This window comes from Anomalospiza imberbis, chromosome Z (genome assembly GCF_031753505.1).
Source record: "Anomalospiza imberbis isolate Cuckoo-Finch-1a 21T00152 chromosome Z, ASM3175350v1, whole genome shotgun sequence".
Classification (NCBI taxonomy): domain Eukaryota; kingdom Metazoa; phylum Chordata; class Aves; order Passeriformes; family Viduidae; genus Anomalospiza; species Anomalospiza imberbis.
Window position 1 is genome coordinate 39,725,870 of NC_089721.1, and position 72,089 is coordinate 39,797,958.

Sequence of the window (72,089 nt, forward strand, 5' to 3'; positions counted from 1 at the left end):
AGGTTAAGGAACTGCAATTTATTTCAGAATTTTTTATCAAGTCTTTTTTTTTTCAGTACCTCTGGTAATTTCTTCCACTTTTCATTAAATGTTTTACATTTGGATCCATTTTTCTTGAAGTGTAGTTGCCCAAATCTGGATACAACAGTATAAACAAGCTTCACCTGAGCATTGAGTAAAGGACAAGAATAATTTCATTCCTTTCACAGCAGAAGTCAAGACAGAAAGAGTCCTCATACCTTATTTTACAAGTGAGGAGCAGAGGCCCACAGAGATCAGTGATATAGCATCTCCTCTACACTCTCCCTTCAGATATATGCACTTATTGATGAAGTCTCCTGTGAGCCTTCTCTTCTCCAGACTGAACAATCCCAGCTGTCTCAGCCTGCTCTCAAGGAAGCTCCAAAGCATTAATCATTTCTGGGGACCTTTATTGGGCTCTTTGGTATGTAGTTGTCTCACTTGTACAGGGAAGCCAGGAGTTGGACACAGAGCTCATGTGACCTCTCCAATGAGAGAATTTCAAATATCATTATGTGTTAGAGAAGATTTGATTTGGCAAAATACATGAAGTGAGGCAACATTCAAAATTTCAATATCACCAACATTCTCAGTTAAACAGGTTTTTCTGGCATGTGGGGCTGTTGTGGCTTACCCCTAGCCCAGCACCCAGCAGCTGCTCTCTCACTCCTGCACCAGCAGGACCAGGGAGAGAATGAGGATATTAAAAACCACAAAACTTGGGTTTTGATACAGACAGTTTAGTGGGGAAAGCAAAAGCCATGCACACAAGAAAAGCAAAACAAGAAATCAGTTCACTGTTCCCCATTGTTGGGCAGCTCTTCAGCCATTTCCAGCAGAGTGGGGTCCCATTGCATTAATAGTGAGTTGGGAGGACAAACACCATCAGTCCAAGCATCCCACCCTTCCTTCCTCCTTCTTTCTCCTCTCTGTACACTGAGCCTAACGTCACAAGGTCTGGAATATCCCTTTGGTCAGTTTGGGGTCACCTGTCCTGTCTGTGTCTTTTTGCAGCTTCCCAGGCACCCCCAGCCCTTTCCCCAGTGAGGTGGTGTGAAAAGCAGGAAAGTCCTTGGATCTCTGCAGTCCTTGCTCAGCAATGACAAAAACATCTCTGAATTATCAACTCTGTGTTCAGCACAAATATGAAACACAGCCCCATGCCTGCCTCTGGGAAGAAAATTTACTCTACCCCAGCTGAAACCAGCACAGGGGCACAAAGAGTATTAAGTTACTGTTTATCTACATGAATTAATGGTTTTGATTGAATTAGGTGAGCAAATTTGGAGTATAGGAGACAAAACCTTCCATAAATGCCTCTATGAGAGCACTGCATTTAACTTAATGGAGATGTATTTGCATAACTACCACAGCATGATAGTAGTTTGTTGAAGACAAAAACATATATAGTGATAACTGAAGGCTATGGACAGCTAGCTTTCTGTCTCTTTTCACAAAATAAAAATAAACAAACCCCAAAGCACAAAACAAACAAACAAAAAACAAAACCAAAACCAACCAACCAACCAACCAAAAACCAGCAAAAAGCCAAAACAAAATAAAACAAACAAATAATGAAGGAGAAAAGTATTGCTAGAACTTAAATACTTAAATTTCATTTTCTACTAATGTGCTCAAAATAGCATGGATCTTTTGAACAAAATTAATTGGGATATAATTAAGCAAAATAAACTTGTTGAAAACAATAACGATAGAGAAGAAAGATTTTATCTTAGATGAAGTGTCAATTCCTATTATCTAGAAAATTAGGTAAGCATGTCTGGCCCATTTAAACAAGATTGAAAAAGGACACAGTGATTCAGCTTTCAATTCATTGATAGCCTAGAAGAAAAAAGAAGAAATTTGACTTTTGTTTACCAAATGTTCTTAAGAACTTGCCCTTGTTCAAAAAAGCTACAAGATACAATTTACATGCCCTTCAAAAAGAAGCATCTATAATGACAGAGAGAACTGCAAACAAAAAGCAAATCCTTCCCAGCTGCTCAGACAATCCAGCTTATTTTCTGACAACCTGTAACCTGTAAGAGGAGACTGAGAAACTTACAAAAGACCAAGAGAAGCAAAGAATAGTCGTTCTTCTCATATATCCTTCTCCCTTGTGGCAGTCATTGGCTTAAGGACCTTCGAGTAGGCAACCAGATGATGGTGTTTAGAGGAGCTTTCCTCTATAAATTTTTCTAATCTATTCCTGAACCCATTTACTCTACTGACCTCTGCAACACTCTACAGAACTATGTTCCATAATTTATGCATTAAGTGACAAAGTATTTCCACTGAGTGTTTTAAACTTCATGATTGATTGGGTGACCCTCAGCTCTTGTATTATAAGAATAGTGAATGACCACTTCTTAGTCACCTTCTTAGAAATATTCAAGATTTTATAGACCCCTCTTGTATATATTGTTGCCTCCTATGCATGTTGAAGTCTCGTAGGCCAGCATGTCCTCTCATACAAATTCTGTTTTGTGCTGTCTTTTGGCCTTTATCTTTTAATTTTATACTTTGCAGTTCTATCATAACTTTCTGACTACAAAATGAGGGCCACCAGAGTGGCACTAAATATTCAGCGTGTAGGTACATTGTATATTTATTGTAGTGCAGGGTTGTAGAATCATAGAATGGCTTGGGTTGGAAGCAACCTTAAAGACCATGCAGTTCCAACACCCCTGTTGTGGGACATCTTCCATCAGACCAAATTACTCAGAGATTAATTCATCATGACCTTGAACACTTCCAGGGATGAGGCAGTCATAATTTCTCTGGCTATCCTGTTCCAGTTTTTCACCAGTATCAAAGTAAAGAATTTTTCTAATATCTGAACTAAACCTAATTTCAGTTTGAAGCCATGCCCCCTTGTTCTGTCACTACATGGCCTTGTAAAAAGTCCCTCTCTGTCTTTCTTGTGAGCTCCCTTCAGGAACTGGAAGGCCACAATTAGGTCACCCTAAGAACCTTTTCTTCTCCAGGTTGAAAAATCCCAATTCTCTCAGCCTTTCCTCCTCTGAGAAGTAATCTCTCCCTCTGATCACCTTGGTGCCTCCTCTGGACTCTCTCCAACAGCTCCATGTCCTTCCTGTGCTGGGACCCCCGAGCTGGAGGCAGCCCTGCAGGTGGGGTCTCACCAGAGTGGAGCAGAGGGGCAGAATCCCCTCTCTTCCCTGCTTCCCACAGGGCTCTGGATGCAGCCAGGAGACACTTGGCTCTCGGGACTGGGAGTGCCCATGGCTGGCTCATGTCCAGCTCTCACCCACAGCACCCCCAAGTCCTTCTGGGCAGGGCTGCTCTCAATCTGTTCATCCCCAGCCTGGGTTTGCACCAGGGATTGCCCCGACCCAGGTGCAGCACCAGCACTTGGCCTTGTTAAACCTCAGGAGATTCCCATGGGCCTTTCCTTCATCCTGTCCATAGAGATGCTTTTCACTTTCTTCTCTGGTCCTTTCTTGATAATCCCTACTTTGATTCTTGGCTGCTGCTTGGCAATGAGCAGAACATTTCAAGAGAATTGTCCCCAGAGACAGAAAATTCCTTTCCAGAATGGCAAAAGATTTTTTTCCTTTCCAGAATGGCAAAAGATTTTCCAGAATGGCAAAAGATTTAGGAGGAGCAAGAACAGGCTACAGATACTGAGCCTAGGGATATGTTGCATCCCAGGTTTGGGTTCACATTATGGGTTTTTTCTTTGTTAGTTTTCCAGTTCTCTGTACCCTCGTGCATCCCCCGAGTTTTTCCCTACTCCTGTGGTTTCCGTGCCCGTCTCCCCGTTCTCGCGGTCCCACTCACCCCAATGTCTCGTGTCCGCCCCTGCCGTGTTCCCATTGGTCGCTGTAGTACACGTCATCACCGCGATGTCTGTACCCATTGGGCAGGAGGGCTCCCCGTCCGCCCTGTCCCTTCCCTATATCACCCCACTCCTCGGCATGCTCGAGGCCATTTGTGTCCGTGCGAAGCTGGGATCGGCTGCAGCTTTTCCATCGCAGCTCTCGCAGCCAATAAAGCATCCAGCCGCCACGCGGATGGATTTGGACGAATTCCCTGCCTCTTTGTTTCTTCCCTCGCACCGACGGCAAAGTGCAGCCAACAGCCCACCCCGGAGCGCGACAGCAAAAGCGCCCGGAAACTGCAGCGAGCCCCAGCCCCAACGAAAAGCTGAGACGCCCAAGCCGGGCATTCGGGAGCTGATCGGGGCAGACAAAAGTCAAGAGAAGCCGCGGGGATATTCTAACACTGGTAAGTGATAATCTTTCCTGACAACAAGCAGCCCAGAATGACAAGGAGTCTACTGGCTGGGTTTCAAGCATCTTCAAGAACTATTTCACATGCATTTCAGCACCCGACAGATTGTAGTTGAGGATGCAGATTATCACCAAAGGCTGTAAGGAGCACTGTGCAGCCTCTGCACCACTCTCTGCAGACACTCTCTCAAACACCTGCAGACAACACCAGAGCCCCTCTCCTGTCCTCTGAATTGAGGTTTATGCTCACATAGCTGGGAGGAGGAACAAAAGCTGAAGGTGTCTTCTTACTCTTCCTGCAGCTTCTTAGGCTATAAACCAGTCACTGGTTTCAGTTATATGTTAGGTCAAAGCTACAGACATGACTTCACCTTCTTCCCAAAGATGAATAACAAATGTTCTTATGTATTTAATTCTTGGAACAAGAAGTTTCTTCACCAAAATGTGTCTGCATACAGTAGATTGAACTTGTTCCCAGCGGAAAACCAGAAATCCAAGAAGAGGGCAAAGATGAAAAAAATAGTGAATCAATGTGTAGTATAGAAAAACATTTCTCTAAATATACAAGAGCAATTTCTTACTCTGTTCCTAGAGGTGTCCAACATTTTTTGTCTTTCTAAATTTTTTTTTTCTACAACTCATATATTCTCAAAATATCATATCAACAGTTTTTATGTAAAATCTAGATAATATGCAGGAATGTTTTGAACCTGCAGAAACTGTTTTTTTTAAATAGAAAATGAAAGCAAAAAATGATTATGCTTTATTCAAGTATAATTAGAATGAGTCTTTAGGGGAAAAAAGTGGTATTTTCTAGTTCAACAAAACAATACACAATATTGCCCATGTCATATTTCCTCACGGAAGATGTAGTTCAGACTATCTTTCATTTATTTTTGTTTTTGTAAATAATGACTTTATCATCTATCACACAGGAAGGGCTATATCTAATTGCCTTGATTTGTGGCATTATTTAGTGAAATGGGAGACAGGGACCAGCCAGGGAGATTAGCCTGTAGGACAAGATGGGAATATCAGGCTCCCAAAATTACATGCTGCCTTTGGCTAGATTTCTATACTATGACATGGGAGTGATTTACAATCCCAGCTCTACTTGCTTGCAGTAAGGCATCTTGTGAAAGGAATGTTATTCTGCTATGCCTAAAAGACAATGCAAATAAAACAGTAATTTTTAAGAATCAAGTCAGAGATGCCACTGGCAGCTACTTTTTAAATTCTTACTCCTAATGTATTATAAAATATTGGTATATTACTATTAGCATTATTTAAATAAGGCTGGACAAGTAGACAGACCATCTTGGGCTGTCACTTACCATGAAAAAGAGAAATAAACTCTGTCCAGGAAGGAGAGATTGCCCAGCCTGTCTACAGAGTTTTACAGGGCAGCAGTGAGTATTGCACTTGCTGCCCTCCACATGCATTAGTGCAAATTAGTGCCTAGGTTTTGTCATTTGTTAGGTGTATGTATAAAAGGACCATTTTCTCTCCATATTTTATCCTGTTTTTCTACACATCCTTGAATATTAGAAATCCCATTCTCATTAAAATGCAGGTAGATTCTCACACACAGAAAGTCACTGACAGAAATAAAAAAGGACAAAGCTTGCACATTGTGTAGCCAATATAGGAAAATAATTTGGAATTCAGAGAAGCCCTGTATTCAGAACAAAAACACCAGACTTTCCTGAACACTTTGTTTCAGTTCTGATAGAAACAATATAGGTGGTTCCCTCCCTGTATGATACACATCAAGTGTAAAAAAGTGTGCTATTTTTCTTTGTTTGAGAATATAAGAATGTATCTCAGAATAGGTGAGTTTTCAATACCTGGCTGGTAACATTTGTGCAATGTTTTCAGATACACTGGGAGGATCTGGGCTTGTTTATCATTACCTATCCTTTCTTTTGGACCTGCAGAAAGTTGTCTGTATGGGAAAGAAGTGTTGCAAGTACATCAGCTGGAGGCAGGAGGAATCTTACACTGTCCTAAAAAAACACATGGGAGATGTCTCACCTGCACATCCTGCATGATTAATTTGCTCTGTATATTGTAATGCAGAAGGCTTTTGACATTCTGGAGTGTTGTATTAAGACACAGATTCCTGTAATATTTGCCAGCTACCCAACCTCAGCAGAAATTTGAATACAGTCAGGATATAAGAATCTGATCCCAGAGTACAAAGGATGAGAACATTGGCATTTTTTTTCTGGTCTGATTCATAGTCCACTCAGTACAAAACTTCTTGATATATTACATAGTTTTGATACTTCTTCCCCTGGAATATTTTCTGTTCCCCTACTAGTTCTGAACTCATTAGTGGTGTTAAAAAGATTAGCTGAATTCAGCTCATAGGCAGTTAACGGAAGATATGGTAAGGATCCCAGTGCTTTCTGAAGGATTGAGAAACTGTGGTGGTTTTTTTTTTTTTTGTTTTGGTTTTTTTTTTTTTTTTTTTTGTGAGATTAGCACTTCTCATGGTTTATAAAAGTAATTTTCAAATTTCAGCATGACAGCCTTTTTCATATTCTGAAATTTACAAGTCTTAAAAACATTTAGGCAGATAAATGGAATCAATGCATTCAGTTCATTAAGAGATCTTGACTGAAGCTACTCCCAAGGATGATAAAATGCATTGGAGTCATGTTGGGTTTTGTGTGACTGGCTCCCAAGGCTATCTTTGAAGGATACTGAGGCTGCTGTGGAGAGCCAATGGACCCATAAATGTACCACCCCTTTGATGGCCTATGGATTTCGGACAACCCAAACAGCTCCCCTTTAGGCTACTGTGCACACCTCTTCCTATGATGAGAAAAATGCTCACAAGTGTAATTTCTTTCTCCATAGGCTAATATAAGGACTCCTCTGTTTGGCACTAATGAAATTCCAAGTAATATTTTATGTCAACACTGAAGAATATTTGTGTTACCTTCATATATAACATTTGATAACTTTTTGTTGTTGTTGTTATAGTTTTTTGGGTTTTTTTTAGATTTTTTTCCTCATCCTGGAAATACTTTCTTTGCTGAAGTGGTCAAAGCACTGAGGTTGGCTAGAGAGGCAAAGCAATTTAGTGAGTTCATGGAAGGTGAAAAAGCTCAAATTACAAGTGTTTGACTTAGTGCACTGTCTGCATTCCCTGAAGTGCCCAAACCTGCACTCAGCATGGGGGTTTGTGATATTTTAATGTCTACTTTCCTCTCAGCATGTGGAAATGTGCTTGTCCATCATGTAGCTCAGAAAAGGGGATTCTGCTTTTCAGTAGTCAGCAAAATTAATCCTTGACTAAAATACAAGTTTCTAGAACTGGAAATGTGGAGGCACTGCAAAGGAGTTAAACGAATTAGTCAAATGAAGTAATTGTAAAGTTCTGCTAACAAAGAATTCTTTCTTCTGGTTAATGTAAATAGAGAAATCTCCCCTTTTATCTTGTCTGTTTCCCTCTTCAGCCTACCTGGTAGTTGTGGGGTTTTATTACATAGTGTTGGTGATTGGAGACAGGGACGACACAAACCCTCAGGGATCCATGTGAAAACAGTGTGTTTTATTGTTCAGAGCCTTCCTATACTGGGGGTTCAAAACTCCCTGGAGTAGAGAACTGATTGGAGAAGGTTTACCACTGCCCAAACACTGCATTAATCAGCTCTTTGACCAGTGATGTCTCTGCATTCTGGATTGAACATGATTTGCTGAGGTCCCTGCTTGGGTTTGAATCCAACCTATCCCTGTTTTACTTCTAGGCTGATTGAGTTTGGAGGTCTGATATGACCAAATTTATTTGGTAGCTACAGGCTAGCTACAATGGTGATAGGGTTTTATTTTGATTTTTTGGTTTTTTGGGGGGCATTTTTTGGGTGGTTTTTGTTTTTTTTGTTTTGTAAGTAAACTGTTGACAGAAATAACACTGTAGTGACACTAGGTTCCTCCCCCACTCCCCCCTCCCACTTTCCATGGTAAGGCAATGAGAAACATGAGAGAAATCTATAAAGGACAGGAAAACAAAGATCATGTCCTTCTCCCTATTGTCTTTAAAAAATTATTTCTCGCTAGTAAGACTGTGCAAATCTTACTGCATTGGCAAGTTCCTGTTCATCTATAGGTTCTCAAAATAGTAGCTTGAGGAAGAATGACACACCAAATTACATATGCCTTCTGTGGGCTTAAAGCAATGTTTGCTTCTATCACACTATTCAAAGCACTTAATCACATTGCTCAACACAGAAGCTGTGGCATCATCAACATTCCATCAGCACTTTAGAGGAGCTTTCATAGTCAGTAACATCATTGGAAGCAACTTTTGTCCTTGAACTACTGATGTCTCTGTATGAAACATGCAACTTTTCCTTGCAGAAAGCATTGCTGAGGTGTAAGAAATATGTTGTTTGCAAGACGAGTCTTGGAGGGATAGACCACAGAGATCTCAAGCAGCAGAAATGTCCTTATATCTATTACCACCTAGTGATTACATTTTTCTGAGCATCACACTTGCTTTTTGTGGCAGATGCAAAGTGTAAACATATGAGCAGCATTCACTAACCTGGTAAACCTTTTATTGACAAAAGATATCTGGTAGAAAGTTCCAAACTACAATGGTAGCAAGCATTTTGATTGTTCAGCTGCAGCACCCAGATGCAATTTGTATGCTGAAGTACTGGGGTTGATTTAACATTTTACTGCTTATGTTTTTCATCACCTTTTTTTCTGAGGGGGAAATGGAGATAGCAGTGCAAGTGGAGTCCCAGAAGGCATGCACAATGCGTTGTTTGCAGGCATGGGAGATGCAGAGGGACAACTGCAACTAATATTCATCCTTGGGGAATTAAATGAAATCATCAATGTTGTTATGGCAGTCTCTTCTCCCTTTCATTTCTAAAGTAACAACCATCTACAGATATAGAGCATGACTTTTATACATTCTAATCACAAAATTTCAGTATTTCAAGAAATAGCTAGAGAGTTCTGTGCCTTGTAATGTTGCTCTTGTAACAATGCACATCTTGCTGGCCCATGGGGGTTTGCTCTGACACTGTTACAAGGTCCATAGACCATATGGTCTGTGGATAGATTTCAATCTTCTGCACATTTGACTGGGACTGCAGGAATTACATGACTTCAGTTGTCCCTTCTATTCCTGTGCTCATAAGAGGCTGGTTCTACAAACCCTCACGTGCAGTTTCTTTTGCACTGTATACAAGCAACCTCTAGTCTTTGGAAATACATTAATTGCCTTTGATCTGGGTTATGCCTTTCCAAAGACATGTGCCTTCCTCCAGGTGCAAATCTCAGGTGAGCATAATTTACATTCCTGGGAGTGGTTGATATACAAGTAGAAACTACTTGAAAGTTTGACCTGTGCCAAAGTTCATTGAGCTATAAGCTGGGCCTGGCAGCTGCTGCATGCTTATACTGCCTCCCTCAAACTCTGAGGTCATGCCAAAATAACTGCTATAGACAGAGGGTTTAGCAAAAAGCTGCAAAGCATTTGGATTGCTATGAAATATTAAAAAAAGAGAGAGAGAGAAAGAGTGAGACAGATAAGCAGTAAGTATTCCAATTTAAAAGTAAAAGGAAAAGAGCAGTACTCTAAGTGCCGTGAGTTTCATCTGGTGTAGCTCTCATCCAGACTAAATTGTGGGCCTAATGTATGAGAGAAAAATAGAAAATTGCCACATGCGCACAGTAACATAATAAGCAAATGTTAATTGATGTGCTTTGTTTGTGATAGCTCCTGCGAGATTTGCAATGAGCAAGATTTTTCTGTATGGGCAATTCCACAGCATATGTTAGCACATCCAGGAAGAGTCATCATGTCTAAGTACTTTCTACCATCTGCTAGGAAAATGGAAATATTGAAAGATTTCTCTCAATTTACCCCAGTGCTTTTATGTATGTAGCTCTGATTTCAGCCCTCTCTCTTTTGACCCATGAAACTAAATGCTGTGTTCTTAATGCTTTTGTGGAGCTCTGTACTGTGAGCCTCTTACAGAGAAAAATATGTAAATGGATGCATTGATATCCAGTAATACATATCCATACACAGATACATAAAAAAATGCGCTTTATAGATTCCTGTGGTTAAAGGATGAAAGGATTTCTGATTGAGTCAACTTAGCAATTCTTTGGTTTTTGTGCTCACATTCACACTTGTGTGGCTCAAGGACAGTAATTTTTTTTTTTTACTGACATGGATTGGAATTGTCAATCAGCTCAGTTTTTTTAGCCTGCCTATCTCCCCCACTCAAGCTCTGGAAGCAGACACTCCCCACCTCTGCCTGTCCAGTTGCTTTTGTGGTCTAAAATGGATTCTTGAATCCAAGATTTGATTCAAGGACCCCACAGCTGGTCCTTGCTACCTCTGTTTACAATGGCTCATCCATTAAGTCAAGATGATGGAAATTAATTCTATTCTGTGCAATTCCCAAGATTTCTAACAGAATATAGGATGAAAGTTGGTGGATAAGCAAAATTTCATACTGTCCTAATGTAAGAATTTCAAAGTTCAATCTGAGGTAATAATAAAAAAAAACACAAAAAAAAAAAAAAAACAGAGTAGGGCTGCTGCCAGATTTCCTTCTAACCTAATTTACTTCTCCTTTAACCATCATATTATGCTGAATTAATATGATTTGAGGAGATCTGTCTAGGGTTCCCACCTCAAAAAGAGAGTGTCATAGAAATTTTCACAAAGAAACAGAATCTCAGGCAAGGAGAAGCTCAGAATGTTAACCCCAAACCAACTACAAGGGAATTTGCTGGCATGGAGAACATTTCAAGAGGAACCATTTTGTCTATAGAAATCATCTTTGTGGAAATGCAGTACCTATTCTCAAAGAGGCCAACATGACATTTAGCTCTTATGTTTAGTTTCAGCATGGGATTTATATGGTGCGGTGCCGAAGCCTTAAGCTCCTATTTTCAGACATCCAACCCCAATATCAAAATCTAAAATTCACAGTTGAGCTTCCAGAACCCAATAGAGTGGATAAAGAGCACATCCACAGAGTTTAAAAAAAAAAAAATCTGTATACTGCAGAGGAGGCTTTCATTATTTTATTTGTTTGAGTTAAAAGTGAATTATATGTGTGCAAACCTACTTCTCTCTACATTTTTGAAATCTGATCCAGGGCTGCACGTCTCTGATTTGGAGTTTCTCAATGGGTACAAGCTGATGCCTCTTTATGTGGCTGCCATGGAAGCTGGAGGTGCCACCCACCTTTGATTTCATGACTTCATGCCTGCAGCAGTCAGCTGGAATAAGAGAGCAACAAGTTCTTCACCCTTTTCAACCAGAAGGCAGCAAATCCCACATCTTCTATCAGTAATCATGACATTGTTAATTTCTGCATTAGGTGTGTAAGTGCTTTCATAAATCTATCTCATGTTCTCTGCAAGTGTGACAGCAAAACAACCAAAAAGTAAAGAAAAGGGAGAGCAGCTATGTAATAACACATTTCCCAGTAACTGCAGAGAGTCAGCTCCTGTGTACTTGATTTGTGTCTGGAGTTATCTTGTGAAATCTAAGAAGAAAGTTATTTTCTACCAAAATCAGAGAAGTAATAATTTAACTATATTTTTCACCTCTACTGCCCAAGGAAAGTGGTTCACACACACATTCTCACACACACACACATACAAACATACTCACTCATTCACTCACTCACACTCACTCTCTCCCTCTCTCTTTTTGTCTTTTCTTTCTCTTCTTTATTTCTCTTTCTCTTTCTCTTTCTCTTTCTCTTTCTCTTTCTCTTTCTCTTTCTCTTTTTCTTTTTCTCTTTCTCTTGTTTCTCTTTCTCTTTCTCTTTCTCTTTCTCTTTCTCTTCTTTCTCTTTCTCTTTCTCCTTTTGATGAGAAAAAATAGATGCAAACTAAAATGAAATTCTCAACACAGAAGTAATTATCTACAGCTGAAAAAATACTGGAAAATTTCCAGCAGGGTCTATGGCAGAAGTCCTGATGCTGCTGTAATGATACAATGATGCTAGGGGAAAGCTTTTCTGAAAGAAAAACTGAAATAAAGAAAAAAAGTTTTTCTGAAAGAAAAACTGAAAGAAACGAAAATGTTGAGAACCTGAAGAAAATTGTAGGAATAGGTTGTACACTCATTAACTTAATTGAGTTAATGTACATGCAAAACAATATTAATAAATACATCATAAAAATAAACAGGTCTGAATGTTGTTAAGAATGATTGACATGCAAACACACAGCAGAATGCTTTCTTCCATCTGCTTATCATTTCAAGGATTGATAGGTAAATAAAATTAATTCTGGCTGACTGGTAAAGGGCTGCATAAAGATTTATAATATTCAGTAAATAGTTTGTCATTGCTATTTGAAACTAAAATTGACAGGATATGACATCCTATTTACTTCCAAAAAGAGCAATTATGTTGTGTACAGAAAAAGTGACTGATTATAACATTACATGACATTTTGAAGCTAACAGCTTCAACTGCTATATCCAAATTATGGCCAAGAAAAATATGCCTTGTAGGCATCTCACTTGATGTTTTAACTTACAGGAGAAATGTAATTAAAAAATAGGCAAGGACATCCTCACCAAGTTGAGATGAACAAGAAGGGAAACATGATGCTAGAGGGCTCACATTTTTGTTATGAAAAAGTACACTTAAATAAATGGGAAGAGAAAAGATCCTTCTTCTCTGTCTTCCTCTCCCTCTTGAGAGGGAGTTTGTAATTTACCTTTTTTAAGAAGCCACCATACTCCCAAAATTAGGAGAAATTTCAGTCCTTTGGAAATAGGTCATATGTGTTATGAACTTTTACATCTCATTTACATATATAAATTCAGCACTACCAGTTATGTTTGTGATCAGCTAATGGGCCAATCATATACTCAAAAGGTCTGTTTTATCCACTTGTGCACAAAACCTCCTGTTTTTGTAGTCCCATGTCTGGAGAAGCCCAACTGCCTACACTCACCATTACCAACCAGTGTGCGATCCTTAAAGTCCTCAAATACCCATATTAAACACTAAGCAATTAGAGCAACTTACCAGGACCTTTTAAGATTAAAGAAAGTTAACATTTAGTATCTCGGCTTAAAAGAAGTGCTCTAATTATGAGACAGCATCGAAAAGGACAGCAATGTGAATTATTACCAAATGGTCATGAGGTAAAGTTCATATGAGGTGTTACTGATTTAACCATATTGATAGATACACATGCATTGACATGAAAGCAAGATATGAAGAGCAGAATTAAATCCTACATGATTTATTTATAACACTTTGTAGATGGATTGTGGCCCAGAATTCTTTTGCCATGATCTCATTTCAGGCAGCTTATTATATGTCTGACTTCAGGGTTGTGGCTTTTTTCCTTTTTGTTCACCAGGTACAGTTCAAATTTAAAACTTCATCAGCTCCTGAGGCCCACCCCTATTACATGGGCTGAAGATTCGCCAGTGTGTCCTACAGCTTGTTTGCCACTCACTGCTGCCAGCACGCCTATACAGGCACACCACAGGATGTAGCAGAGTGGAGAGGCAAAAGCTGCGCAATTCTCTCTGAAAAGGGGCTGTTCCTACCCTTCCATACTCTGTGCTCCCCTTGTGTACTCCAAGACACAGAGATCATCTCATGGTGATGGCGCTTACATTGACTGATGCTACAGAGCAGCTTGATCCTGTGAATTCAATGCCTGAAAAGGTTCAGCAAAATATGTTCAGAGTAAAATTAATCTGTCTGTGTTGTATCTAATATTTCTGATGAAACACTCACATGCTTTGCATTTAGACAGCCTTGTCTCTGTGTTTTCTCAGTCCAGTGCATTATCTGGTTAAGAGTAAGCTTTTAAATAAGGAAATATCTCGCTTGAGACTGAAGTGCATTTGGACTATAATTTGAATCAGGTGCTCTACGAGTTTTGTTCCTAAGAGGGTAGCCAGCAATTAAAATGAAATGAGATCATGCAGTGCTGTACAATGTGTTTAAATAAAGATTATACAAGCCGAGCATGTAGTCCTTGCACACACAAAGGTAACTTCAAGAATTTCAGCAATAACAGCAAACAGACATTTTATCCCAGGAGGAATAGCAATAATATTGACATTTCAGTCACATAACAAAAAATTCTTTACCCAAAATATTAGTCATATTATTTTTCCAGGGTAAATACAAATGAATTATAATTAGATATGTGTGACTGAAATCCCTGGTGTTACTTTGTTTTGCACAAACCTTTTAGAACTGACCATAAAAATGTCAGAAAAACCTTTTGCATTCAAAAAACTTCCTCCTTCAAAAAACTCAATCACATTTCCAGAGATGATATGTGTACATTCTATTTGTTGCCTAAGTATATAATTAATTATTGATCCTCTGTAAATAACACCATGATTAAACAAGCTTTTAATCATCATATATTATATATATATAAAATGTACCAAGGTTGAAAATAGAGTCAATATACATGTTTAGTTTGTAAAGGAAAGAAGATTGTACACAAAAGTCATGATGATCTTAGTGACAATTCAATTTTCAGTCATGAGGATTAGTTACTTTGTATGTTTTACTCACTTTCCTGTGCTGCAATAATTCTATTGTATTCTGCAGTGTTCAAGGTACACTGAGAAATTCACATTTCTCATCTCTTGAATGTGAAAGGCACTGAGAAATTAACATTATAATTAAGAAATCATTTCCATTTTGTAGATATTCTCTTACTTTGATCTCAAACACTGGCCAAGAGGTGTGTCCACTGCTACTTCTGCATATCATATTCTAATGGTCAATATCAAATAAGACTTCTTGACCTGAAATAATAGCTATACAAGTGATTTCTCATGAAACTAGCATAGTAAAGGTTATACAAGACTCTGAGCAGAGAATTTTTATTTCCTTAGTACTCCTTCAGTGCAACTAATCCTAAAATAAGAGCTCTTTGCAAGGGTGGTAAAATACTGTAAAGAGGTAGCAACCTATAAATATATTAAAGCTTTTGGCAATAGATAAGACTGCTTCTTTCTTTCATGTGCATCAAGCCCACAAATTATAATATTGGGTATGAGGCATGACTGGAGTCCTCTGCATAAATAAAGGAGAATGAAAACCCAGAAACTCTCTCCATACTCTCTGGAAAATGGTATTGAGCTGCCTTGAGATCCAAAAATTAATGTCTTCTTGCCACAGGAATAACCTGTGTTCTGGAAGGAGTATGCAGGTTCAGCAACTTGCTAACCTGGCAAGCAAGTGCTTTCATGAAGACAAATTCTCAGACCCTTACAGATGATATTTGCATTATTCAGTAATCAGAAGTGTATTAGATATGAATTTCAAGTTCACAAACACTCTGTACACAGTCTAATCATGGGTAATTGAAATTAGGACTGCGTGCTATAGCGATTATTTCTCTCCCATTTCTCAATAATTTAATTTGACTGGAACTACCAGTCATCACAGCTGAACTCCAGCCTTATTTTGTCTGAATCTGACAGTCACAGCCCTCTGGAAGAGTTTCTAGCATTGAAGGATCATTTTAGCACATCCAGAAGCGAAAGTACCTCACTTTCTCCTGACATATTCTGACAGCAGCTGGAGCTGGAACTGGAATACTTGGGCAGACACATGGATATACCATACATGTGATAAACCATTTCACATTGCCAGCATTGTCAGAGCAGTGTAGGGAATTTGGAAGAGGTGAGGAAGGGGACACCAGCCAAAGAAGTTGTGATATTTTTAAGTCATTTGCACAAAATCCACCACAAATCTGTAGACAATGAAGTGTTGCTTCATCCAAATATAGGATGAGAGGAGAGGAGAGGAGAGGAGAGGAGAGGAGAGGAGAGGAGAGGAGAGGAGAGGAGAGGAGAATAAATAGAGAATAAATAGAGAATAAATAGAGAATAAATAGAGAATAAATAGAGAATAAATAATAGAGAAAAGCCCCTTTTGGTCTCATGCCTTGTGAAGGCTGACGTAGAACAGAGGCTAGACGGAGTTAAAGAATAAAGTAGGTATTTATTAAAAGGCCTCAGTGGATCCACCTTGGGCAGCACAAGAGGCCAGCCAGGGCTACACCCAAGATGAACCCAAAAGGGTCACAAAATGGGTGACTGGTCATGAGGTCTCTCACTTTTATAAGTTCTGGTCCATTTGCAAATTGGAGCCAATTGTCCAATTACAGCTTTAGCCTATGAAGTCCCATCCTTCTTGTTTTCTTTCTTCAGTCCACTGTTGTTTATGCTCTTGGGCCTGAAATTTGTGTGGTTGACCTTGGTCCCCAACTAGAGAAGAAATTGTTTTGTCTCCCTACTCTGTGAAGAGAGCTTACTATCCCCTAATAGGAAGCTCAGAGCTACACATTAAAGCAGCACAGAATCTGAAAAAAATAAAAGCTAAAACCTGAGGCATCAGGTCAAATATTAAATGCTACCTGCATTTAAAAAAAACCAAATAAATGAAATCCTGGAGCCAGATGGGTAGTGTACACACATGTACACTCCCACACATGTAGCTGTTTCTGCAATGCCTGAAGTGCATGATTGTCTGGTAGAGGTACTGCTGACACTGTAAAATGAAGGGATTTGTCAACTTTTTTCCCCTCAAACACGTGACAAAACTAAGTGGGTAATAAGACAAAAAAACAAATAAACAAACAAACAAGAGGAAAAGATAGTTCATTTTTAATAATTTCTCATACTCACCAAACACAAATCTGCTTGGCCAGTTCTCTTCTGTAGTATATTGTTTTGTTCTTTAAGATATTCTGCAAAAATGAGAACAAGAAAACCAAACCAAAGTAAGAAACCCCACAGACCTTCTGCTTGATAAATCCTGATGTCACAAAGTAAAAATTGCCACCAGTTCCTTTTCAGCCATGAGCTACGTACCTGCAGAGCACAGATAAACCTCAGATAGGGCAAATTGCCCTATAGTGTCTCCAACACAGAGAGAAATAAGTGGTGGTTTCTTTCCAGACTTTGAACATCTCACTGACCAGCAGTAGAATGCACCCAAGCCTGCATCCAGGTCAGAAAAATTCTAGAAATATAGACTAGAAGCTAATTTCTGCAATTAATTTTGGGTCTGAAAAATTTACCAAGCAAGAGGAAAGGATGAAGTACTGGGATCCATTTCTTTAGATGATGTGTCTTCCTACATGATTGTGGGAATCCTTAAAATCAGAGGGTTTTAGGAAAGCTGCAAAAGGCAGGCCTCAGAGATAGCAGAAATGTGATTAGAGCTAAGCAGCAGCCATAAAATTTGTCAGCAGAAAAATTATACAAGAAGTAGAAAGTAAGGACAAATAGAACAATGGTCAGTGTATTAACACTTGTCTAGAATAACTCCCTAAGTTACAGAAAAGTATATCTAGTGAGATACTAGAAAGTTCTAAGCTTAATAATGGAGTTCTGTGCATTTTATCTGAAGGGTTACAAGCAGGTATTGTATTCAAAATAAGCAAGAATTGTTTTAACAAAAGGTACATGTGGTTATAGTGTTTGGATGGAACGGAACTACTGTCAATATGTCAATGCTTTTGCTTTGTGTGATTGGTCAAAAAACTTTTAAAGTAAGTTGTAACATTAAGTTCTTTGTCTGCTGCGTGGAGTGTGACCTGCTGGCATCTTCCCTTTGTCACAAACAAGTAATGAGACTGATGCTGGAAAATAAACAGCTTGAGACATGTTCCTCAGCAGTCCTGTCCTGTTTGTGATTTGTACATAGTCCCCTGGCTGGCAATACATGATATGTCTTTGGTGAACTTACCTCAATTTCCTGACAACCAAGTGACTAATAGGTAATTTGTTTAATTGGATGACTGTGCTCAGAATATTTTTCGTTGACAGAGATAGTATGCACATCATTCTGCCCAGCAGATACTACAACAGAGTCATTGACCTTGCTGTTTTTTAAATCCTTAGTAAAATATCTGTTGATTTCTGGGTAGAGGACCTGTACATAGCACAGTAGATCTTACATGAAGTTCCTCTCATTCTCTCTTACTTCAACAGCCTTTCCTCCTCACTTTTTGCCAAATTGCTTTTTTTTCCTCCACCCCCATTTAGCTAATCTGTGTAAAGCAATGTAATATCTGCCTCTATCTCACTGAGATAGATATGAAGACCTTCCTCAGTGAAATTGTGCTTTAATTTGCAATCCCCCTCCATTACATCACTCAGAAATTGTACTTTTTTGCTACTTCAATATTCTTTCCCTGTGCTTCTTCTAGCTTACCTCTCCCTCACCTACAATTCCTCCTTAAAAACATACAACTGCTTCAAGTGGAAACTATATATCTTTAATTAACTGCTGTATTCATTTATCTTCTGAGTAGCTTCTTCATTCCTCTCCAGCTGCACTACTGCAATTTAAAGATTAGTAACTGTAAAACATCCATCACATGCAAAGAGAACTGTCCCTAACTGTTAACAAGAACACAGTGGTCACAGCCAGTCATTTTTTTCTGAGTTAAGAACCAAAGCCATTATGCCAAGGTTGGGAGACAGGTTTCTCTCCCTTATGGTTTCAGTGGTCTAGGTAGCAATATGCTGTTTAGAGTCTGATTTTCACACTGGGATGGACAGGACAGGTCCTCTCCTACTACCTGGACAGAACCTGCCCTACTGCCTCCTGTCCTGCCAGCCCTGAGGAGGTCCCACTTTTCCTGGAACATCTGGATCACACTGTGCCCTGACAATATCTGGGTAGACATTTTTGCTTGCGTTTTCTTCAGTTTCAAGTGTAACAGTCTAAAATCTTTCATCCAGTTAAATAAATTGTCCATTGGGCATTTTTACAACAAGGATACAAAAACAGAGTCAGCAAAGACATGTCACAGGGCAAAGTATTTCACAGGAAGAATCAAATTGTTTCCCAGCCTCTCATCCTCCCTTTTGTCTCTCTTCTGTCTTTTCTTTGGCTCTTGCAATTCAAAATCATCTTTGTTCTAGATAAATCATAGTGGAAATTACTAGAGAAGCAACATTAATGTTGCATGTGCTGAAAGAAAACAGTAATACCATTTCCATTTCTTCATATGCCAGTCAATCCTTTTCAGATCTATAATGACACTTCAGTGAATAGCAGTTGTGCACACTGTACCCGCCTGAACCCACCATCCTGACTGTCTGCTGATCAGCTGTTGGGTAACTGAGACACTTTACTGAATGACTCAGCCAGCTAAAGCTGGAGTCTGATCAGACAAAAGAGCAGAAAGCACCATTTCAAGATCCAGGTTGAGTGTGTCATTACAGTAACATATAATGAAGACAGAACCTTTCTGTGAAACCATTTCATTGTTTAATTCATTACATGTGATTTCTTATATTTAACCATTATCCAGAACATGTCCATGGAAGTTTTACAATATTGCAGGTCATGCCACAGCTAGGCACTAGGCACAACTCAGGATAGTGCAAACTCAATGCTGTCACTCAGGTAGGGAAGTTTCTCATTCATCTTTCTGATTCCAAGCATGCAGGTGCAAGCTTACCTTGGCACACATCCTTCCAATCATAAGATGCCACTGAGCTCCCTGGCTGTGCAAATGAAACAGAGCCACAAAGGCATCTTTGCTGCTTCCTAATTATTTTAATTTATTTATCAAGAGACTAGATTATGGTGTTCTTCATGAATCTCTCTGTACAGACACAGCCAGTATTTGTTAGCTCTCATCAACTACTCACCTTAAGCAGGTTGCAAGGCCTGGACCTTTACATGTTTGCCAGGCACCAAAGGCACATTTGTTCTGCAATATTGTTGAAGTGAGTCAGGGGGAAGCCTTGCTAGAGCAGAGCTAGGCAAGAAAGTGTTTAAGTACTGCCATTGCTACTTTTACTTCGGACTCTAAAAGGTTATGCTTCCCTTTGGTCTGGCATTATAATGAATTATCCTAATCAGCATACTATTCATTTTACTTAAAGCAGTAATATTTTAACAGAGGCAGTTATTTTAATTAGTGAGGGAGAGTTATCTTAAAGCACATAATGTAAAAAGAAATGGCATTATACGTGTAAAAAGCAGTCAGTAAAGAGCAACAAAATATGAGATATAGATGAAAAAAAAAAAAAACCCAACCCATCCACAGAAAGAACAAATTACGCAAACTGAGCCAAGGAAGGTTCAAACTTTGTCCTAATTTTTATACCTATAATGGGGTAGCTCACTGTGTGGAAGGAGCCTTTTATGGTTCCTGCTCTAGGTCTTACAAAATTAGATCACATTTTTCTGCTAGTGTTTTTTATAGTTGCAGTACAGAATAAAGTATCACAATAAATGTTCAGATTAAGCCTCCTGTATTGGTTTGAAGAATGCATATATATAATTATTACATAGTTGGTTTTACCACAGTTAAGACAATAATAGCTTAGTAACAGACATTTCCTTTTGCTTCCAGCCAGGTACACATCTGTGGCATTCTTTAATGTTTGCTCTTCTGCTTACTTACTTTGCTCTTGTGTGGCAAAAAGATACTACAGAGCACAAAGCCAAAAAAAAGCTTTTTCTTCTCAGGAGAACAGTTGAACATTCAGAGGATAAACAAAAGCATTGCCAAAGACATATTTTGGTGTGGCACAGGGTTGTGTTTTCTGTTAAGGCAACTTTGGGACTTCAGTCAATGAGAATAAAGTGACAAAAGATACCTAGCACTGCTGAGTCAGGAAGGATTACTCTTCTTAAAGAGCTATCACTGAATCACAGCAGTTCCAGGAGACAATACACCATTTTTATACGTAGCATGTTTCCACAGCTTCTGTCTCACTGGAGTCATTAAGCTCCTGTAGCACATTTCACAGGAGACTGGTCAACATCCCCACTGTCTTGATATAAATCCCTAAGGCAGCCAGGGATTCCAGGGCAGGGTGACAATTGTGGGTGCTTGCTCCATGCTGCCTGATCAGGAGGAGGAAGAGGGACCTTCTACATGAAGGTCCTCATAGTCATAGTTACAGCTTGAAGCATCCTCACAGTCACAGGCATTGGTTCTTGTGGGGGAATTTGACTGCCATGATCTTTGCTGGAGAAGCAGCACAATTAAACACAAACAGTCTAGTTGTTTACTGGAAAGCACTGATGACAACTTCCTGGCACAGGCACCAGAGGATCCCGCAAGGAATGGTTAGCTGTTTGACCTAATTCTAACACAAAGGTAAGGCCTTGGAAATGTGGAAGTTGGGAGTAGCCTTGGCTGCAGTGACCATGAACTTGTGGAGCTCAGTATCAAGCAAGGAGGAAATGACAGCAAGTAAGATTTCATGAATTTCAGGAGAGCTAAATGGGAATCTTCTTGGAAGAATCCTGACGGAACATGTCCTACATGGGAGAAGGGTCCAAGAAAGCTGGGTGATATGCAAGCATCAGTTCCTTCAGGGTAAGAACGATGCACCTTGATGAACAAAAAGTCAGGGAAAGGGGACAAGAGTCCTGCTTAGATTATCAAGAAAATCCTGTCATTACTCAAGCATAAGCAGGAAATGCAACCGAGATTGAAGTTATGGGACAAGTAACACAATTTATGACACCAAGCATTAAGGAGTTCCAGTGATAAATCATAAGATTCCAGATTGCTTCAAGCTCTGGAACATCTTGAACTTCTCTAAAACAACCTCAAAAAGAACCCAAACAAACAACACTAGAATCTTCCCCCCTACCCCTCAAAAAAAGCTCAAAACCCAAATCACAAAACCACCACCAAATCAAACATCCAATAACAAAACACAAAAACAAACAAACACCTCAAAAACCAAACCCAGAATCTCTGGGAACTCTCAGTCCCATAGTCCTATCCATCTGATTCACCTCCAGGCTTCAGAACTGTCTCAAATCCCTTTGTCCAGTTACAAACTCTCAGACTTATTACATCTATTTCCCTTTTGAGGAAAAGGCTAAAGCCATTGTTGGCTACCACATGGATTTCTTGTTCATAAACCTGACAGTGCTTGGGGGATAGCAGGCTGTACACAACAGCTGCTACCTGACTTTCCCCATCTGTCTTAATGATTCCCTACCCTCGACCTGTCAGGACCCAACTGCATAGCATCTGTTCTGGACTCCCAAAAAGGATCAAGCTGAACCTTCTTCCAAGTAGCCTTTATTCTTAAAGGACATCACCAGGCGTTCCTGCTATTTCTCCCCTTTCCTTAAAGGCACCTGTAGTTTCGTATTTAATATGAAACAAAGCTGGTTTTTTATCACACGAGGCTATCATACAGTGATGGGCTGAGACACACATACAATTCCTAGATGATCTCAGCCCCTGCTGGAGGCCCACCCCTGCCTCCCACCTACTCTGTGATTATGCTGTTCCCTGTGAACTCTCCTCCCAGATGGAAAACCACAATTCTCTACCTGGGAAAACCACAGGCCTCCTCCCCTCTAGGCTCGTAAAACTCACTCTCAAGTTGCTCATTTTCATAAAGGCCTGACGTTGTTGCTGCAGTGGGTTGTTTCTCAAGGACCATGAAGGTCAAAGCTAGGCTCTTTCTCTAGGCAGCTTTTCCCTCCACATAGCACAGACCTAACACACAGAACACAATAATATAGTTACTTATCTTTGCTTTCTTCTGAGCATCTTTGCTTTTTTCTGAGCTTTTTTTTTTTGCTTTTTTTGTGAGCAAACCCTCTAATAAAATCAGCAGCAGTTGTGAAGTCCCAGGTGAACAATCACACATATCTCTCTTAATAAAATAATTCTACACAAAAAAGTGATTTGTTGATTTTTAAGATTATATGATTTACACACATGAAGTCTAGCCCTCTTGTCTCTTCATCACACTATTTTACAGGAAAAAAATCAATATTGTACAACACTTCCAAGATTTTATAAGTTTGTTGGGGAAGCAGTGTCTGCAGCCTCCTTGGTTACTGTGAAACAGTATTTTCACTTTACAGAGTAAATCTTGCTATTCTTGCATCTTTTATCATTTATATATTCATATATAAACAAAATTGGCTGAGTGTGAACAAATCTGTGAGACTGGCTTGTGCCACTTTCAAAAGTGGCTGCTGTTAAGGCAGTTGCAAATAAAATTTTTCTGTGGTACTAAATTAACTTATAGGAAAACATAAATCTATTGGCAGATGCAAGAGACCATATGGGTCTAAGAATAGACTTCATTTCTACTGTCCAGAATATGTAGGACATAATTTTTGAAATTTTAAGCCTCCATAAATATACACCAAAAGGAAACAACAAGTATGCCAAATTTGAACATGAAATTCCATCTGGTTTTTAATATTTATGCTAGACATTATGAAAAACTAGAAAACAGTAATGACAGAAATAATGTTTAATTTATTGCAGATAAACAGTAAAAGTAATTTAATCTAGAAAACTCGTTACAATATAGGGTATTAATGTTATTTTTATTATTAATATAATTTTGAATATTCATATAGGAATTATTTCCTTTTGGCTGAAGTATGTCTATCTTGAGATAATTTCACACCCTTTCAACCTTACCTGAATGAACATGAAGACCATTTTCTTCTTTCCTTCCAGCAGCCGAATTTGCACCACTAGATGGCTACCTAAAGCAATCCTCTATAAAAATGATGTGCTTAGCGTCTGCTTGGAAATGCCTTCAAAATACTTCTGTTAAATCCATGCTGTGAATCTGAACCCATCATGGTTTTTTAAACAATCACGTCAACACCTGGAAACTATTACATATTTTTTGACTTAGAGAAAGAGGTCAAAACTAATACTGTTTCTAAAGTCCTCAACACATCAGTTGAATTTTTTCAAAAGGCAAATACTCTCAGCGCTGTCTAAATGCAAATAAATGATTTAAGAAAGGAAAACTAAAAAAATGCTAGTATGGAAAAACATATATTTTTTTAAAGCTACAATAAAATCTGCAATTGAAATATCCAGGGAGATATGTCACAAAATGAATGTAACTTGAATTCTCCTGTGAACATTTGCAATTTCCTAGCAATTAACTTAGTATTTATTGTTTTATGTGATTCAGAACTAATGCAAATCTCCTAATAATGCAAAAAATCTGGCAGTTTGCCAGTGTGCAGTTTTTCACCAATTTAGACTTACTGTAATTTCCATAAAAGATTATAAATAATTATATCCACTGGAAACTCTAATATAAGATTCATTTCAATAGTGAAATGGACCTAAGGTGTCATACACTGTTTCAGTATTTACATTTGTCTTTATCTCAATAGGAGATTTTGATTACTATGTGATTATTGTGGTTCAAATGAGTGGTTCATGGAGGGAAGCAGGCAGTTGTATGTCTAATAGGAAATGAATTCAGATTGTTCTCAAAATTGTACACCTGAGAGCAGCTTCAGGTGTTTTTGCTTCAGACTTACAAATATAACTATAACTGAAGCACTGAAGCACCAAGAACAATTCTTAGAACTGGACATTCAGTAATTAGGAGAGGGTGAATGCACTCATAATATTAACTGAAGAGTTGCTACATTTATTATGCCTATGACTGTATACTTTGTGACCACTGAAGCATATATTTCCAAATAATCAGACCACAAAATTATACAGAGAAATTATCAACTGTATGCCAACCTTGGGAAATAGAACATAAGTGACCAATATGGATCCTGCAATGGCTATGAATATTTTCAGTATGATTTTAGACAGTAGGAGCTGTACTCAGTAATGGAAGAAAATCAGAATCTTGCCATCCTAACAGGGAGTTTTATGCAGTAAGAACTAAACCACAGAATTTAAAACTAGGAAAGGCTCACAAAAAACATGCTACTGTACAGCATGCACAGAAAAAGCATAATGACAAATTAAGCAAAATCGTTTGGAACAACCCCCCCCATATATATTGACATCTCATTCTCCTGAATAGTGAGAGTTGGGAACAGAATAGAAAAGAAAGCCCTTGTTTATTCAAACTAGTTATTCCTTTCAAGAAATTTACTTAGCAAAATAAGTATGTTTTATAATAGTTCTTAGTAAATATTTTGTAAATGAGAAAGTGTATAAAGTCAAGCTGATAACAGATCAGAGAGCAGAACTCAGAAATCTCCAGGTCTCTCTCTACAGCAGTATATATTTTATCTATCTGAGTGCTAGTCTAATTTTCATCCAATATGCATTTATCATGAACCATTATATATTTTCACAAGATAAAAAATTACATCAGGTATATTTTAGAGTCAAATTTCCAGTGAAAAGTGTACATATATTTTAGCTTACTTTAAATAGATGGATAGGTTTTAAAGAACTTTAAAACTCATTTGCCTTGTTACATTTCTGCAGTATTCCTTGAGGCATATTAGACCTCAGAGGAAAGACAGTCACCAGGGCTTCTCCAGTATTTTCCCACCAGACTGATTCAGAACTTAACAAGTAATCAGCTACTCCCCTTTCTGCCTATCTTATTCAAAGCAACTTGAGTTTTTGAAATATTAGCAATGAGTACATGAGAATATAGAAGGAACATATTTTTGGGAGTTAAACAAACAGCCAACCCCCCAAAAGCCAGCAAAATAATGCAAATGCAAGACTCCCAGCACTTTGGAGTGAAATGTGAGACAGCAAAGCTGCATTAGCTGAGAAAAAGATGGAAAATAGCATATTCTGCTACACAGTATGCAACAAGATCTTGTCTGACTGCTCTTGCAGAGTGGAATTCCTGCTGGTGCAGTTGATAGGCATAGGGCCTGGAGACACAGGCCAAGGGCTGTGTCAGGAAGACAGGCATGATTTGAGCTAAATTACAACTGTAAGGCCTGCTTGGGTCAGGCTCTCTGCCTTTGTGTGAGTTTCAGGACTAAAGTACAAATGGAATAGGAAAAACAGGACAGATGAAGCTCTTCCTGTCACACCCTGAAGAGGCAAGTGAGGAAAAGGAATGACCAAATCTCTCCCCTTTCTACACACCTGCGAGTACAAGTGTGATGCTCATTAATATACCAGGCATAAAATTTGATAACAAACAACCCCACCCTGAACATTTGGCACTGGGCAGAGTGCCTCTACCTGTTCTGCCAAAAGTCTTTCCCCTGGTAAAGCAGATTAGAGCTTTAGAAGAAAGCAAACCCATGAATACAGAATTTTCAAGCCAGTTTTACACATTTAGGTGGAGGTGACTGTGAGATCTAGGAGCTGAGTTCTGCCTGTAGTGTCTGATGTACAGAATGAAAACAACTGCTTCATGAAATAATGAGGCATTAGTAATTGCAGGGTAACAGATTTCAAGAGTGCATTAAAGAGCTATCTAAAAAGAAACCGTATGAGAGTAGTCAAATATAAAATATGTTAGAATTGACAAAGATTGGGCATTTGTGGAGAAAGAGAATTGGTAAAATAAATTTTGCCATTTTTATAGGCAACCATAAAAAGAACTGCATATACCTTTTTTTCTTATCTTTTCCTTCCTTTGCTACAAACCCATCCGAAGGACTCTGAAGTTACAGAGTCTGTCACTGTAGGTATGTATCTCTCTCTCTCCCCCTCTCTCCTTATGTGTGTGTGTGTGTGTGCAGTCACAAGTATCAAACTAAATACTTAACTCTGCAATGATGGAATATGTGCAGTTACTTACATAAGCACCAGTGCCCACATATTTAAAAATAAAATTTACTTGGTACATGTTTGGGAAGTTAAACCATCCAGAAAGCAGAATGATTGTCAACCTGGAGTAGTTACAGTGAAATTCCCTGTTTACTGGTGAGTGTACAGATCCTTTCAGTTCATTGTAAGCACTACCTGGCCAATTTGCCATAGTATGAGTACTTTAGCAAAATTTTTTCCAAGAAATTTCAGTGGTAATTCAAAGAAGAGAATATTGTTCATGACAAAAATGGAAATACAGGCTTATACAGCATAGACTCCAAGATCTCTACTCTTACTTATTTGGTTTAGGAGGTTTCATGTCTTCATTAATAAATTTTTGAAGTCCAGTTTTACTGAGGAGGTAAAACCTTCCCTCCTTATCCAAAAACCTTAATACCTAAGCCTCCCACCAACTCTAGTGTTGAAATTGCATCACCACAGAGGTGTGTTGAACTAACATACTGTAAGTTGCTATTTTTCCCCCACACTGAATATGGTGCATGACCTCTTACATCATCACTTCAAAATGGGAAGATACGTAAATTTTTGGCTGCTCTTGAACAAATGCATTCTTACTATGATGAAAACGGAATGCAAGATTTAACATTTTCTTTTGTTACCAAGACTTTTAAAAATATGCCAGCAAGGGAATTTTCCTTGAAGAGTGAAAGAAGGAATCTTACATTCATACAGATTTTTCTAAAATACAGATTGTGAATTCCACTTGGCAAATTTAAAATAATCTGCATGACTGCATGAACTTGTGTGTGACAGTCAGATAGAAGAGGATAATTGTGGTGCTGACTGATTACTCATACTATTAAATTGTGTGTCTGTCCTCTGTAAGATAATATTTTAAAATAAATAAGTGCAAAGTAAACTTATCTTCGTCCTTCAGAATGTGCTTTAAAATCTTCCTTTGTTGCAGTGCCTACAAGAAGCTTGACAACAGTTGTTAGGATGCTGATGATCTGAGACTACCAACTGTCAGGCTGACTGGTGTTGTCAGAGTGTTCCTCATTCCATCAGTCTATCTTTTTCCATCCATTGCATCTCACTTCCTGTAGCACTCCTAAGAGTAGGGACAGATTCTATATTTTCAGACACACAGCGCTGAGGACGATTCTAGCTACTAAAGAAAAACTAAGGAAAAACTAAGGATTATTACTAAGGAACAGAAAGGAAAAAAAGATACTGCCAGCTAAAATCCAAGAAATCTCTGTGGAATAAAAAAATAATTGTGCAACAAGTCAACAGAGAGACAGGGACATTTTCATTCTTTGAATAGCAGAGAAAAATAACCACCTGGCTGAAATTTTTGTGAAACATTTTGTTCACTTACATAAAGAGAAACCTCTTTTTGGAGCATCAATTTGAGAGCATTTGAGGCCAGCATGACCCTTGGTAATATCTTCATTCTCCATCAACAGAGAAGGATGACCAAGCCCCCAACTGGGACAGGTGACCTGCTAGGAAGAAAGCATAGACAAACAGAGTGCTGTACTGTAACTGTCTTGTTTGCAATCTCTAGTACAGGAGTGGGAGGCTGAAGCTGACATTCCAGTGCAGAAACATTGCTTGTCTATGCACTGCAGAAACTCATTTCATGTGTTGTATCCATCCTATGGATTCATCTTATTAGGTCTTCTCACTGATGAGAAATGGATAAGTAATATGTGACTGAAATAATATTGCTTCTGCAAATAGCTTTGCAACTGTCTTCTGTGAAAATATTTTGCCTCCTCTGATTCAAATTCACACTGCAAGCAGCTCAGTTCAGATGCTGGCACTGTAGAGGCCAGACTGTCAGTCTGGCACAAGGGCCAGAGGCATAAGGGCATCACGTGCAGAAACATGAAATTTTTCCTGCTGACCTTTCTGCAGAGCAAAAAGCATCACAGCACTACACCTTGACTTTCAAATAGGTTGTAACCCGAGCAGTTACATATTAGATCCAACATATAAAGCTGGAAATGAGGAACACATTTGCATAGCATGTGATACTCCATTAATGTGAACATTATTTAGAAAGGAAGTCCATGACAATTTACTAAAGCTATTGTTAAGAGTTAAATCCTACTTTCAAAGGTTTGATTTTCAAATTCTACTTACCTGAAACCATTTATCCATGGGCATATGATATTGACTCTTTTAGTTTACTTCAGTGCTGTTAGCACTGTAAGGAACCTTTTTGTGTTAGTGTTCCTTTAGATATCAATTCAATTTTTTTTCCTCAAAGAATAGGGCTCCTTTTTATTGCTAGACATAAGAGGATGATTTGTTTGCTGCTAGACAAATGATGTAAAATAATAACTTTTTGATTGGCTAACTGGATTTTTTGTCGTTGAATCATTATGGCAGAAGTAGAGGAATTTTTTAGCAGCAAAACAACATGTATATGTTTGTGCTGTCATTTAGATGTGAGAAATGAGGAATATAAGGTGCCTTGTAGGCATTTGAGATGGTGGTAATGAGGCCAATGTTTGAGGCAGTGTAAATTACTAAATACTAGTGTCTGTCTTGAAAAATTGTGATCTTATATTAATTCAAGTCATAAGACAAGCAAAGAGGGTAGAAGGCCAGATTGGCTGAACAGGGATCTCCTTGTGGACTCTGAAGAAAAAGAAATTGTATGAGGTCAGAAAATGAGGTCAGGCTTTATGGGAAGATGATGTTGGTCATATAGGCATTTTCAACTTGAATAAAATGATGGCATTCACCAAAACTGTGAAGCCAGCAGAAGTAATTTCTGAAATTAATAAGTAACAGCTCAAATTATTCATAGTTTAAAATTAAAAGTTTTAATGGGTGGGATCCAGCTATAATAACTCAGTGATGAGAAAACTGAGGAAGCAATATTTATAAGGGAATCTGGAAAAAAACAGGAAACATCCAAAATAATAATTCATAAACAATGAAAACACTGATTCACAGAGAGTAAACACAATTCTTTTATAGACATAACATTGGAAGAAAAACAAAACAAGTGCTTTAAGAAAAATTACTAAAGTGTAAGGAAAAAAATGAAACAGCCAGCTGGAAATTCAAGAGCTGTATTATATATACCCCAGTACAAAATTTCTTCTCAATTAGTTGATTGAAAATTATGAGGTAGCTACCAAGACCCTAATTATATGTGAACAGAGTATTTTAGCTCCCAAAGACTCAAAAACCAGGCCAGATTGTCTCTTGCAATACACCTTATTTACAGCATCCAAGTGGCTGAAAGTGGTCATGAAATCAAGTTCTGGAAGTACCCTGAAATAAAAGCAATGTCTGCAATGGTATTGAGGCATTCTAAGGGGTTCTTGTCACCTCAGTTCATGGGCTGTAAGTTGTGAAGGAAGGAATGTGTGATATCTTGGTGCAAGAGACAGCCTTGGACCATCAGCTCCAAAAATTGCCTTCTCTTCCTGCTGCAGGTGACTGAACATATTTTTCTAGTTTCCCAAGAACACAAAAGTCTTTACCACACCCTTTTAGATTAAAAATATATATGTATTTCAGGTAAATGCATTTGGCTGGAGTTACAAATAGAAATCAGAGAAAAAAAAAGAAGGAAAAATAACTTAGTAGCAATATTCTATTATAGGAACCAAATAAATTAAATACATGTCTATATGAGGAAAGAGCACACAATAATTCATAAAGAGACATTACAAAGTAATGCTATAACACTTTGATTTCCCTAGAGCTAAAAGAAGGGCAATGTGGCAATACTTTCCTCCTGGACAAAGCATGATGTTAGATTGAAATCTTTTTGCACACTAAGTCCCACTCTGAAAATCTTTCTTCTTCAGCCAGTTGGGTGTGTTTGAGGGCTGCTGAATAGTTTGGAATGAGAAAAAGTTTACAGGGCCACCAACACAGGTGGAAGACAATATTCAGATGGAAGAGATCTATACTTACACAATACTATTCAGCATGCCTTCATGATTTTGCTCTGCCCACTTAAAGAATGGTAGTGAAGCTCTGTTTTCAAACTGCTACAAACCTTTAGCATGGAGGTGTTTAGAAGAATTCCCCCACTTATAATACAAGAGTCTGATTAAGAAGCAACAGATTAATTATCACAATTCATTAGCTGAGTTGGAAACCTAAAAAATCAGAAGAGTATCACAAAGGTTTATAAGCAAAATTAACAAGACAGGCTGGCAACACTTGCTTTTTATAGAAGTTTTACAGATTTTATTATTTCAAATATAATGACCATATAGAATGCATTAATAATACCAGGACATTTAGGATGCTTCAATTTACCTGTACTTGAATATTAAATATATTTCGTACTCACTATGATGGGAACAGCTTGATTTTTGGTAATAAATCTACATTATTTCAGTGAAGCAATTTAAGCTCATTCTCTGAGTGAACACTAAATTCCCTCAGATTCTTGCTTTGGCTTCCTGTGTGAAGTTAGAGTGGTTTGACACTAGAGAACCAAACCATTAAACCACACAACCTACTGCTTGCAGAAATAGTCCATACCATGGACTCCTGTTGGGCAGCTGAGGGATTCACTATGCCTGTTGACTCAAAATACTGCAGTTGGAATATTGCACTCAGGTCCCTTTTGAGGCAGTAATTTCACTTCCCCTATTCAAAGTATAACCACAAAGTAGAGCAAAAGTCTAATTTCAGTATTCCTCAGCTACCTCTGAGGTTGCTGCAGCTTCTCAGTGTTAGCGAGCTGGTGACTATCAGAAGGTGGTAAACTGGTGGAACTATTGTTTTCATGAGAGACATCCTTTGGTGTGTAAGACAGAACTGTTTTTCCCTTGTAACATTTGGCACCCCCAAGAAAATGTTTCAAAATTATTGAATTCAGGTTATGTTATCCATCCCATGGAAATAGGAAAGAATAGATAAATCAACATCTACTTTCATTTTAGTTTTTTCTAAGCCATAATTTATAGTACCCTTTTTAATTATGGTCACTATAACCTGAATTGACCTAGTGAGACCATGTCCATCTTGTGCTAATTTTGGGGTATATAGTGAGTAACTGAGCAAAGTGCCACTTCTATTTTAGGTTCTACAAAATCCTGGGAGAATACAAGGAATTTGGATTGTTTCTTTAAATTAGGTTGTGCTATGTTGCATAGAATGAAATTCAGGAGGAGGTGATATAGAACTAAGGAGAGGGAAGTGTAAGCAATCATCTGGTCATAGATGTTACTGACTTGCAGCAATGCTAAATATATGTCTCAGTCAATTGGGTGCTAGATTTAATTATATACTCCATCCAAAAATTGCAGCCCTTTTATCTGCAGTAAAAGGGCTTGACTGACAAAGTCATAAAAACCTTTTTAAGGAAGAACAGACAGCAAAATATCCCCAATAAACAAAACAAAAAATGCCTCACCCAAAACAACCAAAAAACTTATACCCCCCTCCTCTAACCAACCAACCAACCAACTAACCAACCAACCAACTGAAGAACCCCTCAAAACCCACCAAGACCCCCACCAAAACACATTGTAGAATTCTTGCTTCCCTTTAATGATTCGTGGCAATATGACCAATATACTAAAAATAGAATTGATCTTCCATAATAAAGACAAATGTATTTTTCTCATCTAAAATTTTAACTTTTCTCATCTAGATAATAGAATCTCAGTCTGTACCACTCTTCAGTCACATCGGTAGCTCTCCTAGGGTGCAGTGGAAATTCTTAACTTTTTCAAGTTGACAATAATTTAGAGGCCAACAACAGCAGGAAAAGGGAGAAAAATATTTTCCTGCATGCAAGACACTAATATGGCACTATTTAAATGAGTAATAAAGAGTATGTGTTTTTTTTGTCAGCAAGGTAGAAAAGGTTTATTATTACACTTTTATTCTTCTTAGGTAAGTGATAGTGTTTAATTTACAAAGACACATTTCGGAGATAGCACATTAAGCCCCAAAAAATGTAGAGTAATCATCATTGACATGACAGAGGTAGTCGATAAATACTTAGAGATTTTTAATAACTCAAAGTTTCAGAAAGAAGACTCTTCTAAAAGAAGCAAGTAAACAAGGTAAAGGATTTACCTTTAACTAAAATTTCTTAAAAGGCTATATAGCTTACATTTCTTACACCCTTTAAGCACTACTCCCATGGACACTCAAGATGCAGGAAACAGTCCAGCTTTCTCAAAGAAAAAGTGGTCAGTCGTTGTTTACTCTTACTACAAATTTTCCATGTCCACTTTTCTGTATCACAACACACATCATGTGCATCATGGTGTTCACCCTTTATTGGCTGCTTTCCCTTGGGCAGCTTATTGCTAGACTGGATATTTGCAGCTACATTTTAATGGGAAAATTAATCTTAATATCTATAAATAATTTATGTTCATCTGACCAAGAGAACAAGTAAAGCACATGTAATGCCTCTGTTGTACATCTGCTTTTAGATTGACTGATAGAGCTGGCATGTAGTCAAGGTTTTTTCCTTGGATGGACAGTTAGTTCAAACAAATTGCAAGTTAATACAAAGGCACTCCAAGGCTTTAACATTCATGGTCTTTCTATGCACTGGGTGTGGTGATGTCAGTATAAAACATGTTCATCAATCAAGTAAATTTTATATCTGATTTTTGTATGGACAGGTACTTATTGAGGAACAGAGAGGAAGTAGGATTTAAAAATAAAGGAAATCCTGTACAGAAGAGCGTTACTACTGGAACAATTCATGTTTAGCACCACTGAGAATTTCAAATCTGTCACAAAGTTCACTACCTCACTTAACTCACATGACTTTGTGAAAAGATCAGGTCAAAAATGAGTATTCAAAACAAAACAACTCTTTCATTGACTGGAAAATTTCTGACTATCTAGATTGAAGTTTTATGACAACTTTGAAAGCCAAGAAAAAAACCTTCTTTATTTCAGACATTTTTCTTTCAGCTGTCTTAAAGCAAAGACTATATTAATAGCTGATCTACCAGCATGGACTGCCTGGATATACACTTTCTGTGAGAGTTTGCAGTCTCTTGAGGGTAATTTATACAGAAGGCTTGCCAGAAATCCTTATGACTGTCTTCTTTGTGTTTACATCATTATGAGTTATTATTCTTACACCTTTGCTCCCTCTAGGAGACAAGCAATACACCATAGAGATATTTATGCACCACCTGTCTTACTAGGTTCAGTGTTTATTATTTACTGCAGGCTTCCAAAGTACAAAGCAACGTAGGCATAATTATAGAAAAATATCTACTATATGTCAAACTTCTTTGACAGATACAATAAAAAATATGATAAAGGTGTTTAGGCTGTGAGAGAAAGAGAAGAAAGGATTTTTATTGACATAGGAAATGTTGAAAGAGTGGATATAGTAGGGTCGATGTTCATACTTGCCATGTTCCTTCTCCTTCTGTCTTTTTTACCTTCTTCATTCCTTTGATCAGCCTCTCATATTTGTTTATCTATGTATAATTGTAATATATACTTTCAAATGCTATTGCAACTGGACATTTGCCTTGGGAGAAACACAAGGGACTGTGTCCGGGTTTAGGAATGGTATTCCTGAATTTAGTACTCCCTTTAAAACCACACTGCTTGCTCACTTCTTCCCTCTGCAACTGGAAGTGTAATAGTCAAAGACAAGGTTGAGATAAGAGCAACTTACTGGAAACAGCAGCGAGATAAGATGACAGTAACAGAAACAATATTAATAACAAAAGGTATAAGATGTAGAAACTATTCACAGAGAAAGCTCCTGACAATAAACAAATACCACATGGCTTTGAACATTATGGTTTTTCCCAACCAGAAGGAACACTCTTCTGCTTTGAAAGTGAGTAAGAGTTCTCTGGGTTTATCTTTGCTTGAGGTAGGTCAAATCTGAACTGTCTTTCCTAACACTTTTCTCAGATGCACCACAGGGACTATATACTCTCCTACAGTATATGGAAATTTTGACTGGGACAGGTCAACTCAGCTGATGTTAACCTTTAGGTTACCTGATGGTAGTGTTTGCTAAATATAGATCCTATTGCTTTCAAGGTGGTTTTCAACAGTCCATTCAATTTTCCCAGAGGCTGATGCTTGATAGGGCATCCTGTATCATATATAACCCTGTACTTTCTGGTCCAGGTGTCTATGAGGCTGTTTTTGAAATTAGTTCCATGGTCAGAATCAATTCTCCTGGGGGACCATATCTCCAGAGGACTTGGTTTTCAAGGCACAGCATGGGTTCCAGACAGTGGTGTGAAAAAGGGGGTATATCTCCAGCCATGCAGTGGTTGTTTTCCTCACTGTCAACACATAACACTTTCCTTGGCAGGTCTGCAGAATGTCATGTGATCAATATGCTAGGACTCCCCATGTTTATATTTCAAGCATCATCCCCCACACCATAGAGGCTTTACCCACTTGGCCTACTTGATTGCAGCACATGTTTCACAGTTTTGGATAACCTGGGAGATGCTGTCCATGGTTAAGCCCACCCCTTGATCACAAGCTCACTAAATGTTGTCTCTCTTCCCTGAGGATTAGAGGCCTCATGGGCTCACTTAGTGAGAAATAATTCACCACTATGCTGCCAGACCAGATCCACCTGAGATGTGTTGATCTTGGCAGCCCAATCCACCTGTTCAGTGCTGTAATGTTCTTCAGTAGCCCAGTTCTAGGGTACATGTGCATCTATATGATGTACCTTTACAGCCAGATTCTCTACCTGGGCAGCACTGTCTTGCCACAATGCAGCTGCCCCATTGTCTTGCCCTTTGCACTGCCAATTGGCTTCCATCATTCAAACCACCCCAACAGAGCATTTGCCATCATGCACGAGTCAGTGTAGAGGTAGAGTGCAGGCATTTCTCTCATTCAGCTATATCCAAAGCCGGCTTTCACCTCTGCAACCTGACTCTATCAACCTTTTCCCTTGGAAGCTTCTGTGACTCATTGTGTAAGACTCCGTATGGAAGCTTTCCATGTTTTGTGCAGTCCCACAGTTTGGCAGAAAATGACAGTGAAGAGAGGGTATCAGTTTCACTTTCTGGTAGCTGGTTATATGGTGGGGCTCCTCAGCACATGTCACCTTTTCCTTCTTCTCAGATGATGATAGTCCAAAATCTTCACCTTTGGGCCAGTTTGTGGTGTGTTCCAAAACCCTGGATGACTGGGATTTCCTATCCAGGTTTGCTCTGTGATCAGAGTGCTCCATTTACTGCACATTACTTCAGCGGTATGATGTATAGAGGGCACTCTCCCTTTGAACAATCACCTGAACCCCTTCACAGGCTGCCAAAATCTCTTTTTGAGTCAGGGCGTAACTAACTTCACATGCTCTGTAAGGCCAGCTCCAGAACCCCAGGAGTCGTCCTCAAGCTACTTTTTCTCAGGGTGTCCAGGAAGGGCATTCTTCCTGGCTGCAGCACAGAGCACATTGTTCACATCTTGTCTGGTCCTGACTGGCCCAGGAGATGCAGCATGAACAAGCTCCTCTCTAATTTGTTCAAAAGCTTCTTGTTGTTCAGGACCCCACTTAAAATCATTCTTCTTTTGGGTCACTTGATGTGGTCACCTTTTGGGTTTACAATCTGCCCGTGATCTGGAATATGCATCCTCTAAGTCTAAGGATTCCATTAAATCATCATGAATTTGAAAACTTTGATAAGTTGGCATTGCTTATATATCTTCTATAGCTAAGGTAATTTTATCTTTTAGAAATAGCTGTGATTTTGTTTTGAAAATGTTGTCAATATAAATTATTGAAGTCCCACATTTTTCTGTATATTTTCAAATCAGGACAGCAGGTAAAGAAAGGTTTTAGTGTGAAACTGTTAAGCTTACCCAGAAGATATAGTGGTGTGAGAGGACTAAATCAGTTAAAACTTTGAGGCAGAGTGGGGTTTTCCTCAGAACTGAGTATTCCAAAACCAGAAGAGTTTTTATTCTAATACATCATATTTTGTTTCAACAGATATTACAATAGTATTTTTTTAGACTACAGAAAATAGTATAAATATAAAAAAGTGTTTTAAAGTATCTTACTCATACCATGATTTTGTTGCAAGACACCTACATTTTTCAAGATTTTTTTCTCAACCCCTACTCACTGACTGTAACTCAGGTTACTGCCAAACTTACAGTGTCTTCAGGTGTCTAGGAAGCATCTCTCTTTTAACATTATAGATGTTCATACTGGGTCATGCCCAAAGAATGTTTTTTTAACTTGCCTAAAGCCAATAGGCTCAGAAAAAAATATACAAGAATAAGGGAAGCATGTGGTGGTATTTACCTCATATGCAACCCAAGCTCCAGTCACACTGGGACTGAGACTTCCAGAAATAACTTCTCTATATCCAGCAACTCTCAAATGTTTTTTTGCTATGCATTTGAACTCTTGAACCCCATTGTAAACTGCCAGCATTTACAGCTTCCTTCAACAAAGTAATTACTCAGGTTAACAGTAACTGTGAAGATCTGTATCTTTTGTTTTGTTTCCCACAAAATGCAAGCTCTATTTAGTATCATCTATGAGAATGGAATACTGGAAAAGAAAGTGAAAACTTGATTGTGTCTTATTCTTCTTCACTTGCCCCCTAAAAATTTTATAGTCCTAGCATACTTTGTTACTACTCAAAAAGACATTATACCAAACTTTTGCTTCTTCTTGCTGATCTTTTCCTGTTGTGTTACACAGTTTCTAAGGACAGAACATACTAGATGGAGTAAACCATAGATTTTCACTATGACTTACATACCTTTCTAGTTTCTTTCTTTTCTTGAGTAATTCCTGATGTTATTTTTGCTTTTTCTCCTGCTGATTAAACACTAAGTTGAGTTTATAATTGTTGAAATATCAAAGTCTCACATGAGTAGTAATGGTTTGCTCAGATAATGTTACATAGGAAATTCAGACTGGTTTTATCTGCATATATCAGTTCCCAATTACCTATGCTAAATTTAATCTATTTTGTTGCCTTCTAAAATCCATGTTTCTCATAAGTTTGTTTCCACATACAATTACAGATCAGTTTGTCATTCTTCTGATTTTCTAGGTCACTTGTGACTGAAGTAGACAGCGCAGAAAAGTCCGGGGCTGCTTACAGGCTCTTTGTTGCATCCCAGGTTTGGATTCACATTATGGGTTTTTTCTTTGTTAGTTTTCCAGTTCTCTGTACCCTCGTGCATCCCCCGCGTTTTTCCCTACTCCTGTAGTTTCTGTGCCCATCTCCCCGTTCTCGCGGTCCCACTCACCCCAAAGTCTTGTGTCCGCCCCTGCCGTGTTCCCATTTGTCGCTGTAGTACACGTCATCACCACGATGTCTGTACCCATTGGGCGGGAGGGCTCCCCATCCGCCCTGTCCCTTCCCTATTTCATCCCACTCCTCGGCATGCTCGAGGCCATTTGCGTCTGTGCGAAGCTGGGATCGGCTGTAGCTTTTCCATCGCAGCTCTCGCAGCCAATAAAGCATCCAGCCGCCACGCGGATGGATTTGGACGAATTTCCTGCCTCTTTGTTTCTTCCCTCGCGCCGACGGCAAAGCGCGGCCAACAGCCCACTCCGGAGCGCGACAGCAAAAGCGTCCGGAGACTGCGGTGAGCCCTGGCCCCGACGAAAAGCTGAGACGCCCAAGCCAGGCATTTGGGAGCTGGCGGGGGCAGACAAAAGTAAAGAGCAGCCGCGAAGAGTCTTAGTTGAACTTAGAATAACCTTTCATATACCCAGGTTGACTTCATTAACTAGATATCCTTTCTTCATTCCATAGTTAGGCTCCATTAGCAAAAGGGTCAAACTTACCAAAACCTTTCCATAGATTCACATGACATAATTTCTTCTTACAAAGCTATGTCAGCTCTTTCCCTAAATATTTGACATGTCCATTCTATCCTTCATCCTAAATGGATATCAGAGCATCGACAGCTTAACTGTAGAGTCTGTATTCCCCTCAATCTCTGCCATAACTCTTTCATAAACTGCCAGCACTTCTGCCTCCTTCCCTTCCTTGAGTAGAAAAGAAATTTAGCACAAGGCTGCATGCTACAATCATCACTCCCTTCTCTTTACCCCCACTCCTCTGGGAGCCTGTAAATCTATTGAGCAATTTGTGTGTTCTCCAAAGAAAATTGTTAGCATTTGCTTTGGCCATGTACTGCTCCAGATCAGTCATGCAGCTTCAGGTTGTCTGAGCAATATCCATCTTTTTCTGCCTATTGGCACTGCCTTGCCCTCTCGAAGTTTCTCTTCCCCTCAGGCATACTCAGGTAATCATTGGGAATGAGGAATCATCTCCCTGGCCAGGAACACCCACCTGCTCTAATGACACTGAGCTTGTCCTTGCAAACTGTTTACATAAAATAAATCAGAAGCAAATGTTGTGCTGCTCAATTACAGGCGGTGTTTGGTGTTCTTAATCATTCGAGACAGCTCTTTGGGAAGGAATACAATAGAATATATAAGTCATGTGAGAGTGTCTAACAGTTTGAACAAAGAGAAACAAGAGCAATATCCAATTCCTTCTAAACTGAGGCTTTCAGATTTTTTAGGTTGTCTTTCAGCTCTTCAAGTACAGCCTCCTATTGGCAGTGTGTTATACCTGCAAGGCCTTTGGAAGTCTCAGGTATCCCAATGGCACTTGATGTTTCTGTGCACAAGTTTGAATCAAAATGACACAAGGACTAAGTGAAGATGTGTGTTTTTGAGGCCATCCAAAACAGCTGCTACTAGTTAGGACAACAAAACAGATTAGTGAATTTAGATAGTATAAATATAAATTTACTTAGTAAATTTCTAGATAATACCTATTTCTGTCTTTAGTGAAGAGATTAAATGTTTTCTGGAGGACAGACTATAGTTCAGGATGCTACTTAATTTCTTCAGTCTGAAGATGAGACTGAGAAAAAATGGATCGTTCACCCACAGGGAAAAGTGAAATCCATCAGAAGAGTTTAACTATGCAAATACAGCATATTGAATAGCTTAGACAGCTCCTTGTGAGAATGAGCCATGAGATATCCTGTGAGATACATGGTGAAGGAATGTCCAAGTGATGTGCCATGAATTATGTGTTGAAGGGATTACTGGGTTCTGTTCCACCCTCGTGCAAGACCTACAGCTTTGTAACTTGTATTACTCTTGATATCCAACATTTTTATGTGCAGTGGCTGTCCCACCAACACTTATGACATCATTAACAGTATGTTTGATTATAGTATTGCCTTCACTGTCCCCAAAAGTATGAATTAGTATTTGAAATACTTCATGGCAGAGGATAAGACTGCAACCACCTTGCAGACAAGTCAGTGGTCTTGCTCCTCTTTCCTCCCTAAAGCAGGGACACTTCTGTGGTAAGATTTGCACCTCTGGCTGCATCAGAGAAAACCCAGGATCACTTGTACATAATGCTATCTAACAAGATAAGGCAATCTAACAAGACTCTATAATCTAGTACTCCATTAAACTTCAGTATTTGTGAATATGTGATTGTGAAAGTTCTTCTTGAAATCCAACAGACTTAGAGTGTCAAACTGATGAACCACACTAGTGGTGAGTTTCGGACTGTGGATGTGACCAGGTTTATAGTGTGACTCTCACTGTTGGTACATCTGAGATCTTATTGGAACCAAGGAGATTTACAGTGCTAAACTAGTCATAATCAGAGATTAAGCCCAGCTGCACCCAGACCCCAATCTCTGAGGACCAGCTGGAACATCAGGGGTTGTTATTCTAACACATTTCTATACCTTTAAAGGAGTATTGTTTCAATGCAAATATGATGAGGATTCAATGTCTTCCTGATGCAAAAGATGCAAGGTGTGTGCTGGAAGGCAGAATCAAAAGCAGAGATATTAATATTAATATTTTAGTTAATATTAATATACATAATTTTGCTCTGTTGCATATGCTAGGTTTTAGCTAACATACTGTACTTTGGCATGAGTGTCACACTTCCAGAAAGATTGTGGGCCAGCTGAAGAGAGTCCAGGGGAAACAAGATGCAGGATTTTATGTCTAAAGGATGATTGATTGAATTTTGGTTGTTTAGCCTAGAAAGGAAGACTTCTAGGAAAAGAGTGGTAACAATATTCAAATTTGTAAAAGGTCATTGTAAAAAGAAAGGGGAATTTTTTTCCTATTTCTTCCTGTTAGTGCTGTATAAGACAAATATAATTAGTTTAAATCCCAAAAAGGTAGATTCATATCAGCCATTATGAAACAGTTTTAGGAAGAAGGATGGTGAAGGACTATAACTGAATGCCTAGGGAAGTTTAGAGAGAAATTCAGGAAGACCCTTTCAGAGGGATAGAATGGATAATCTTAAAATCCCTTCAAACTTTCAAGTTTCTCATTTATATTTCTAAAGACCATGTGTTCTGCTAGGGATGAACATAAGATACTGTTGATACAGTCACATAAAGCTTTACACAATGTGATTTTTACCCTTATTTTGAATTTCTAGGTCAAGATTCTACCTCCAGTTCCCTCAAAGAAAAAGAGTGAATAAATAATTCTTCTTTCCAGTGCCAGCCAAAAGGTCTTTTTTTTTTTTTAATTGCTAGCCCTAAAATTCTTCCCATATCCACCTTACTGTAATAAAGTTTAAAGCACTTCTCTATATATGTTCTATGTGATTCACCTTATTTGGGCATCTTATTATTGTTGACTTTATGAAGAAAACTTTGACAATGAAAAATAAAAGCACCTGTATTATATCCAAATGAAATGGTATATCTATATCTGTGTTACTCAGGCCTGGATTTTTCAGTGTGCCTTAACCTGTACTTGCAGGACTTTCAATATACCAGAAATAACACTACTGAAAGAAAATACTAGTGTACAAATTTCTACTTCTTCATTGCAGCATTTTGCCTTTTAAAGATTTTCATCGCAATGACTTTAATTTTAACATTCCCTGTGAAGACTGAGAAAGTGAATACCTTCCATACACAGGTTTTGTTGGTTTGTCAGCACACAAACAGTATGATGTCTAATTTAGACCTCAGCAGGAATTGAAAGGTGTTCTAAAACAGCTACACTTGCTGCTTTCCTAGTTCATGTGTTTCTTTTCCTTGTCATCAGCATGAAAAAAAACTCTGACTGCCAATACATCAGTTTTCTATCAACATACTAAATTATTATGTCTCAACACTGCAAACACCAGAATAAATTCCCTGGAAAGAAACTTGTATGTGTTGAGTTGATGAATCTACTTCTGTATAATTTCTGTATTATTTTATATCTAGAATATAAAACTCAGTTATTTTCTAAACAGTGCAGGAAGAGTTTTGGGTTGGACACAATGAACTGGACAAAATCCTAGAAGAAGAGAGGAAAAGCACTTCAGAGAAATTATGAAAAGGTGAGGAAAAAAATTCTGCAAGATAACCAAACTATGAATTGCCTCTCAAAAATAAAGATGAGGACCTCAAAAATCAAGAGCAGCTAACCATTATATTTTGCTATATAGGCATCATTCTAATGCCTCTGTTCAATTTGATTCTGAAATTTTCAGTGTATGTGAATAAAAACCAAACCTCAACAGTGCCTGGTCTTACTTTCTTTGTAAATCTATAGCAAGAGACTTGTAGTGTGAGATTACTGGCCATCAGGAGGCCTTTTGTTCAAGGGCTAGAGCAGCAGCAGGTGCTGCTGAATTGACAATACATGTGCCAGTCATTTCCTTTCATAGTCCAAATCACAGATCCTTTTGGCATGAAGGAATGTGTTTGTAGTGCCCTCCAGAAATCTACACTACAAAACAAGTCTAAAAGTTATGGGCAGCCCCAACAGCTGTGAAATAATGCAGAGATTTATATTATCTTCCTCTGTGAGTCCTGAGGAACTATTGTCATGGCCCTGTGGAAAGCATAAATCACACCTCTGTTGTGTTCTAGATCTCAGCTATAAAGTTCTTGTTCATTTTGTCTTGACATGTTCAAGAAGACAGTTCTTAGTTCTTGTGAAAAATCAAAACTTCTAATTCCAGCATCCTTAAATGCAAAATGAAAGCTTCCATATATTGCATGCCTTTTGGTCCAACAACATAGAAATTGGTAAGATTTTCCTCATCTGGTCTCAGAACCATGAACCAAGACAATTATATATCTTCCATGTTTATTTTGGGCTTGTTAACGTTTGTGTACCTAGGCCTCATTTGGATTCTAAGCTAAGCTTGGCAAGAGTTCATTTAGATGTCTACAGCATCAGTTATTATCCAATCACAAAAAATATTGATGGAATCACCACCTTTTTTTCCTACTTTTTTCAAAAGTTTCAATATAGCTAGCTCAACAAGGGATCCTGCTAGAATGCATTTTCCCCTGTTTTCCTGTACTATAATTAGTGTTTCCTTCAGTTAACTTTTGACTTATGATCACACAGTGTATTTAATTTCATCATTTATAAATAGAAGTCGTTGTTAGTCATTATTAATTAAATATTAATAACTTGTAAGCCTTTTATAAAAAGCATTTAAAAGATAAGTCATACAAAGAGCAGAAATGTCAGTTAAACCCTGTGTTTATCACAGGGTATCTAAGAATTAAGCTGACTACAATATCTGTCAAGTACTTTAGAAATTAATTCAAACATTAGCAATTCTTGAAAGGCTGATATTCTAAGGTCTTTGTTATAGTGAACTAGAGATATAAGGTTCTTCAAATCTTTTCAGTTTCTCATTGACAGCAAGTGGCCTCATTTACTAGAGCTGAATGACACTGCAAATTTTGTATGTGATCACACTCTTTCATTACTTGATGATCTAGTTCTTCCAGCATGAGGCCTCTGAGATAAATGAAGTGGTTTATACTTTCCTAAGCACACATATTTCAGATGATTCAACATAATGCTACCTTGCAGAGGTAAAATTATTTTCACAGGTCTCTGCAATCTAAGGTGTTCTCAAAGGCTGTAAGGAAAGCCTAGGAATTACTATAAACCAGGCAAGGTGAATCAACTTTGCAGCATTCCACGTGTTCCTGTCACCATCTGCTTCCATTTTTTGCAGCACAGCACAACTCTGGCAAAAGTCAGTCTGTGTCACACACTAACACTAGCAGTTGTCCCAAGCTTTGTCTTGAGGCACAAAGGGAAAATCTTCTCTGGCCAGGATGAACACAAAGGACTTCATGCTGACTGATTCAATTATTATAACACCAATCCCTCTGTGAAAATCCCAGCAGGGTATGTTTGTAGTACAATGAAACACAGTTAACACATTCACCTTGTCTTTTCCAATCCTGCAATTTTCCTTCCTCACAGCCTCAGTGACCAGAATGATAAGGATTGTCTATGGGACGGGAGAAAGGACACTTTTACACCACAGTGCCACCAAAGTGACATGGACAGTGTCATTTCATCTGCTCTTAAAGGAAAACTCACATCCTCAGATAAGAGTTCTCCTTGTTAATATCAATCAGCATCACATCAAAACAATCAATCCTTTAGAAAAGTCTCCCTGCCATCAGCAATTCCCCTTCTGTTATGCATAGCAGGAATGCCACTTAACAAGGTTCTGAGTGCTTCACCTTGGTGCTGCTCCTGCACTGAATACATATTATCATCTCTGCTCTCAGGGATGAAGGGGAAATATTTGTTTGCCAAGTTCTGAATCTCAGTGCTGACAAGGTTTTTTTTTCTTATGGGTTCAGTTCTGATTCACTCTATAAATCACAGATTGAGCACCTGAGGTTTAAAGCACTTTTGAAAACTCAGTATTATAATGTTAGTGGTTCTAAGTTCTGGCAGAGTATGCACTTTTGCAATCTTGTTTATTAACATCAAAGCTAACTTTCAAATTCCCTACTAGAAATTCAAGATATTCATTGAGTTTTACAAATGCTGCCGGTGATTCGCTTGCTTCTGAGCAGGCTGCAATTTTCTTTGTGAGGTATCAGATTTGAAGGATCATTTAGCTTCAGTATTATTACAAGCACTTATAAAGCCCCTAGCTAAGGACAAATTTCCATATTACTTGCTGCTGTACTGCTTCCTTATTTCTTCTCATTATTCAGTAAAAAAAGCAGACAAAAATATTTTAACAGTCTCAGTTAAAAAAGGGATAAATATGTTCTGTGGAAGCTGGTATACTCTGTTTGTTTTCTTGACTAAATATTCAGATAGATATTCAGCTCTGGACCTTTCCCTTTGAGGTGAATGTCTATGGATGTACTGTTCTCCTGTTCTTCCAAGTTGCCCCAGCAGACCTCATCATTTCAGTAAGTCTACTTCAGCAATGTGAAGAAGCCACAAAATCTGAAATTTTATTTCTGTAGAGTTAAAATGCACAGTCCTTTTACCTTTCAACTATTTCTCAGAGGCCTGTTTTCCCTCCTGTTTGCGCACTTCTAACATGGCTGGAACAATTACCCTGTTCCTATTTCAGACTGAAATGAAAATGAACTGACTCAAAATCAGCTATGCAGCCCTTTGGTTGCAGCGCTTATTGGGAAAACAGGTCATTAAGGCTCCTGAAGGGACTGTTGAACTTTAACCCCTGTCACTTTAATCCCCACTATAATCTGACTTCAACCATCTGGATACTTAAGGTTCAGAAGTCTCACAGTTTAGACTAAAAAATTATGTCCCAGGTCCAAGAAAGTTTTCAAGCAAATGCTTTTCATGAATTCTGTCTGTGAAGAGAGCTGAGGACCTAGCAAACTCTTCGACTGGGGGAAAATCCACTCAGGAAAAGCTCTCCGGCACTGAGAGCTTCAATGCATTCATAGCAGATCACACAGAAACAACTGTGTTACAGCAGTTCAAAACTGCTTCCCTTCCTCCCTTGTTAGCTAAATTGTTCTGGACATACTGGAGATGACTGCTGTAGAGTAATCTGTTATTTGTAGTAATTATATGAATTTAACAATCAACAGGAATTACACATTCACTGTAGTTCAGATTCATAGGGGAGCTCTTGATGAAGGCAGTGTGTTGGCAGACTCAGAGCCCCAAATGAGAGAAGTGAGGCAACACTCTTGGAAAAGGAGCATATTAACAACTTGCTGAGGTAAAAGAAAGCTAAATCAAAGACTATCAAACAACAGCAACATCAAGAGCACAGACACAAGTTCAGCATTTCTGCCCACATGACTGTCTCTTCCATAGAAGGTACAGTGTCATCTGGTGGTGCCAGGCTGGAGATTATCTACTGTGAAACACCATATCTTTTATGTGCTCTCTTGCATTTCTGTTTCATTCACTGTAAGTTAGTGACTCAAATCCTTTTGCTTTTACTATCCTTGTTCCTCCAGCTTTAGTGCCATTCAGTACTCTATCTCTGTTAACTCTTAGCCTCTACCACAAACACAAACATGAATTTGCTCTACCACAGTTAATCATGCTAATATCTTTTCCCAATAAACTTCCTACAGGCCTCAAAATCTCTGTTGAAAGACTGCATTTTGGGAAATAGATAATTTAGTATTTTATCTGGTGAACCTGTGGTCATTTATACACATTTTTAATAGGCTTGTATCAACCTCCAACTTCATTTTAAGCCAGATTCAGTTCTACTGTCAGTATTTTAAGTCTTCTTTTCTCCGTAGCAAAGCCATTTTTCTGCAGCTGCCACTAAGGAAAATAAAGGTTTTGCTTAAATAAGAGTAAGGAATGCGGTCCCAAAAATTATCCCTTTATACAGTAAAAATTGTCTTATATGATACAGCTTATTGAAACCCCCTTCATGGATTACAGCACTTACTTGTAGAGATGTTCAAAAAAATCCTACTATTATTTTGAGGAAGATCTTGAAGGTTTAATGAAATATCTAACACTTCTTTATTTTCAAGCTTACTCTACAAGGTCTTTTTGTTTTTAGAAAAATCAATCAGTTTCATGAAAATCTTTTAATTAAAAAAACATGTTTTTGGGGAAAGAGACTTGCTTTTACTTGGTGCACATTTCCAGTCTTTTTATTGTTGATAGATACAGTTTTTGTTCCCAGCTGTAGATAAACATTACCTGTACTTTCAAGCTAGCCACTTGCATGTATAACCACAAAATTATCCATTTTGTATATTTTAAAGTAGATTAAATGTCTATAACGCACATATAATTATTTAAATATATACGATGTATAATGTATAAGATATGCAATATTAAAAAAATTAACAAATCTACAAGGTATTTCTGCTTCAACATTTATTTTAACATATTATATATTAAACCTATGTATGTGTTTGTATATATATATATATATATATATATATTCATATCTATATATATATATAGATATAAATGTTCCATTATTATTTTAGAATTGATCTAAGACTGTCTAAATGATGCTTTAAAACATTTAATCAATATACAGGCTGTACTCATTGTCATTTTGGTACTGGTAAGTATCTCATAATTTTTTTTAAGCACTTGGAATGTCTTCAGTCTGAGTGGCTCAATATAAAATCAAATTCAATTCAATTTAATTTTTAATATATCTGTATAAATCCCTGTGAGGTCCTATTATAATTCTTTCCTCCAGCATAAATTCCTCCTCCTTCTTAGTAAGTTTTGCAGCTGTGTCATAAAGTCGCAGATTCTAAATACTGTCTCATGGTACAAATTTAAAGACTGATTGTTCCTGTCTTCCAGCTGCAACACTGACATTATAAATGTTGACATTTCAGTGACAGATGAATCTGCACAGATCAAGACACAAATACAGGGCATTTCCAGTTAGCCTGCTAAATCCCAGTGAAAGAGATTTTCTGTATCTGGAGGCATAGTTGTGGATTAGTAGCTCATGGAGCAGTGTAAAAGGCAATTTCACATAGAGGGGGACTGCTGAAAACAGGTCATTCACCTTTTCCAGAGTTTTACCAGTTTCCATGTCTCCAATACGCTTACTAATTATGCAATAAACGTGTTTTTTAAGTGCAAGTTTTCTTCTGTGGTGTTTTTATACTGGATAAGTAGCATTTTATCTGCTATGAAGACTTTACTACACTGCAGTGAGAACTCAAATTAAATAGGTGTTGGCACCTTCATTCTGGGAATGCTGTTAATCTATCTTTCTACATAAATACAAATATTGACTTGAAAAGCTTAGTGCTTTAAGGTCTTTAAAATGAAAAGTGTCAATCATTATGACATATCATTAGAAGTATTTTGCTTTTATTTACAGCATACTTTGAAGCAAATCATCCGCAGGTGTATATATGTCAGTGCAGTCAATGGAGTTACAGGATTTACAGTCCCTGATGATCTGTCCCTGTGATGTGAAATCACTTCCAGGGAAGAATAACAAGAGTGTCTGGGTCAGAAAGTAAGTGGAGGGATTCTGTAATAGTTACAGCTGGCTGATACTTGTCAAATTCATATGGAATCTGCTAAAGTGTAAGAATAGCAGTTCATAATAAATGACTGTTGAAAAAAATGGAAAAAAAACACTTGACTGTATACAGGATGCAAGAGGGAAATTAAAAAAAAAAATGATTCGAGTTTGGATAATGTTGCAAAGGAACTGTTAAAAGAGTAGAGCAGAGATCTATATCTTTTCTCATACACTGGAAGTGCTGAGTATGTCAGGAGGGTTCACAGCAGCTTTGTGAGAAGTCAGATTATTCTGCTAAAAAATAGACTGCTGAATTATTTTCCAAATCTCTTTCCAATTTTGAGTCTTTTAAGGAACAGCTCATACTTGTTTTAGTCTCTTTCATCACTCAGAAGAAAAATCTCTCTTTAGAGTTACATCACAAACAAAGGAGTAATTTCTTGATTTTATCTGCAACATAAAAATTCATAAGGTATATTGCCTGGAGTATAAAACTACCACAAAATAATTTTCATGAATTAAAAAAAAATTCTAATCTGTCTCTGACCTTGATAAGGTTTCCGTTTTATATGTAAGTTTTAAATAGCTTTTAAGACAGTATTCAATAATTTAGTCTCTCCTACTTTATGAAAGTTTAAGCAATGGAGTTGTTGTACTGTCTTCCTAGAACTACAACAGCATTATAAGTGTCAAAGGAAATGTTTTCATAGATGCAAAATATTATCTATAAAGTACATCAGACCCTATATCATTCACCTACAGTAAGTTGGAGAAAAACATCTGCGCCCACGTGGTTGCATTCCTTATTCCAGTTAGCTAGTTACCTCACTTATTCCAGCAGAGTTTATCCTTCAGTTTTAGGGAGTAAAATTTCCAGAGGAGTTACTTCATTAAACAGATTAAGCATTCAAAGCAGAAATGGCAAAGCTGATATAATTTTTCAGAATCGACAGAGTATTTGAGATGAAATTGCTGATAATCAGCACTATGGATAGTAGTACATAATCAATATTTATGTCTTTTGCTAACAGTGAAAAAGACAATGTGATTAGATAAGAAATGGGGACACAGCAGCAAAAAGGTATAGAAGGAATGTGAAATTGTTAGAGGAAAGCAAACATTTAAGCAGGTTTTTTTTCTGTGAGGATGAACATGATCATGGTTAACTCAGTTAATCTGTCATTATTTTAACTTTTTATTTCTATTACTAACAGGATAAATGCACCAAAAATTTTTATCGTCGCATCAATTTTATGCCGTGAATCTCATTTATCCATCTTAAAATAGTTAGTCTTTTATCTCTGGCTGCATAACAAAATACAGTTTCTCCCAATGAGCAGGGCAGTAAGAAGCAGGGACAGACAGAAGAAGCAGAGATCCTTGCTTACAAGAGACTGCAAAGAGTAACAATATGCACAATAGGAGTTGCAGAGGGATACAGCTGAAGTGAAGGGATATTTTTATTTGTTTCAATTTAAGACACTTTATTTGTGCTGCTATTTGATCTGTGGTCCTTTTACTGTGGCACCAGTCACAGTTCTGTCTCCACAGCTTTAGCACAAGTCTCAGATAAGCACACGAAAGTCATCAGTGTTTAGGTTAATGAGGTACATACAGACACTCTGGAGACAGAACATGGTGGTTATATTTACATCAAATGGCAAGGAAACCATTAGACACATTTTTTATCTCAGTACACAAAGTGAAGTGTAGTGGTGTGTGCATCCACTCAACCCACCCTCTGTGGACTACAAATCAATAGAAATCACAAACCAGCAGTGGTGGTATAATCAGTGCCCAGGGTGTTGTCCATCAGCAGCTTTGTGTCAATATGTGTGAATTACCCAGTTTCTGCACTACATGGCCTCTTACAAAGGTGATTCCTGGAAGACATTTTTGGGGAAAGAAATGTTAGGAATCTAATTTGATTTCAGATCCCAAAGGTAGTCGCAGTTCACTGTAGATGGCTTTCTCCTTTGGAGATGTACCCTGTAACAAATTGCTATTGCTTTTAGTATTTGGTGTCCAGATTCACAAGTTGTTTCATGATCATCTATTGTACAACGTAAAAGAAACATTAAAAACAGTGCTACAAATATTGCATCAAAATAAAATGTTCACAGTTAAACTAATTCTAACCTTTTTTTTTTTCAAATACAAAATTCTGTCTTTAAAATACGGAATCCTAAATTGTTCTTCTATCTCTCTAAAAACTAGAAATAACTTGGAATGAAGGTAAAACGTAGTGCTCATTTGTGGTTTTTTTTTTTTTTTTTTTTTGTTTTTTTTTTTTTTTGCTTTGACATCATGCAAACAAAGTCCAGGCTAGTGTATGTTCTCTTAAACCTTCTCTTTGCAAACATGCCAGACTGCTTGAATGACATATAAAATAACCAGTCAGTGTACAAAGATATTTCAAGACTTAAAATTTGTATCTCCCTGGAAAAAAGACACTGATGTGCTGAACGTGTCCAGAGAAGGGCAGCATGGCTGGGGAAGGGTCAGGAGCACAAGTCTGATGAGGAGCAGCTGAGGGAGCTGTGGGGACTCAGCCTGGAGAAAAGGAGGCTCAGGGGTGACCTTATTGCCCTCTAAAACTCCCTGAGAAGAGAATGGAGTTAGGCAGAGGTCGGTCTATTCTTCCAAGTAACAAATGACAGGAAAAAAGCAAAAGGCCTTGAGTTGCACCAGGGGAAGTTTACAGTAGGCATTAGGCAAAATTTTTCTACAGAAATTTCTGGTCAAGGCCAGAAACAGGCTGCCCAGGGAAATGGCAGAGTTGCTGTACCTTGAGGTACTTAAGAGGTATGTGCATGTGGTTCTCAGGGACATGGACCAGGGGAAGGATTTGCAGTGTCAGATTTATGATTGGATTCAATAGTCTTAAGGTCCTTTTGAACATAAATGATTTTATGATTCTATAATCTGATGATTTTAGTTTAATATCTAAAAATAGGAAAATATTGAACTACGGAGACAGCTTGGGATAAATTAATAGCAAATGAAAACTTCATAGATCTTCTTCTATATTTATACTTAACATTTTGGCTTCAAGGAAGTTTTGAGATTTATATATTTGTGTTACATGCATCAGAGGGGGATTGTCCTCCTGACTGAGAATCAAATGGCTTGTTTCACTGAACATCAGTTTATTTTTCCTCATCATAAATATTGACTTTGTCTTTCCCTTGTTCCACATTAATGTATTCCATCTATAAATAATGATATGCATCTCAACAGAAGTCAACATATACATATTACAATAGTTTTCCTTGTACCATAATAATCAGAAAGACTTTTCATTCAGGATGAAAACAACATGATTATGGCTCTTCATAGGGCAATAAAAGGTTCTTCTTATTTCCTATTCTAATTTACAATGTCTACTGGTGGGAGCTTTTCTGGTATAAGTAATGTAATAAAAAGGGACAAATTCTTTTCACAGTCCTTTGTTCAAAACTTATCAGAGCTGCTTTGGGCTACCATATAAGTATTCACTGTATAAAGATGAAGTCAGTGGAAAAGAAGAGGAAAAGATTGGTCTCAGTTCTTTTCAACATAAAATAGCAGAGAATTTATGCACTTAGAGAACTCAGTATCTTTTTTCATCACTTCATTCATATTATATATATGGAGGTAGGAATAAAGCCACTCTAAATAAACAAAATTTGGTTGTATAATTCAGTGATTGTGTGTAAAGTGCATGAGGAGGAAGCAACTGCCTGAGGAAAGCTCAGACTGATATTTCAGGTTCCTATTAAGTAACAATAGATGCAGTCTGGTTACACTATTTTTAGACTGTAGTCTGAGCTTTGAGCTATACATGCTACCAACCACTGGAAAATAAACTGCAAGGAAAACTGTCACCTTGCAGAACAGAAGCAGAATGGCATAAAAAAGACACTGGCAGTAGCTGGCACAATTAAATAATTTTATTTGCAGCAACATATAGTCCAAGAGAATGGATCTCCTGCAAAATACACACAGTAATGCTACTGATATGGAAAACCAAATACTGTAGACCATATTATGAGAGAAGGGCCTAATGAAACAGATATAATAAGTAGGTTAAAGAATTTATTTTTGCACTTAATCAGATGGACATGGAAAGATAAATTTAACATAATAATTATCTTTCTTTAAATGATATTCAAGAGATGTACCTACATTTTATCTTTTACTTTTTCAGTTTTAAAAATGAATCCTTTGTTTTAGTATTTTACCATATCTAGCTGATTACTTTCTGCAGCACTTAGAAAAATTCTGTCCTTCCATGTTAGTCCATCTTTTTAAGAAGATAACTCTAGATCAGATTTTTAGGACACAGTAATTTCTGTCTCTAGTGTGACAGTGCTTTTTACTTCAAATCTAACGATGGGAATACATGCAGTGTAATTGCAATAGGGCTTTAGTCCTTGTGGATATCTTGTTGAAATAATCTTCCAATTGCAACAGGCAGCAATACAGGCTCTGTGGAAAATTTTATGCTGTATTTCAATTGCTGGGAAGTTTGTGTATGCCACTGTAATTTTGGTATCTAAAAGAAAACCAAACAAAAACCCAAAAGAACAAAGCTCAACAACAACAACAACAACAACAACAAAGCCCCTCCATAACAATAATTTTTAATTTAACAGAGGAAAAGGGACACAAAGAGAACAACTCTTATTTATACAAATGGTTGGTTTAACACACATTGAACAAATGGATGCGTAAATTTGCTACGATAAATGCTTGTTCTATATGTGGTTATTTATTATGTGTTCCATTACATAAACTGGTTGCAGAATTATAACAAATGCTCTTTATTAATCTTTCCTTCCCTGTGGCTGGAGAATGACTTCAGGCAATTATCTTCAGTGTGGAACTCAATTCCATTATTGTTGACAGGCAGAAGAGGCCAGGCAGCTTCCTAATCCTGTGCAGACAACTCAAATCCTCCTGCTTCTGTTTTTCGGCATCATGCATCTCATCTTGCCTTTCTGTGCTGGCATGGTGTACCACCACATTTCTTTCTAGTACTAATGACTCTAGTTCAAAAACTTTTGAAAATGCAGATTCAAGATAAAACAATCAGAAATGAAAAACTTGATAGTCCTCATTTTTACTATATATAAATTGTAAGAAAAATGAAATTGTCTTTGTGTCAGCAGTTTCACCACATCTTGAGTGTGGCTGAATTTTCAGTTGTATTTTGGTCCTTATTTTGCACTAAATTTCCCTGTGAAAATCCTTTACTAGAAGAAATCTGGACTGAAGTAGTGGGGTGCAGTGTTCTTGAAAGATAAACCTCTCAAAACTTCAATTCCTATTTGCATTGGTTAGATAAGAAATAAGGTAAGACCAAAATGCTATTCTAAATTATTAAAATGTGTAAATTATGTAGTTGAAGATTTAATAGCCCTGCTTCACAGGCCCTGAACCTGTGCCAAGTTCACTGAATGCAATTCCACTGACACGAATGAAAGAATTTCTGATTCATGCTTTGTGAGAAGATATTGTTCTGCAACTTTAGCTTGGTCAGGAATGTTGCATCCTGGGTTTGGGTTCAAATTATGGGTTTTTCTTTGTTAGTTTTCCAGTTCTCTGTACCCTCGTGCATCCCCCGAGTTTTTCCCTACTCCTGTGGTTTCCGTGCCCGTCTCCCCGTTCTCGCGGTCCCACTCACCCCAAAGTCTCGTGTCCGCCCCTGCCGTGTTCCCACTGGTCGCTGTAGTACACGTCATCACCGCGATGTCTGTACCCATTGGGCGGGAGGGCTCCCCGTCCGCCCTGTCCCTTCCCTATTTCATCCCACTCCTCGGCATGCTCGAGGCCATTTGTGTCCGTGCGAAGCTGGGATCGGCTGCAGCTTTTCCATCGCAACTCTCGCAGCCAATAAAGCATCCAGCCGCCACGCGGACGGATTTGGACGAATTCCCTGCCTCTTTGTTTCTTCCCTCGCGCCGACGGCAAAGCGCGGCCAACAGCCCACCCCGGAGCGCGACAGCAAAAGCGCCCGGAAACTGCAGCGAGCCCCGGCCCCGACGAAAAGCTGAGATGCCCAAGCCGGGCATTCGGGAGCTGATCGGGGCAGACAAAAGTAATGTGCAGCCTCCTAGAAGGGTAAGACTGTCACGAACTCACAATGTCCAATTATCAATTTGCAAGCATATTGCAAATGAAAGTCAAAGGAGCTCCTCCCCTTTTTCTCTTCAGAGTTTATTAGAACAACTTCCATGGCCACTGTTTTCAGGCCAAAAGAAGGACCACTTACCTGCTTTTTCCTCCATAATAATATCTTGCTATTTTTTTGAGGTAAATGATTATGAAAGCAAATAATTTTTTGTGATTGCAAGAGGGAAAAAGAAATGGCTAAGGAAGACCTATTTCCTACGTGAATAAAAATGTAACTGAAAACTGACACACCCTTGGTACAGTTTTTAAAATGCTATTTCTAATGCTGCTACTGTTTCTTTTGAGCTGTGTAGCTCTGCAAATGCAAACATTGTACAACCTCTGTGCTGCCCAAAGCAAAGGAGTTCTGCTACTACCTGCTTCCATCCTCAAAGACACAGCAAAAGGACACTGCAAGGCATTGCTCACACCCTTGCTGAAAACACAGCTAAGGGCTCCGTGGTAAAAGCTCCAGCAGTTGGACACTGAGGTTCTGTGCAGGGGAATCCCTCTTTGCATAACCAGCTGTGTTGCCTCCCCAGCGGAAAAAACCAGGACAAGTTTCAGTGCAGTAAGGATGCAAGAGCAGCAGTGCTTGGTACTTTTAACAAGCTGACAACCAGCCTGTTTGATGGAATTTTAAAATAAAATAACATTTGATACAGAAATAGTGTGGTAAAAGTAATTAAGCCCACACATTGTCTTAGAGCTGAGTAAAATTTCACTCTCAGGGGATACAAAATCCCAATATATGATTATAAAATTCAAGAGATGCCTAATACATTCCTTTGCTCATATGTTTTTCTATTTATGTTAGAGTGTTTTACTTTATGGTACTGTTTTCTACCTGATCTTGTAGAAGGTGTCTATGCTCATTGTTAGGTGATTTTTAAGGTCTCTTTCTACCTCAACCATTCTGTGTTTCTATGATTTATATTATAGAAAGATAAGAAAAGGGGAAACTTTAGGTAGCTGATGTTCTAGTAGGCAGCTTTGTGTAAGCCCCTCTGATTAATTTTCTAACCTTTTCCTCATAGCTGTAATTGAAAATTCAAAATTAAACATATCCAGGAGTACATTCTTTTGAAATTAACTGGGTTTTATTCAGAAGGGTACTGCCACTTGGCTTTTGGCCTCTTGGCTTATAGAAGACTAGAAGCCCTGAAATACACTTGATAGTGCCACTGCTTTGTCACACTTCTGTTGCAGTGTGAGAGTACAGGAACTTCAATGGCAAAGTAACCATGAATACCTCCAAATATTCTACAATATCAACATATGTGTCTATTCCAGGTGTCTGCAATTAGTATCCTAAAATACTCACTAAATTACTAGAATTACCTTATGGTTGTTTGTCCAGATATAGTGAATACAAGTTGTATTTTATGTAGTTGTAAAAGATTGCTAAATGCATGTGTGTTAGTAAATGGAGAGAAGTGAGAAGATTCCTTTTTTTTACATATTCAAAGCAATGGGATGTTTATATGAAGCTTTGACCTATGAGGTTGAAGAGTCTCAAGTGGAAGTAGTGCAAATACACAGGGAGTACCTCTGGAAAGAGACGGGCCCTTTCAGTAGCACCTGTGCTCCCTCCATGGATTTCCTACTGCTTCTCCCACAGTCTCATTTCAGGTACTTTTTTTTTTTTTTTTTTTTTTTTTTTTTTGTTGTTGTTGTTACAGAAGTTTCCACTAGGGCCTTCCTCCATCTCTATTCTGCAGGGTGATCACCATTGCCTCTCCATTATAAATGGCAGTATGGAAAAAATTAATAGTAGGAATGTTATAGAGGTGAAATGACAAGGAAAATAGATAATTTAATGTAACCTTCTGCCACAATTAATCCTTCAAAATTCACTACTTAAGAAAGGAATTCCAGTAAAACAGTGATGTTGAGCAACAGCAAAGTCAGCTTTGCAGGAGAATAGCCTAAAGAACAAAAAAGTTCATTCTAGATATGGTGGGCCTGACAAACCTGTTAATTTGTTCAGATAAGGGGATGGTAAAATTGGTAGTTTTACTTAAGAATTATCCTTCAGTTTGTCTCTTCTTCATTCTGTTATTATAACTAACAACACTGCAAAACTCCTTATCACAGAATGTGTAGTTTATTTACAGTAAAAATATACAGAGAATAAATTGCCTCATATCAATAAATTTCAAAGGGTGCACCAAGAGATAAAATAAATTCAGTAAAAATGAATTAAAATGTCATGTCCAGGATCACATGATATGGTTACTTTGAGGCAAGCTGGTGTTTGAATTTGGAGCATATCACTCATTTCACAAATATCACCTGGACATGCATTCACCATGTAAGAGGCAGAAATGGATTATAACACTCAGAGGAAACAACGTCTACCCAAATGAGCTTACTGCTAGGCTCATGCCAATGGTAATGTCTGTCCGGATGCTTTGGTCTGAATGGATGCTGCATTGAGCTTTAAATTATTAGGTTTTAATATTCATGATCTATTGAGGGGAGAAAATCAAAGTCTAGCAGCTGTTAGATGTCCAGCATGTACAGTCTGGTATTGAAGATGGTACAGAGCCATATGCACAGCCTCTAACTCCTCCATGGAGCTCCTTCAGCACCTATTTTGACAAGGCTTTGAAATATCAGTTCCTGTTCATATAATTGGAAACAGCAATTTCGAAAAGTGACAGATGACCATGGGAGCTTAGCGGCAACCAGTGTGAAATAAAAGCCTGTCTGGTTCCTCTAAAAACCTGCCCCCAAGCTTAAAAGTCTGCTTCCCTTTATAGGAGACACAATCAGAAATTCGTATGATCAGAAAAGCAAAGCAAGAAAATCAGAGACAGGCTTGGCAATTCTGAGATCTGAGGAACGGTAAAATGTGCATCTTTGCTTAAACAGATATATTTGTCATGTATTTTTAAGCAGCTTATCACTGTTGGCTCACCCTGCCATCAGATATCTCTGTTGTTTACCCAGCACATGTAATTTTGCCTTAATTTTATTTTGTCAGTTGATTCTTTTCTGTTGATGGGTTTGTTTTTTTTTTTTTTTGTTTGTTTTTTTGGTTTTTGTTTTTTTGTTTGTTTGTTTTTTGTGTAGTCACAAGCTGGATTCAACTGGTATACACACATTGGTCTTCATCCCACTTAGGCTTAAATCCACCAGGGCCTCTTCAGGCAAAGAATGGTGGGTGCCGGCATGAGGAAACTCTTTTCCCTCAAAGTAAATTAGCAAGAAGTGATATTACCTTTGTAATGGTTTACCATTAGACCATATCTTTTAAATGCAATGTTTTCCAAAAGACTAAAGCTGATTTTCCCTTTCTAATAAAGAAAACTCCAACATTCATTCTGACATTGTGCCCCCTTTTTCCTTTGGGATTTCTTACCTCAAAAAAAAAAAGGACAATTTTTTACTGCCTGCTCGGTGAAGAAGTGACTGCAGCCACAGCTCTCTGTCCCCTCTTCATGCAGGTAGCACCTCTAATCTGGAGGCTGAATGTTGGCACAGGTTACTCCAGCCCTCCTGAGCTGAAGAGTACTGCTGGAAAGAGATCATTCTCAATGAAGAATTACGTCCATTTTATGCTCTCCATGGCACAAGAAAATACATCTGGGAAACCAGTTTGTTTCTCAGTCCTGCACTGTTATTCTCAGTATTTTAGGTTTTGCTTTTATAAAATGCATTTACAGACCTTGTTATGTACAAATAATGAATTCTCTGATATGCACTATTTATGCCATAAGGGAAGCAGGTACTGCTTTTAGAATTACTGGTATCTGCTCAGTTTTCTAGAAAGAGGTTTTAGTTCATAATAACTCCACTTTGTCAATATTACCCCAGAGCCCAGACCTGCACTTTAAATGGAACACTTTATCCTGTAGTGAAATGATATTTTACTCATATCCAGGCAATTTCAGGGTTACTTGGTGAGCCATACTCCATGCTTTTAGTGAGTTCACATAAAAGGATAAGTCTGCTGTATAAACCTTTTCTGCATGCTTCTCAGTGCAGCTATATACATTATATTCCTGAAGAGCTCATAGAAAAGGTAAAAAACATTTCCAGGCTTTAAGGACACTACACTTGTTCTTTCATAAACCATCAGTTTTGCAGTAAGTTTTAAGGGAAATTCAGCTTTAACATCTAGGAAAAAAAAATAAAATCAATTTTACAGAGATACCAGGTTTTCTATTTTCAGGATGCATTCAATTCATTAATTTTTCTATGATGTCCAAAATTCTAGGACTTCCAGTATTCTGTAACAGAACCCCTTCATGTTAACATTCTTCTAAAAAAATCTTCTGTGTCATTAGGAAAACTTTCTGGCTGGTAGTTTTTGATCAGCTCTTTTTAAACACACAGATGCTACACGAAAGGAGCCATGTAAATATATTTTTTAGACTCAGTCCAATATATGATTAAAATTTACTCAAGTACCAGTCAAAACCAAAAGCACATTACCTCTGAAGTTTTATTCTTTTTCATCCACTGTCTTAAGCAGTAGGTCTTTCCAATTTACTTGAGGTATTTCCAAGTTATCTACCGCTGTGGTGCTTAAGTACCAATGTGTGATATTTCCTTTTGCTGTAAATTGATTCTTTGTACCTAGTCAGATGTGTGAACCTTCCTACTGTGCATCTAAATACACTAAGAAATTGTGAGAGGACTCATGACTGTCACAAGCAGCAAAAAATGTCTCAATCACTCTCAAAATGTAAGAGGTTAGGAAGCAAATTGGTGACTCCTTTTTTGCATTTCAGTCACTGCAGGAAATTATATGGGGGCTTCTGCTCAGTCCTGAAAAATTCCACACTGTTCAGATGAAAAAAGAAAAGGCATATTCTGCTTAGCTTTAACCTTGTTGTCATTTCCCCCCCATCTTTTTCCTTTGTATTCTCCTTATAAAGGCATTTTTTATTGCGTCTTGAAAAATGCCTGGTCTTGAGATGATGTTGCTTATTTATGTTCACATTTGAAGGAATTCCATAGCTCCGGTAAATGTCATCAGTGACTCCAGTAAAAATGTGCATATGTTTCTGTATGCATCTCCATTTTTTATTAAACCAAATAAAAAGTTGTGCATTTGTTTTGTGATGTCAGATGTGCTTCTGGGTATGTAAATGTCTGCATATGTAGAGCTGTGATTAAAATATTTTTTCCTCACAGAAGCAAAAAAAATTACACCACACATAGAATTTACCCTAATTAGTGTCCACCCTGTCTGAAGCAAATAATTTGACCACATTGTTATCATCTAGTTTCTCTAACTATATAGTAACAGAAAAATTAAAGCATTTGGAATCAGACAGTATTTTAAACTGAAAGGAATATATATACCTGGGAAAACAGAAAGGCGGGTTTCTGACTTCTACAAGAAGGGTTTTAGCTATGCAGTCACCCTTAAGTAGATATTAATTCAAATTTTCTACTCTAAAGAAATGTTACCAGCCAGATGCCACATATCTCTAAACAACGAAATTGCTCATTAACATAGTAACATCAAAATTGAAAGAAAAAAAAGTAGAAATTTTCATATGCAATACTCAATACTAACTTTGATTAAAATTGATCTTCGTTTAAATTATTTAAATAAGGTAGCTCTACTTTGATCATGAGAGCTCATTTTCAGAGTGAAGCCTTCATTCCAGTCCTGATGCCTAATTAAATATGATGGCCTGAATTAGCATTCATCTACTTACTATATTTGTCACATCTTAACCAAAAATATATTACATCTCAAACCACCCTGACCTCTCACTCCTAAGGCTGGGAAGTCTCAAAGGAGTTCAGAAAGAGAGTTCAACTACAACTTATTTGTGCTTAAAGACTGCAGTATTTGTATGAAAAGAATCAGCAATACCAGAAAGGGGATTACAATGTTTAATTTTGAAACTTTAAGTGCAAGGGCACATGAACTTCTACAGCAGAATGGAGTTTGAGGACTGTCTGTTCAGTAGGCAATGCTGGCAGTCAGTTTTCCTGGAAAACTACTTCAAGAGTTTAGCTGGAAATTGGCTGTTACATTCCACTGAAGCTTGTGTCACTGAATCCTGAGTGGTTAACAGACACTGGAAAAGACTGCCATCTTTTTTACTCCTTGGCACTTAGTTCTTACTGAGTAACACCTGGCCCCCAAAAAAATTCTCTGGCAAGCAACTCAGTATCACAAGAGAATACCAAGTAAGAGTATCAAGTGCCACAAAATGGGACTTAGTTCTGAAAATAACTGATTTTTAAATACTTGAAATGCAATAATTTTCATGTAATGCAGTAGATTATCAACCTGTAATAAAAAGATAAATAAGAAATAAGGCAACTGTACTCTCCACAGAAACACAAATTATAAAACAATATGCTAAAACATTATTTAAGCCTTTCTAGTGATTAATTTTTCAATTTGTTATACAGATATGGGCATGGAGACAAATAGATTTTGCTCCACTGAATAGTGAGTTCACGTGACCGCCCTGGCAGAAGATGATGTGACATTCCTATTACCAGCACTTGTGCTGTGCTGTTGTCTGATAGACTGCTTTCCCCAATAGCTTCACTCAAACAGATTGTGAAATGCAAAATGACAATAGAAGACATGAAATTCAAATAATTTCCAAATCCCAAATCTGGAAACAGAGGAAGAAGGGGAATATTTGTCTTATTAATAGCTCATGAAGAAGAAAGATGGAGGAACATACTTGTGTCTGATCTTGAACCACTTTCTCAGATAATGGGTATTCTTTAATTTCATGAGCTAATGAAGAGAATTCTCTTCTCTGATGGAAAGCTAGAAGGGTGTTAAACACTTTTTCCCAACAGTGAGTGTGGAGGAAAAACTGCCATTCTGAGAAAAACTTGGAGTTTGTTTTCACTCAAAAATAAACATAGAAATAAAATGTCCTGCAGCTAATATCTAATCAATTCATTAAAAGAAAAAATTAAAAGCATTCATTTGTATTTGCTATTCAAAGTCTCATCATAAACATTGGATCATCAAGTTTTTATTTTTGATAACCACTACCATGAGATTTTTCTCCTGTTGAAAAAGATCAAAAAAAGTTTTGAAATTATTTATGGGTTTGAGCTTTAAGTGAAACACTCAGGATGTAATACTTTAAATACTATTCATCATATAAATTATAGCTTTAATGTGTCTGAAAAGTAAATACAAAAATGTAACATTATTCTGCACATATTGACACCAAGTGTATGAGAGTCCTAAGACTAAGCCATTATTTCCTTAGGTTAAGGCTGGCTGTACATCTTTCCTGAACTCCAGAAGTCTTTGCGCTGTGAGACTCTAAATTCTATTTAATCTCTTCTATAGACAGCAGAGTAGTGGTAATGATGCCACAGTTAATCACATGTCCATTCAGATACCCAGGAAAAACACCAAATGAGAAACATACTTGATTTAGAATAAAGAAATGTAGAAAGTAGGATATTATCTTCTGTAAATTTATATCCAAGATCTGCCACAGCTTCAATTCTACTCCACTCCTGAACAAAATTGGATAATACTGCACCTTATGTGAATTTTGTCAGAATTTGGATTTGCAGAAGTGGGAGCAAAGGAGAATGGAAACATTTCTCTCATCATCTTTAAGGGGTAATTCTGTAAAAGACTAACAGTCTTGCACTGACTAACAGTCAAGCATTCCTGGTAGGAAATCCTTTCTGTTATACAACCAGGATTTCAGACCAAAATATTAACACTAATTGTACCAAAGCAAATTGACAAGGTGACTTCAATTTGTTGTCAGTTGTTTTATTATTAACATTATATATGAAAGCTACTCATGCAGCAAGACTTTAGAAATGTATTAGCAAAAAATGAAATTTTACTATGTTCTTATGAATGTTTGATAATTTAATGCAATAGGTCCATCCAGAAGAAATTTGGCAGAGTATATTAGAATTTTCCCAGCCTTGGTACCATGCAGAGATTCATGAAACCTAACAGTGAAAAAAGATAGAGTACCTAATTAGAAGCCATTCCAGAAGACATATTATGTATGAATTTTATGCCATCTTTGATGTTTGGGAGCCTGGATGCACTCTGACGTGGCTGTATTTATAGGTTTTATTTACTTCCCTGGCATTTACCCAGTAAGAGCAGTATTTGATTTAAGAGATTTCTTACAGGCAAGAACAGCTTTATCTTCAAAGCTTGATGCCAGAACCTGCCCATAAAAAGCTTTGGGTTCAGTCAGTCAGGCCATGTATCCTTTTCAACCAATGCTACCCTCTTCTAGAGTTTGTACCGGGAGAGGAGGGGAGGGGAGGGGAGGGGAGGGGAGGGGAGGGGAGGGGAGGGGAGGGGAGGGGAGGGGAGGGGAGGGGAGGGGAGGGGAGGGGAGGGGAGGGGAGGGGAGGGGAGGGGAGGGGAGGGGAGGGGAGGGGAGGGGCCACCCCTTCTCCCCAGTAACTAGAAGAGTTGCCTGGAGAGTGGAGAGTAAAGAAGAATGTCCAAAAATGCTCTGCACATAGCATAGTGGACTTATTTTTAGTGCTAAAGGGTGTTCACAAAAAAAAATTGGGACAAACTCTTAAACAGGACCTGCCATAACAAGAAGTACTAGTTTTAAGTTACAAGTGGGTAGATTCAGTCTAACTATAAGGAAGATATTTTTTTACAGTGAGGTGATACACAGGATGCCCAGAGAGCTGGCAGATGCCCCATCCCTTGAAGCATTCAGGGCCAGATAGGATGGTTACGCTGAGCAATCTGATCCATTGAAGCTGATGACCTTTAAAGGTCTCTTCAAGTCAAATCACTCCACAGATACCGAACGAGATGCAATATTTCTCTGAAATGGCTTGGTGCAGTGAGGCATCATATTGCCCTTTACTATTAAAGATTACTCAAACTGTTTACATACTCTCTAAGTTTGGGTATTTAGGAGACAATATATAATTGTTTTACTTTATGGATTGCTATCAGGGAAACATGGTCATATTAAAAAATATGTCTACATTTTGTATATGGCAAAATGTGGACTTTGTGAGTGACACCACACTAACATAGTTAGTGTGAACCTCATAATGAAATTGCCAGTAAGCATCCATGCAGAGATGAATTCTTTCTTGAGACACTAAATTGGATGTGTTTCAGATAATTTCTTTGAGGATGTACTTATGCTAAAACAGTATCTAGTTTGGAGAACCTCTTGTCATTGAGCCCATAAGCAAACACAGCCTATTTCCAGATAAAATAGGTGAGATTTCAAGGTGAGATTCCATTAATTCCAGGTTATGTCAATTTTAAAAGCTTTCTTTTCACACCACTCAGTTAGGAATAGTAGGAATTTATAATCCTTTTTATTAATGTCTTTTTTCTCTTCTCTCCTCATATATGAATAAATTATTCATTCAGATTAAATTAAACATAATTCAAATAAAACTTTAAAAACTGAGTTAACATTTGGTCAACATGTAGAAGGTTGGTGATGTTTTGACATTGAAATGATGCAGAGTAAGGTAAGGCTCCCTAAATATATTCATGCAATGTGTCTCTTTAGACTTGGTAGGGAGAAGGTGGTAGTCCAATAAGCATGGGGTGAGGTAGGAAAACATCTGACACTGTAGCCTGGTGCAAAGAGTAGCAGAGACTCCATTCTCTTGTTCTGGGGAAAATCTCACAGATTTTTAACAAAATCTTGAGTAAATAGCAGGGACATTGTGTGCCAAATCCCAGCAGTCCAAAGCCAGGGAAATCCTCAAGCAAAGACCAGAGAGAAGGGGAGGAATCTTTGCTCTTTTCCCACTGAGTTCCATGATTCATGTAGTCCTTTCTGTTGAGTGTCTTGGCTTAATGGGAGTAATCCAACCCTGAGATTGGTGTTCCAAATTTTACAGAGACCCAGAGATTTTAGAGGTAAATTCCTTCCCTACCCTCCTGCATGAAGAAGACAGAGAGGCTTCCTATCTGAGGACCTGAGCTAGATTATTACAGTAAAATCAGAAGAACCCAGCCTCATCTTCCAGCTGTGAGAGTGATGAGGGCTGCTCTATCTGATGCCCACAACCCTGTGCGTATCAGATTGTCCTGAATGCAGCTGGCAGATAAGGTGCTGTCAGAGACCTTGGTGTGTCCTTGCTCTTTTTTCCTCCCACAGAGAGATGGGGTCCCACCTAATCCACAGAACATTTCTGCGTTTGAGCCCCAGGCCATTCTAAAGTAAGTATCTTGAAGTATCTTGGGGCAGGAGAAGGAGATTGCACAAACCCAAGCCATTTCAAATGAGAATTTCGTCAAATTATTGGATTGATGTGGTGATTTGGAAGCTGCTGCTCATCAACGGTTACCTGTCTACAGTGTGTTAAAAATAATAAAGGACCAGACATAATGAGATAAAAAACATTCATAAAAACTGGTGTTCAAGTCACCTATTATTTGCTTGGTACAACACTGAAAAGTTTAGCTTTCATTTCAAGCAACCTGAAACTTTGATAAAACATATATGAGTTATCTGTCACAATACGTATTTTATAACTGCAATTTAATTTAACTAAAGTGTCACGAGATGACTACTCAGACCCCATAAAGGATGGGGGAAATGCAGGTATAGCACAAATTTTTCAGTAATGAACAGGCAAATTTACACTCGTCATTACTCTACACTCAACAAGCAATAACTACAAAATGTATGAACACCAGAATGAAAATACATAAACATAAAATGGAATAAAAATTAAATGTGCCAAAATTTAGGAGTCATACCATATGACAAATGAAAATTCATCTAATTGTCAACATTTCTTGTTGCTGCAAGGTGTTTATCTATATACTATGCAACAAGTAAGCAGAAGGATAATTTCTTGCCTACACTTGGAAAATTATCTTTAAAGTCTAGACATTTACCAGAACTGTATTGAATTTTCTGGATGTTCAGGACTCAGATGCTCCTTCTCTCTATCAGATAAATGTGCACAGGGATATTTGGATGTTTTCATGGCTCACCAAAGCATATAGAAGTCACCAATGGGGCAAAATCGTTATCTACAAAGTTTACACCAAACAGATGTTTTAATTTCTGTAGCCACCAGACTTGTGTTGTTTGATCAGATCAGACGTGGTGAACCTGGCTCCCGCCAACAAATTAAACCACTGTGGGATTGCCCCAGGTCCAGGCTGTGATTAATCTTGAATTCTGATAAAAATCTGATAGTTTCCTTGAAAACCGGCTAAGCTTGTTCACCATTTGTAAGAAGAATGCATATTTTTTATTGATTAAATACAGAGGGAGTAACTTTGTTGATCTGAGAGAGTTTACCTTTAAGAACAATGACCCTCACTCCCTCTGACAACTTCTCTACAACTGAACTGCCTGCTCAGGAAACTATTTCCATTTTTGCCTTCCAGCAGAAGGATTCAATGGAGTTAAAGGAAGGCTTCCTGACTTTCCTAGAGAAAACAGCATATTTGGAGAATTATCTTCCTGCAAATTTCACTACAGCAGTCATTGAAGTTGGTTATTTCTTGTGCTTTGCCTTGTTGTCCAGAATCGTGTTGACTAAAGAGAGACACACTGAAGGACATGAGGCTTTATTTTTGTTCCTCTTCTACTGATCATCGAAGAGAGGTGATAATTAGCTGAATTAAACTAGTGGGCATACAAATGTGTATTGCTAGCTTTCATTCCATGATGAGAATTGAAGAGTGGATTTGCTATAATAAACAGAGTATAATCTTGAAATATAAATAGAGTTGTCCACTAATAGCTCCTCTAAGAAAATTCTGATTCCCTAAACATCTACTATTTGCACTTCAGTGTGAAGTATTCACCTCATTAAAACTAACAGAATTATACATGTTTCTTTGAAGATAATTAGATTTTCTGTGGCAATAAAAGTCTGAATATTTTCCAGCATGATGTATATTATGATTTTAAATAAAAACAAAATATTGATATCTTAACACCTAGAACTTCCTGTTCTGTTGTTGGTGCTAATCCCCAGGAAATACCAGCTGCCAGGACTGTTTTCAGAAAGATGGATAAAGAAAGGGAAAAGTGGCAGAGAGCATGGACTGAAATTAACTCAGTGGTGTCTCTGCCATTAAATGCAGTGGTGACTCAGCCTTTGTGAAATCATAAGTTTATAATCAACTCTTTGTAAAATTAGTTTATCTGAATTATATGATACCTATCACAGAAGAAGTAGGTTGTGCTTATCACTAAATTTGCTGTCTGCCCAATACTCACACAGCAGAAAATTATTGGACGAATGTCTCAGTATCCAAGCTCTTACATATGAAATACTGATTTCTAATGAGAAAAACTTTCAAATACACAGTTATCCAGACATACTCCCTATTTCAATTCCAAATATATCAAAGCAATGTATTTAGAAGAAATTAAGAGAGGGTATTTAGAGCATCACCTGGGACTATAAGAATTCTCCCTGTGAGAAACCAAAACCAGATTACTGTATTAAATGATTTTCAGTGGCTCAGTACATTTACAGTCTTAATAGTGTGGGCAAAAGATTCCCCCTCAATATGAAGAGCCAGCACATAATCTTCATCTTGTCAGGCTTCATTTGGTGAAAATGTAAAACTTTTGCTGTGCTTTGATGTAAATTGGAGTAAGATAGGGAACTTGTAAATATAAAGACATACAATATTTTATTAAAAAATAATAAAAGGCCTTCCTTGTAGGGCCTGCAGGCTTGTATTTTTCTTAGCAATTTTTTAAGATATACAGAAGAAAGTTATTAGTAAGCGTCTACTGTTACTTGCTTGCGCATACTGTCAACTGCTTGTCTTGAGCCATTGTACAACTAGAAATGAACAAGCATGCTGAGACACATTGCTTATTTTAAACTTAATACATTCATTAAATAAGCTATGTGAAGAAAGAGAAGGGAGCTTATGTGATGTTACCTCCTGCAAGAAAGATCAAAAACCTCAGGCAAGAAAATTTTGACATAACTTACCTGATACTTGAAAAACACTAAGTAAAAGACTATATTGTGAAAAAACATCTATTGTTTTGAGTAAGCTTTCTGCACTTAGCTGTAGTATTTTATCCCCGTGTTCCCCTATGGTGCAATTGCTGGTTCTAGAGTGGTCATTTTCTATACAGAAAATTACGCCACACTCCTTTTTTAGAGTCTCTATAAAAAGTGAAAATTTCTAATTGATTGAGGTACAAATCTGACCCCCTGCAAAAAGGAGTCACTTCCTTATTCAACATATAAGCATTAAAGGAAAGTGCAAGTCCTAGCAATGCAACATTGAACCTATTATTCCCCAGTCCTGAGATACCATTCTAGCTAGTGATCTGTAAACCTGCTTTTCATTCCAGACCTGATATTTACCTCAGCTAAAAAGCTATTACTCTTCACTTGTTGTCCATCATATTTTCACAAGATAAAAAAATTCAAAGATAACAAAATTCTATATGATTATCATAACTTATACATGTTCTTCAGAGTCTATAATTACATTTATGTTTTTGTTTTACTGTAATTAGATACATCTTATCTAGCTTCAAAATAAATTAATATGCCTCTTTCCTTTAAAACGATTGCTCTTCTTCCTTACAGTGCCTGGTGTCTTTTTTATACATTGTAGACAATTTATGCTTCTAAACTATCAAGTTTTTTGTTTTCAGAGCCTTAGCTTCTTAGTTGTTACAAGCTTTGACTCTTGATTGATTCATTTTTAAAACTTTTTTCTCTTCTCTTTGCTGACTGATATTTTTGGGACTAGAGGCCATATCGTCACATAAAGCATTATGACCAGACATTCTGTGAAACTGACTCCTAATATAGACGCGACTGATCATACATTTTCTTTCAGAACTTTCTTTAGTAGCACTGGCGACTTCAGCAGTCAGAACAGCTTTACTGTAAGGCTGGTGCTCTCAATTGTGGTACAGTGACGGCTGAATGCTGGGACATTTGCATATCTGAATGGATAGGGTGAGCACAATTCCAACAGGGTTGTTATACATGCTGTATGATGTGGTGGACATGCTGGAGGGAGGGGATGTCACCCAGAGGGACTGTGACAGGCCTGAGAGGGGCCTATGTGACTCTCTTGAAGTTCAGCAGGTCCATGTGAAAGATCCTGCACCTGGATCAGTTTGATTAACGTTTAGGTTTACATTAGATTTGATCTTAAGGGTTTTTTCCAATCTAAATGAGTCTGTGACTCTATGATTCTATTTGTCTTTTTTGTCTTAATGTCCAAACTTATTTGTACAGTTGCTTTGCCAGAGTTTTTATATTGTTTTCCCTCTCACTTTCATATTTTTTCTGATCATTTTGGAGAGTTACTTCTTCAGCTCTGTGCTAACCACTAGTTCTAAAATTTCTTTACATTTTGGCAGAGCTACTGTAGAGCTGAGTGTTCACAGTAAAATTTTGTATTCATTTTCTAAGTTATTTACATACCATATATTAGTTTGCTGCAATGCTTGAAAAGCTTCAGGTCAATCTGTCTGTGAATTTTGGCAATGTATACCAGTTAATTATTTCACCAGACTCTTCATTAGAGTATGGTTTTCAAGCTTTCAAAGTGGTACAAATATTTTAAAAATCCAAGTGTCAAAATACTGCCATAGTCTGCAGTAAGCATTATCCATTTGCAGTAATATCACACTCTCACTTCAAAGCTGTCTTTTTTTGTCCAGACCTTTTGCTATTTCCTTAGTTCACCATGAGAAAACTAGAAACGTTTAGTGTCTAATTTGTTTAGTGTCTAAATTCACACACACACACACACACACACACACACACACATATATATATTTAGAGGCAGGAAACTTGCAGCGGCTATTATTTAGGCTTGAATTGGAGTTTTTGTTTAGGTTTCAGAAGCTGGCAGAAGCTAACTTGTCTGACTCCTTGTTCAGTGCTAAAGCATAAAAAAGAATGAGTCAAAACAACTACAATGTTACTCTTTGGTCTCTCTGCCGTACAGAATAATTTTTGGTCATTAATGAGATCTCCCTTCCTCCTAAGAAAGTTGCTCACAAGTAGTGTTTCAGAGGATGGGTCCTTATCCAGACCCTTGCATTTTTGTTGCTTTTTATTTTTCATCCCCCTTTTTCAGTTCTCCTACAAAAGAAAGCAGCAACAGAGTTGAAGCAGCAACATCCATCAAGCACAGGCTTGAGCTAGGAGGGAGCTCAGTCATAAGCAACACTGCATGCTCTAGAAGGTTGTGATATAGAGAATCAGGAGCTACACCAGTACAGAAAGGCAGATGAAGTCACAATCTCCAGTTTAACCATAACTTACCTGTAAACACACCAAATTCACTCTCAAACTCGAGGTGTGAGCATCTGTTAAAATCCTTTCATGCTGCTCCAGCCAGGCACCCGTGTCAGAAGCCAGGATACAACCAGCTACAGCTGAGGAGAAATAGCTTCTTAAAGTGCCTCTTAGCTGACTCCAACTGTGAGGGCTGCTCCTTCTGCTTCTCTCCCTTTCAGCACAAATTCAGACTCGTTAACTTCAAATGAGCAGTGTTTTGTGCTATACTGGAGCACAACAGCTTTGTTGCTGTTAATCACAGACCCTGAGCAACGCACAGGACCGAGTTCTTCCTTCTATCTCAGACCAAAACACTGCAACTTTAAGCTGAGTAGTTCATTTCCTCACAGAGACTGAAAAGAAGAAGGAGCAGTCACACCCCATCGGGTCTGAGGTATGCCAGCTTCCGTGACTCTCTTTCAAATATAGGAGACATGGAACCACTGCTCCCACCTAGGATGGAGCAGGTCAGAAGATGTGTTTGCCAGCTTCAGCCGATATTAATGATAGAATACATGGATGACCTTAAGTTAGTAGCTAAAATGTTTCTTTTTCTACACTGCAGTAAAGGATAATAAACGAGGAGCACTTATGCAATCAAGTCACTACCCGTAGGCGGGAGGTGGCTCATCTCGCTTCTCACATTGAAAATACAAGTGTTATCTAGTTCATCTAAAAAGTAGCAGAAATGCTCACACCACCTCTAATTAACCCATATGGAGATTTGCATTTACAAAACATAGATTATTGCATCATTTACTTTACCTAGATATGGCAGGAACAAAAAGATCAGTCTTGGACCATACACACAGCCCTGATAACTACAATAATCTGTGTAACATGCTTTCAAATGCAGCATTACTCTACTGAGTGTTCTCTAATGCTGGGGTGTTGGACGTCAGAGTTTAATTTATACTGATGAGACCAGGCAGACATACTGTGGATATATGAAGATGTTTGTATTGCAATATTTTGCAATATTTCAGTCAAAATAATATTTGAATCACAGTGTAGCATCAGAATATTTTCTCATTTCTTCTTCTCTGATCTTAAGATACCACAAAGTATTTTTCTAAATCCGGCCTTCCTGTGGTCAGATGAAGATCCTAGTAACTGAATTAATATTTCTCCTCTATTACCGTTGCTCAAATTTGATATACGTCTCTTTTACCTTTCTATGTGATGAGTTCCCAGTTCTGAAGAGGGCATGACCAATGGTTGTAAGCTGAATTAAATAGACATCGCCCACACAGTGCACTACAGTGAAAGAGCAAAAATTTGGAAAGAACATTTGTTTCAGCTTCCACTCCCACAACTTGTCATGGAGATAGCATCTTGAAATTCTTACTATTTCTACCTCCTAGAACATAATGGTATTTGGATCTGAAGTTTGCTACCAGAAATAATTAAGAACTACATTTGCAACAGGATGAAGCCAAGCCATAGAAACTTTTGCAGTCATATTTTTCCAGTGGGGAAATAACTGTGAGAGCAAACTCCACCGACAGCTGGTGGAGTCTGTTGCACATGTTAATTAATAAAATCATGATGACTAAGCAAATGAAAGATTAATATATAACTTTGTGCTGCTACTTAAATGCTAGGCTGGTAGTGTCTGCTGACAAGGGAATATACACTCTGGGCTGACTTAAGCAATTATTGAAGTCCCATATTCTGTGGCTGCACTTGCTGCAAGTGTGACAATCACAGCTTCAGAGATGGAACACAAATTGGGATCCCCAGGGGCTGCTAGAGGCCACGGAGCACAATGAGTAGAAGAGAAGTGTCTGACAGCACAGCAGAACCATTAGGAGTTACACTGGGCTTGTCTCAGCAGGACTCGGTCTCACAGAGGAGAGTTTTCTTACCTGAAGCTTTTAATGAGAGTTTTATCTTGAGCAGGCTCTGGCTAAAAGACCATTATGGCTTTAGATTGCAAGTATTAATAACAAAAAAAAAGTATTTTGTCAGGTTCATACACTTTCTTCATTTCTGTCAAACCATTAAAACTGAACATATGCAAAGTGGGGAAAAATAATAGACCTAATTGATAATGTCTGCCTACTGGACCTCTCCCCAACTTTGCAGCTTGAACATGCATAAAAAGTCCTATGAAATGCATCTGGAAAAAGCCATGGAGCCCTTAGAATTTTTTAGTAACACATTTTGCAGAATGCATAGTCAATGTCTAATGCTCTTTCCCTTAATTATAGTGTATGCTATATTAGTCATTTTCAAGTGAAAATAGCCATACACTGAGAATGAGAATTCATTCTGAAACTTTTTTGTAGGCAAATTTTAAATCAGTCTTACAGCTGGCAAATCACTTTCCCCTAACTGATAAATGTGCAATTTCTAGCTCAAATCATATGATAAAATACAACAAATTCAGCTTAAATACTCCTTAATTAAGGATGTTAAATTACTGGCATACTTTCCTCATCTGGTGTGCTTATTTGAATGGAGTGGAGGAATTACCTTACTGAGGTGCCAAAATAGCAAATAACGTACAATGTCAACGCCTAAATTTGCATGGGTAGCATTTTCATATTTGTCTTTTGGCCATATTGTCAGAAATTTATTTTCAAGAACAGACTGCACCCCATATTAGTGGATTTTTAGATTCTACTAGGTAACAGAATCTCCTCACTAACACATAAATAGCTAA